The sequence below is a fragment of the Rhamphochromis sp. 'chilingali' genome (genome assembly GCF_963969265.1).
Source record: "Rhamphochromis sp. 'chilingali' genome assembly, chromosome: 8".
Lineage (NCBI taxonomy): Eukaryota > Metazoa > Chordata > Actinopteri > Cichliformes > Cichlidae > Rhamphochromis > Rhamphochromis sp. 'chilingali'.
Window position 1 is genome coordinate 41,090,311 of NC_137935.1, and position 71,783 is coordinate 41,162,093.

The following is a 71,783-nucleotide window of genomic DNA, read 5'->3' on the forward strand; positions in this document are numbered from 1 at the left end:
AAAGGTACTTTAACTGATCTGAAGATGACAGTCCTGGTTTACAGAAGTAAACACAGAGCCTGCCTCAGGAGGTTGATGTTGGTGGCACAGGTGTGTCACGCAGGAAGTCGTGGTTCGAGTCACGCTGGGACTGCTGCTTTAGCCTGCTCAGCCCGTGAGCTCAGCACCCTGGAACTTTCTGTTTTCAGCTTAATTTCACATTTTTCTCTTTCTGATTTGTTTTGTTGTTATTTGCTTTTTTACAGCTGTTGTAACTCACTGTGTTTTAGGGCTAAAGACTACTCGGAGAGGCGCCTGCGTTCCCCTAAACGTTATTTTTAGGCCTTCAGTTTAATCTGAGCAGATGCATCTCAGTCAGTTTATACTGTCCCAGGGGGTTTAAACCATGCTGTAGATGCGCCATTACCACAAACCCCTCCAGAAACCTGTGATGTAAACTGCTCGTCATATCTACTGCCATTGGCCGGTTCAGTGTGGTTGACTCCTCTGATGTACTTTTTAAATCCCTCGGTGAGAGAGTAACAGTTATAGTTACTGTTACTCAGTAACAGTTATTGTTACCGAGTAACAATAACTGTTACCGAGTAACAATAACTGTTACTGAGTAACAGTTATTGTAACAGTTACAGTTACCTCACCGACCGACCACAGTATGTGAGGACTCAGGGCTGTGTGTCGGACAGGGTCGTCTGCAGTACGGGGGCCCCACAGGGAACGGTTCTGGCTCCGTTCCTCTTCACCATCTACACTGCAGACTTCTCCCACAATTCCACCCAGTGCTTCCTGCAGAAGTTCTCTGATGACTCTGCAATAGTCGGCCTCATCACTGATGGGGACGACAAGGAGTACAGAGGTCTGACCCAAGACTTTGTGGACTGGTGCCAGCTGAACTACCTCCAGATCAACGCCAGTAAAACCAAGGAGCTGGTGGTAGACTTCCGCAGGCACAAGCATTCTCCACTGCAACCACTGAACATCCAGGGTATGGACATTGAGGCTGTGGACAGCTACAGGTACCTTGGTGTTCATCTGAACAACAGACTGGACTGGACTCATAACTCAGACGCCCTCTACAGGAAAGGGCAGAGCAGGTTGTACCTGCTGCGGAGACTCAGGTCGTTTGGGGTGGAGGGCCCACTCCTGAAGACCTTCTATGACTCTGTTGTGGCTTCTGCTATCTTTTATGGTGTGGTCTGCTGGGGCGGCAGCATCTCTGCTGGGGACAGGAAGAGACTGAACAGGGTGATCCGAAGGGCCAGCTCTGTTCTAGGATGCCCTCTGGACCCAGTGGAGGTGGTGAGTGACAGGAGAATGGCGGCTAAGCTGTCATCCCTGTTGGACAACGTCTCCCACCCCATGCAGCAGACTGTGACAGCACTGAGCAGCTCCTTCAGTGGGAGACTGCGGCACCCACGGTGTGGGACGGAGAGATTTCGCAGGTCTTTCCTCCCCACTGCTGTCAGACTCCACAACAAAGACTTTAACTGAACAAACACACACATCCACACATGTGCAATAACACTAAGTGCAATAATCTTTTCTGGCATCGTTGTATTTTTACTCAGTTGTATATAGCATTCGTATTCTATTTTTATCTTATTGTATATTTTTATTCTATTTTATTCTACTGTATATAGTATTTTATTTTATTCTATTCTGTACAGCTGTGTACTGTATTTATTCTTATTGTATTCTAATTTTTGCCTCATAACTTTTGCACTGTCCACTTCCTGCTGTGACAAAACAAATTTCCCACGTGTGGGACTAATAAAGGTTATCTTATCTTATCTTATCTTATCTTATCTTATCTTATTGTTACTCAGTAACAGTTACTCAGTAACAGTTATTGTTACTCTGTAACAGTTACTCAGTAACAGTTATTGTTACTCAGTAACTGTTACTGAGTAACAGTTATTGTTACTCTGTAACAGTTACTCAGTAACAGTTATTGTTACTCAGTAACTGTTACTGAGTAACAGTTATTGTTACTCTGTAACAGTTACTCAGTAACAGTTATTGTTACTCAGTAACAGTTACTCAGTAACAGTTATTGTTACTCTGTAACAGTTACTCAGTAACAGTTATTGTTACTCAGTAACTGTTACTGAGTAACAGTTATTGTTACTGAGTAACAATAACTGTTACTGAGTAACAGTAACAGTTATTGTTACTCAGTAACAGTTACTCAGTAACAGTTATTGTTACTGAGTAACTGTTACTCAGTAACAGTTATTGTTACTCAGTAACTGTTACTGAGTAACAGTTATTGTTACTGAGTAACAGTTACTGAGTAACAGTAACAATAACTGTTACTCAGTAACAGTTATTATTACTGTTACTCAGTAACAATAACTGTTACTCAGTAACAGTTACTGAGTAACAATAACTGTTACTGAGTAACAGTAACAGTTATTGTTACTCAGTAACAGTTACTGAGTAACAGTTATTGTTACTGAGTAACAGTAACAATAACTGTTACTGAGTAACTGTTACTGAGTAACAGTAACAGTTATTGTTACTCGGTAACTGTTACTGAGTAACAGTTATTGTTACTCAGTAACTGTTACTGAGTAACAGTTATTGTTACTGAGTAACAGTTATTGTTACTGAGTAACAGTTATTGTTACTAACAGTTATTGCCTCACAAATGTCAGCAAATTCCTGAAATCAGAAACAAAAGCGTGAGCTTTGTATTGTTTCTGTGATTGTGCAGCGTGTCTGAAACACCTGGACACGATCGCCAGGTAATCGACACACACAGATGATGCTAACTGCTAACACAGGCTCTATAAATCGGACTGAGGTCGATTACACTCAAGAAGCTTCCCACTGAGGAGCGCTCTGATGCTAACGGCCTGAATGTAACGGATGCTCTCATCACTGCTCCAAATCTGTAACCCACAACAGGCAGCATTCATTAATCTACTCACACGGGGTCTTGCACTGAGTTGCCACGAGACAGTATAATTTGTATGAATTATAAGGCTGTTACCGTCCTCTGCTGGTGAATGCCCAGCACAGTCGTCTCCTTCCACAAAACAAAGAAAATAAATCCAACACAGATCACGTTTGAGGTCAGGAGTATCGCTGTCAGCAAGAGTAGAGCTCCAGGAGCGTGTTCAGGTCCAACACGGCTGAAATCGGTATGAGAATGGGACTGGGTGGATGTTTGGGGGTGGATAGAGTGCCTCTGTCCTGGCCTGATTATGCTCTCCACAGAATGAGCTCACATAACAAAGGATTTATTATCACTAGCTGGAGAGTTGCTGCAGTGTGGGAACCCCGCGCTGCCGTTTCCTCTGCCAGGCACCCAGAAAGCTGCGTTCCAGCTCTGATGGGTTTGACAACAGCACAGCCTGTATGCGTCTCTCTCTCCCCTTTGGTCCATAAAGCAGCCAATGTTTCAGAGACAGCTGCCTCTCACAGGCCCAGGCTCCTGCAGGTACAACTGCAACTTTGTGCTAAGACACTAACTGGCTGGACACAGTATTGACTCGACACTGTGTGTTTCACTCTGTGAAAAGACGCCTGATGTTCAGTTTAGTTACATTTCCTGAGCTCAGTCCAGGATGTCTAGCCTGTGGTAGGATCAGTAGCCTATTCTGGCTAATGTTAGCTAGCTTTGGCACTAAAGTATAAGTATAGAGTCCACTTTTTTCAGTAAACATGTCGCCTGGTTGGCTATGTGAGCAGGTGATTGCTGTGAAACTAAATCCTGAGAGTCACAGGATGAAAGGATCAAATGTATCTGTGGCTGTTTGAAGCTGCAAATATATATGCATGGGATCAAACACAGAAAGCTGCATTTGCATCCGGTTAAAGTTGCATATGTGCTATTTTTTTGTTTTAATCTACACATCTGATCAGCCAGAATTGGGTCCTTTAGCTATTACATTAGCAAGTAGTAATCCAACAGTTACTCTCATGAATTAGCCTTGAGACGCTGAGCTTCACTGTGTCTGTGAAAGAAACCAAGAGAGGAACTGTGCTTCTGCAGGAGGAGGTCAGGAGTGTCAGAGAAGGATGTGAGGCTGCTGCAGGACATGGCTGAGGGCAGTGACACAGTGAAGTCGTGCAGTAGGAATAACAGATGGCTCTGAACTCCTTATTTGCAGTGATGATGGACAGGTCAGCAGATGGGGTCATGCATGAGTCCCTGCGATCTGTGGTGAGAGTGGGGAGCAGGTGGAGGCAGACCATATGATCGCGAGAGGCACCAACTTTGACAGAGGGGAATTCAACTCATTTCATTAAAGATAAATCAATAAAATAAAAATGTGCTCGAGTTACAAAAGTGCAAAAATGTGTGTGTCAGATTTCAGAGGCAAAGCTGGAGACAAACAGGACTTTTCTCCAGGTCCAGATGTGCGTCGTTGAACTGGCCACACACCAGCACGGCTGACTGTTTGCTCCAGCAGATCCAGGCTTTAAAACGATAATATATATATATATACACACATCTCTTCTGCTCACTCGCAGCAACAACGTGAGCCTTCTGTGTCTTTGTCAGTGCTACCGTCTCCAAACCGAACAGCAGGTCTCACTGCCATCTGCTGCCCTGAACTTCACCTCCACGCTCTCTCTTCCTCACCTGTCTTGTGCACTCTCCGTTACTGTGGATGGTTGACCCCAGGTATTTCATCTCATCCATCTTCACTATCTACTCCATGTGCGTTCACCTTTCTGTCTCGCTTCTGTTGACTGTCATTCTTCCAGAGCATGCCTCCACTTCCCCAGTCTCGTCCACCTGCTCCCTACCACAGAGTGTTAGTGGCCTGAGAAAAATAAAAACCAGCAGTCAGTGCACGGTGCTGATGAGAAGATGCTCCGTCTGGTCACATACTCTGTGTCACTACAAGGCACCCTTTCACATGCACACAGTCATTTGATGGAGCAGAGCAGCTCTGAATGCAGCACATTCACATCTGGATTAGTGTAAGTGCAACATGTCAGCCAGCGCTGCTTGTTTGGCTCAGGCTTTGCAGAGAACAGGTCCCACCGCCAAGCTCGGCCTGTTGAGTCTGTATCACAGACACTAACCGTGCAGGCAGGACAAAGACCAAATCTGAAGGGAGCAGCTGCAGCAGGCTCAGCATCAGTGTCTCTGTTACTGGGTTATAAAATCTCATATGGATGTCTTCCAGTACAAACGAGTAGCCAGGTACTTATGAGAAGTGTTTTCATAAGATGATGTCATACAGTACCTCATTTATTTTCGTCACTGATAGTAACGTCAGTGTGAGGCGCACAGCTGGAAAATGTTACCAAATGTCGCTCTGGTGTTGCCAAGAAATATGAACAGCCCCTTCTCTAAGAAATACTGAAACCACAGAGAGCTGATGAACCGCCTCTCACTGGAGCGACGCCACCGCTCGACTATCACAAACACACCTGGAGCGCCATTTGGTTCAGAATTGATCCAGTTAGCAAGACTGCAGCTCCGACTTACTGTAGACGTGTGAAGTCACAATAACCACATGAGCTCACACGCCGTGAAGTCCGTCACCACGTTTGCACCATGTTCTGCTTCCCTCTGCTCCAATGTTAGTGCTCATGTTGAATTTACCTGATGCAGATGTGGGAGGGTCTGTGCAGTGGGAGGGTCCAGTGAAACCACAGGTCTAAACAAACATGTCGCTGATGGTGTGACAAAAACCCCGAAAAACAAAAAAGCCACAAACAAAGAACGTGAGCAGGATGCACACAGGAAGCTGCTCTCTCTCCTTTCATCAGGGTCTCTCACTCACTGTGTCTCCTTGATGCACACACACACACACAAAGACAGAGACGCACACACACACTCTGTGGCTGTCATTACACACACTGGGCTAAAGCCATGTGCCAAACACTCTGCTGACACACACTGTCTGCCTGTTTGTCTCCGCCCTCTCGCCCCCTCCTGAATCACATGGTCACTCTTTCATTTTCTCTCTCACACACAGACACACACACAGACGCACACGCACACACGCGCACCCTCACCCCCTGAGCTTGCCCCTCCTCCCAGCCGCGCCCCAAACAGCGACACAAGGCGCTCCTTCTTCTGGGTGAAGCGATGCAGTTTTGTTCCTGAGCTGCAGAGAAATGAAACCTGACTCGGAGGTAAACACGCTGCAGTCCTGAGTGGACTACAGTGAGCAGGCAGCTGTTCACTACAGAACAGCCATTCATTCTCTTCCACTGTAAACACAGCCTCTCCGAGCACAGGTTTGTGCCTGTGAGAGCGGCGCTCTGGTCCAGTTTGTTCAGCACAACAATGAGCAGAATCCAGGGAAGACGAGTCATTTACACTCCGTCTCACTTGTCAGTATATTGGACTGATTTGGACCCAACAGTAAACGGGCAGAAAAGAAAAAGAAAGCGTGCCTTTAGGTAACGCCGGCCTCACCAGCAAGCTTTAACTATTCAAAATTGGGGAAAGTACCTCAGAAACGTGTAGCAGCGAACCTGAGAAGGTCTAAAGCATCCGCTGCCAAACTGGTGGGATCACTTCAAAGACACATCAAAGACTCCAAACACCAGGATTTGGGCTCTAGGAATACAAACGGCATCTGAGGAATTCCCCATGATCACTGATCCATAAATAACCTCCTCACCCTGTCATCCTTTAACTCACGACTGTTTTTCACTCTTACATGTTCTTCGGTGGGTCACCAGTTATTCTAGCTAACTTGAACCAAATGTGAAGGAAGCAGGGATGCAGTGAATGTCCACAGACTGAGTCTTTGTTAAATGTGCCAGTCGTCTTCATGGTGGTGCTGTGTTCGATTAGATCACCCAGCTTGTTTGGTTTGCCCCTCCCAAACACCGCCTGTGTTATAATAATAAAACTAACAGTGAAATGAATGAAAGTGAAACAGATCATTTACAAACAAGAAAAACTGAAATAAGCAAGCAAATAAGAAAAACCAACGATGGTCAGACTGAGGGACGCCGTATGCTCTCAGCTGTTTTAATGTCCTGGCACAGAATCAACACATGTAGGATGTAAATGCACAGTATGGAAAGATGTGAGTGCAGTGGGCTCTGAGCTGTGCTTGTTGTGCCAACAGTGTGAAACTGACTCACCTTAATGAAGACAATCAGTGACAGCATGTTGTTTGTAGAGCAGAACCCCTGCAGGCTGTCATCTACAGCTGCTGCGTCTCTCAGCAAACTGCTGATTTGGACGTGTGCACTGAATTGATTGAGTACTTTTATGTAAAATGATCATCTGTGTTGTTGTTGTTGACCAAAATAAATTTCACTTCAATTCCAGCCTGAACCACTGCATCCATCCATCCAGAAACTATCTACACCCTCACTTATCTTAACTGCACTACTGTATAGCTCTGTGTAAATAATCATTCTGTACATTCGATAATTTTTAATCCTACAACTGTTTACAACTTGCATAGTTCCCATTTCTGTATAGCTGTATATCTCAGATTCTGTAAAGTTATTTATTTCATATTCTGTATAGTTTTTCATATTTATATCCTGTTCATAGCCTGTACATAGCTTGTACTCACTACAGCCTGTACATACTTATAGTTATAGAATATTCACAACATACTTCATACCGTGTACATTATAACATACCATAATAGACCCATTTCTGTAATATACTCACATATCTATATTATTGCTAATATATATTGTAATATATCTATATCACTAAAGCACTTCTGGATGGATGCAAACTGCATTTCGTTGCCCTGTACCTGTGCATGTGCAATGACAATAAAGTTGAATTCTATTCTATTCTATCGTGTGTGAATACACTTGCCTGCATGTCTGCGTCCGGAGAAAGCTTCATTTTGAATTATATGACAAAGTGCACATGCCTAACATTGCTGCGAGGCCGTGTGGGATTTATCATGATTTGTATAAAGCACACTATCAGCCCAAATCTGTCCGCCTGGCTGTTGCAGAGCACATTCAACATGTTTATCCAAAGAAATGCTGATATGGCTCTGGCAGCTGCTGGGAAATCGTCTCGCAGACACACAGCTGTGATCTATCGACACGGGCCGATAATCAGCACTGAAATGCTCGGCTATCAAAACTCCCCATTTGTCTCATACTCTGTTTTGGAAACCAGCTTAGCGCCGACTCCCACTACCATCACACACTCGCATTATCAGCTGTGGCAATGCTGTAACAGTGCACATACGCCTTTTCTCAGGCTGTAGCGCTGCAGGTGGCTTCACAAGCCTTTTTTACTAGACATCTGTCTTGGCTGTAATCAGCTAGCCAACATTCCTAGTTGGTAATACTGTCCTTTGACATGGTATGTAGACATTAGCTTTAGGCTACCTAGCATGAAACAACAGTCTGTGTGGCAGTGTAGGTCAAGACCTGCGGCCAGCAGATCGTATGGAGGCAAAGGTGAGCCGTTTATCCTGGCTGATTGGGAAACAGAACAAAAATAAGAACAGCGAACTGAACGAGGAACTAATCATGAAAACCTGGGACAACACTAGGAACCAGGAGACACACACTGAGGGGCGATCAGGGAAGTGGAAACACAGCAGGAACAAATCAGACGTAATGAGAACACAACGACTATCAAAGTAAGACAGGAAGTAGCACAAATACCAAGACTGAGACAAGGACGCACGAGCTTGTCAATAAGGTAAAGATCAGTAAACATGGGAGAAGATAACGGACGAAACTAAGTCTAACTGACTGACTAAAAGGACGCTAAAGACAGAACTCAGAGACAACGACGATGACAACCAGACTGAGATCCACACGACTCACTGAGAACAAAACACAGGGAAACACTAAAGGGAACTAAACCAGAACCACAACAATCACAAAAATCAGAAAGCTCATAAATGTAAGAAAACTGAACGAGGAAGTATAAATACATATAAGTCACTCTAGGAATACAACAATGATTACACAAGACCCAAAACCACGACAGTGTCGCCTTCATCTGCTCCACAGAGGGCCAAAGGTGCAGAAATTAAACTAATTATATTAAATCCTAGTTAAAATATTTATTTTAAAAAACATTTTTAGTCATTTCACTGTTTGTATGATTGTTTCGTGCTTCTTGTGCTGCAGCTCATCATGAAATAATTTAAACTGAACTATGACTCGTCAACAAACCCTGAGTGGATGGTTGTTACACTGCTGAAGTATTACTTTAAAAATGTAACTATGCATTTACTGAGTTAATAAGCTGGTAAGGAGCTCTTCACATTTTGAACGAGCTGTTGCAAACTAAACACCGCTCCACAGCACTGTTCACAACACTAGCTAGCTTGTAGCTAACGCTGCCAGCGTCGAATAAGCTTGGTACGGTAGCCTACACCCCCCATCATGTGCAAGCTAATTGCTAAAGGCTGTTTCTTTCTGGTAACTCAACATTACTGTAACAGTTTCTCCAAAGTAACTGGATTACTTTGACAGCTAATTTTGTTATGTAACCAGTAAATTGTAAATAAATATCCAGCAATGCTAGAACTGCAGTTTTGGATGGTCTCTAAATACTGCATATCAACCACATAGCAAACTGTACGGGCGCCAGATAATCGTCCCTCACTGACAGAAGCTTGTGCTTCTTTTGCCCCCACAAATGTTAATGGTAAAAAGCTGCATGTGCTCACTAAATGTAGTGGAGTGATCGGATATATGAGCTTAAAATAAAAGCTTGAGGACCTGAGAAAATGTCCACCCCAGTGAATATGCGCCCAGTGTGGCACTGAGTCACATCCACTCCACACATGAATCCAGGTACCCTGTGTGGATGAGCCTGTAGGTAACTACGAATGAGTGCGGGGGTCAGAGGTCAATTTCTCCTTTCTGTAAACACACACGTCCTCACACTTGGCATAAATGTCTGAGACAGTAAAAGCTCCCTCTCCTTTCATCTTTAATGAAGAACATGTTTGCTCCCCTCCCACTGCACCAGCACCCACGCACACCCATTCACATCCTTTACAGAAACATACAGCACAGCGCTGCGGGGCTGAGCTGAGGGAATCGCTCATTATGAACATCAAAGGCCTCGATGGGCGCCGACTCGATCCTTTGAGACAAAGGGAGCGTCTGACTCGCTGAGCAAAAAGGTCGGACGTCTCCTCTTACACCATCGACCGGGTCTAAATTCAAATAGCAGGGCCGGCAGAGGAGGAGGAATGTAAAGATGTGATGGAAATGGGTCATCGCTTTTTGCCAGGATGTGCTCGCAGCTGACGGGCGGCGAATCAGACTCGTGTTGCCCCTGAAGCCCGGGGCCACAATGTGCCGCTGCTGGAACGTTTGATTGAACAACACTATCGCTGAGTGACAATAACGTCCACGTCGGTTCTCATGTCATGCTCTGTCTGTCAGAGCCGACATGTTCCCGTGTGACGATAGCGAGCACTGGTTCCTTTGAAACATGTGTGATTGCTGAGAATCTGGCTTCAGGCGTTTTCCCTTTCTGTCGTTCCGAGGCAGAGAGGAACGGCAGAGCATCAGCGCCATCTAGTGCCTCTCATGGACGCTGAAGCTCTGCCAGCAGAGGCGCATACAAACTGGAGCGCAGAGTCATAAAGGAAATAAATGGGATTTAGATTTTCACATTGCACCAGTGGGTCTGCTCGTTTCTACTCCGACGTGTCTCATAAGTGTTTTACACCACTTCACATTTTTACAGTGAATTTTCCTTTCTATCCTTAATATCTGCCCTGTTTTCAGATACTAATGCAAGAGTACGGGCAGGTCCGAGTGTATTATGTGAACAGCTTCAGATAAATTAGTTACCATTACTTGGGGATGGCTGTACCTCAGCGAGGTAGCGCAGGTCATCGATTGGTGGTTCGATCCCTTCAGTAGGTTTCCAAGTATCTTTGGGTAAAATACTGAACCCACAGTTTGTCTCCGACACTGAGTGTTAAAGAAAAAAGCACTCAGGTGTACGCGAGCAGCTCTGCATTGCAGTGATGTGCAGAACCCAACGCAATATGATCAATGCAAACACAAGTCACACATCAAAATCAAAGCATCATTATGACAAACTCTACCTGTGGAGCTGCCATGCAAATATGTGCCCACATAATAACTGGTTCTGTTGGAGGCTTCTTTCTGTCAAAAGGAAGTTTTTCCTTCCCACTGTCTCCAAGTGTTTGCTCACAGGGCACATGTTACTGCTGGGGTTTCTCCCTTTTATTGCAGGCTCTTTGTTTATTAAAATATTCTTTCAGTTTTCAAGACAGAAACTTGTTACTGTTAGAATGAAAAGTATTAAGAAGTCAGTTAAATGTAACAACAAAACACTTTGGATCCACACTTTGATTCAAGCTGAAAGGTGACAAATTCCACGAGGAAGAGGTGGCGAGGAAACAAAGAGCAGCACGGGTTCACCGAGCTGTTTGAAGAGTCGCAGCGAGCACGTTTCACACGTGGACACGGAATTCATCCAATGTGTCACAGTCGGTGAAATACTTTACTCAGTGCAAACGGCTCTGTGTAAGTCAAAGACGAATGCTTCCTGGTCATACAAAGGTCATGGCAAAGCATGACTCGGAGGTTACACACAGATTTATGTGCTCACAGGTTACCATAGAGGTGGTGCTACAAAAACATGCACTATAGCCTTGATGCCAGGAACAGGGGCTGCAAAGCAACCAGCCATGATGGAATTAGTGAGTAACACGAGCACAAAGACACCTGAAATAACACAATGATACAACCACAAATCCCCCTCAATACCCTCGAAGAAGTCAAACATGAATCACAAGGGAAGACACAAATATGAGACATAAAATAACAACTGTAGAAGAACAGCACCATGAAGCTACAATCCAATGAAACACAGCAACACAGCCTGCATCATCATAATTAGATTTGTCCAGGATCAACCCGATCAGTCTGGGGGGAGTATTTATTCTGGAAGAGTTTTATTTATTCAAGAAATCTATATTAAATAAATAAAACATATCATCAAGTCAGATTTGCTGTTGGCCAGTCCTGGTGCCAGTTTCTTATTTCATTAGCCAAATCCTTGGATTCTTGGCTAATGCTAGCTGACTGCTCAGGCACCTCATGGGTCCGTTGCAGTGGAACAACAGATTGTGGACGAAGCTCTGCTTTGATGCTGACCGGTTGAAACCACAAAGAAAGGAAGAAGTGTGGGACAAGCACACATATTAGCCACGGTGGCTCTCCACACTTTTAACCCACACAGAACAGAAACAAAATTATTTCACAAATACCAAAAGATGGAAATAAATGATTTGCTCCTCTGATGGCAATCCCTGCCCATTCTACTTTGGCAAATCTCTCAAGCTTCTCTAGATTTCCTGACATGGACGTGCTCTTCTGTTCACCCCACAGATCTTCAATAGGAGCGCTTTGTGGAGCCCACACAGTAACGTTCACTTTGGACCTCTAGACGAAGTTCTTCACCAGGAGTGCCACATGTTTGGGGCCAGAGCAATGACTCAGACCCAGTTTTGCTGCCTTCACATATTTTGATTCCTTTCATCTTGATGAGATTCCCAGTTTGTCGGTAGAGCTGGGCGATAGAACGATAACGATATGTATCGCGATATAACTTTTACTCGATAGAGAAATTAAGCTATCACGATAGACCTCGCCGCTCTTGTCCTCAAAAAAAAAAAAAAAAAAAAAAGGTCAGCCGATCCAAATGAAGTAGCGCAGAGCCGAACCAATCACAGCCGCAGCGTCACGTCGCGTGACTTGTTACGTACAGCACAAGTGCCAAGCCGCACGTGTGTTTGTTTGGGAAGCAGCCAGCGGGTAATGGAGGAAATGAGTGTGCCGACTAGAAAAATCAACCGAGCGTGACCGAAGAGAAAACAGATGATGGTTCCAACGCCGGAGAGATTGTCGAACGGAAGAGCCATAGAAGTTCCGTAGTGTGAAGGTATTTCGGCTATTTCAAGTCTGACAAAAAACAGAGTAGCTGCACTGTAAATTGTGCCGAAAGCAAGTCTGGAAATACAATAAACTGGTGCATGCGTCACACTGTGCGCCACGTTATTGTTTCGGTGAAATGAATTTCTACAATACTGTTAATTCTACTCTCTGCAGTGTTTAAATGCTTACATATACACACAGTTACTGTCCCTCCACACATACGACTCGGTTCTGCTTCTATGCCCCAGCTTTGTTTACTTTTTCCCACCGAGGCTTCTAGACTTCTGATTGGCCAACATTTCTGCACGGTTAGGAATCTAGCGCCACCTGCTGCTTTGGCATGTTCATAGCAGCGTTTTCCTTCATTTCTGCCTTTATGTGTGGACGGGATTATTTTTTAAAACGAAAACGGAAAATCTCCGTTTTCAAAAATACCCGTGTACGTGTGGACGTAGCCTCAGTCTCTGACTGGAAGCGCTAATTCATCATTCGGCTTTTGTCAGACTAAAGTAACTGTTACAACTGTTTGAAAAGCTCAGCTATACAACAAGGAGAGATTGAGAATTTCCTTTTAGTTCTCAGTTTATTTGATATTGACAAAAGTTAGTCAGTTTTGTCTGTTCTTCTGTAAAACAAACTAAGATTTATTTGTAGAATTAATATTTTGTTTCTAAGTGGAATTGACAATTTAGTCTGTTTCGTTTGTTCTATTTTGAAACTTAAACGCTTTAGCGGCTGCCTTTTGTGTAGTTTGCAATATTTGCCTTTATTTATCTGAAAAAGTCTCATGTTCCTTAAGTACATCTACCCTGTTGAACTTATTATGGGAAATAAATATTTAAATCAAAACAAGCTGCTGATTATTTCACATTTTACTTGTGAGCAACGGCACATTTAAATCTTACAAATATAGTTATTTGGCTTATATCGTGATAGATATCGTTATCGCCTGAAATGAAAAAAACATATCGTGATATGAAAAAATCTCATATCGCCCAGCTCTAATTGTCAGTCTATTCCCGTTTAGGGTTTTTGTGATTTTCTTCTTTGAGACTACAATTCCCAACTTGGCGAAGTCATTCACTCCTGTCTTCTGGGGTCTTTAAACCCATCTCTCAGTAGTTTGTTCAGTACTTTCAGCTCTCTTTGAATTTCTTGATGATCCTTCTCACTCCAGTTTTTGGAACTTGGAAAACTTGTCATAACGTCATATATCCATATCCTGATTTTCCTTTGTGACAATCAGCAATCAGTGTGTGTGTCAGGGGGCTGATAATATTTACCCCCATAAGTTTCTTTTTCTGAAATAATTCTGATATTACGTGCCATCCATCCATCCATCCATCCATCCATCCATTCGCTTCCGCTTATCCTTTTCAGGGTCGCGGGGGGCACTGGAGCCCATCCCAGCTGTCATAGGGCGAGAGGCGGGGTACACCCTGGACAGGTCGCCAGTCTGTCGCAGGGCCAACACACAGGGACAGACAACCATTCACACTCTCATTCATTCGCACATTCACACCTAGTGACAATTTGGATTATCCAATTAACCTATCCCCACAAGCCAATTACGTGCCAATAGAACAGAAATATCCTTCATTGTCCCTCATTGGGGACATTCGTGTGTTCCAGCAGCAAAGACGGGCAGATGGAGCATGCAGAGTCACACAAAAGTACAGAATATAACACAGAAAACAAGAAATAAGAGACCGTACACCCGTGTGCAACTAAGAATCACTAACTAACCCCACCAAGTCCACACAGACCCAGGGGGTGGCTTCAAACCCAGGACCTGCTTGCAGTGAAGTAAGTGAAAATGTGGAAAGACACACCAGGCCGGTGTGTTTTCATTTGGCTCAGAGATTATTCTGATGTAAGCTACTGCAGGTTACCTCACAATGCTAACGTAGCATCCACCTGCACCTCTGTGGACCAGAGGAGAGGGAACGCCTTTGACTCCACCTGTTGGTTAGTGGAGTCCCAGCCTCACGCTGGACATTTTCTCCGTTGTCTAGCTCTGTTTTTGAAGCCCGATGAGACAAAGTGTGGATGTGAGGGAGAACACTCATGGCCACTGCGTGTTCATGTGTTAGCAACAAAATGAAGATGTTCATGTTGCATCGGCGGACTGTTGACTGAGGTCATACATGAAGGAGAAGAAGGGAGTTTCATCCTGACCTTTGATTCAGTCCAGTTGTTGAAAGATGAGTCGTTCTCTGTTAGAATTTAGTTTATTGTCTGTTTAGTTTTTATTCGTTTCAGTCATGTGACTGTGACTGTATGGACAGCATGTGTCAGAGGTAGGACACTCAGCACAGGTATTACAATAAAAACAAAGATTCTTATGCCACACTTTTAGGGCTTCAGCATCCAGAGTACCAGTGCCTCTAATGAATGCAGTGTGAGCAACTCAGGGTTTAGTATCGTACCCAAGGATACTTGGACATGCAGACCAGAGCAGCAGGGATCAAACCACCAGCCTGATTAGCAATGAGCTGCTCTGCCTCCTCCAGGCGCTCTGAGGGTCTGAGACCAGACGGGACCGGGTGTGCTTGAATTGTCGACATCCAGAGTTTTAATAATCATGTACTGATGAATAGAGTTTTTACCAAACTAAGGAGATTTATTTTAGTTGGTTTTCCAGGTTCGCAGATTCCTGAACTATAATATTCCAGCTCTGCGAGGCTCTGGTGACAACGACAATAGTTTTCGCACTACTTTGTATTTGCTCATTTCCTCATCAAATCGTAACCACCAGGGGAGACGACCCACCAGCCAAAGAAGAGAGAAAGTGGTAGCACTGTGAAAGGCCTGCCTGCCAGCAGCTCTCGGCCCGACGGTGTCATGGTGTCGGGGAAGTTGCCTAATTCTAATGCAGTGCCAAGTGAGCCAAAGAGGAGGCCAAACATCGCGTCTGAGAGAAACTTGGCCAGTTTGAAAGAGCTGATTGTATTTGTTGGATTTTATGCACAGCGGTGACGGCCTTTGAAAGAACATAAATAAAAACGTGCAGGTGACGTGCTGGATCCACAGGCTGCACACTGGTGGATTCACCTGGTGGCTCAAAGCAAAGAAAATGAAGAAGGTTTCAGACTCTGCGGAGGCTGTTTGATTACAGGTGTGCCTTCAGTGAGTCTTGAGAAGCACAGCGCTCATGGCAAACACTGATGCGATTTGTTTACACCTTCGTATTAAAAGCGGGTGACAGCCAGCGGCTGCAGCTCCTCCTGTTCCCGTCCCTGTGCTGTAATTATCACCTCCATGTCACCACCACACAGACGGAACTGCAGCCTGCGCTGCCGCTGCTGATGAAGAGCCACCAGAGGCCCTGCACAGGTCGGCTCAGTCGCAGGCTCTCTTGAAAGGGACACAAAGCCTGCGGATGAGGAGTTCCTCTGTGTGGCTCAGGGGGATGTGGACACAAGGCGATGGACTGAGCTTCATAAAGACCATTATGATCTTTGGTGTCAGGCTCTGCTGTCTTTCTTACTCAGGAGTTTTCTGTGAACGCCGCTCTTTCTCTGTGCGGCTCTTTGCTATAATATTTGCAACCCCTAACCCTGTGCAACATGGTGGCTATTAAGATGGCCAAATAAACTTGGAAAGTTAAGCTCGTGGTTTCCTGTGAGGCAGAAGAGCTCCCAGCAGAGAAATGTTTAAACCTGACGCAGGAACAGATTAAGTTGGAAGAATGTGAAGACTGGGAGCAGGTTGTGTCCATGACAAATATCTAGATATGTAAACAGTCATGTATCAATTATTCAAGAAGAAGAAAGTATTTGCACAAAGCCTCAACGAGCTTTAACCGAAACATACAAACTGCAGGAGTCTCCTACCTTGAATCGTACTTTCTTGAGCATCGTTACTCCAAGTGAAATTAAACGAAACTAAGGGTTAGAGAATTCCAGCCTCCATTCAGGAAAATCCACCGAAACTCCAGCCAGAAGATCCAAAAAGAATCCCAGCGTGCTCTGCAGCGAGGCGTCCGTCTGCCGGCTGTGTTTAACACGCCACAGACAGCAGTGCTGCTCTCCCCTCAAACCTTCTGCAGAGCTTATCAGCTCATTCACTCGGAAAACAGACACACCCTCCTCCTAATGACTGGAGGGCCACTATTAACACCCCCGCCTCCCAACAACGCCCCACAGGCTAAATAAGGCGGGTGGTAAGCTCTCTCAAACACCGCCCCACTCCCCAACATTTACCCATCTGCTGCCCACAGCAGCTCAACATCAGACTTCATACCATACCAACTTTATTTCTAAAGCACTTTAACATAAAACCAGAGTTTCACAAAGTGCTGTACATGTTAATAGCATACGTAAAGAAAATAAAAATGAGATACGATAAAATAAATAGATACAATAAATTGAAACATGTTAAAACAAATTGAGTCAACCCCTCTAATCAATGCCAAAGGCTTCAGCGAATAAATATGTTTTAAGAAGACTTTTAAATTCAGAGAGAGAAGAGGCCTGCCTAACATGCAAGGGCAGATCATTCCACAACTTTGGAGCAGCTACAGCAAAAGCACGATCACCTTTAAGTTTATACTTAGTTTTCGGTACCTTAAGGAGCTGCTGATTGGCGGACCTAAGGGAACGGGCAGGTGTATATGGTTGTAGTAGCTCCGAGAGGTAGGGGGGGGCCAGGCCATTAAGAGATTTAAAAGCAAATAAGAGAATTTTAAAAACAATCCTAAAATGTACAGGTAGCCAGTGGAGTGAAATTAAAATAGGGGTAATGTGCTCAAACTTTTTTGTTCCAGTTAAAAGACGTGCTGCAGCATTTTGCACAACCTGCAGGCGCCTAATGGACGCATCACTAACCCCAAAATAAAGTGCGTTACAATAATCCAGCCTAGAAGTAACAAAGGCATGGATTACTGTCTGAAAATGCTGTTTCGATAAGATAGGCTTTATTTTGGCTAATTCCCTCAAATGAAAAAAGCTAGATCTTACAACAGCTCTGACCTGGCTTTCAAGTTTAAGATTTGCCTCTATTTTAACTCCCAGATTAGTGATGACTGGTTTAACATACTGTGTCAGTGAACCAAGATCTATAATAGTGGCCTCAGAAGCGCCACCAAAAACCATCACTTCTGTTTTCTGTTCATTAAAATGTAAAAAGTTCAAAGCCATCCAAGTCCTTATTTCATCAAGGCATCTGAGCAGCGGGTCTACTGAGAAGCCATTTATCTTTTTAAGTGGGAAATAAATCTGGGAGTCATCGGCGTAGCAGTGGAAAGAAATCCCATGTTTCCTGAAAATAGACCCAAGGGGTAGGAGATATAGAGAGAAAAGAAGCGGGCCTAAAACTGAACCCTGTGGAACCCCACATTGAAGAGAAGCAGTAGAGGATACAAACTCCCCTAGTTTCACAGAGAAAGTTCGCTCTGCCAAATAGGATCTGAGCCACTGCAGTGCGGCACTCCGCATACCCACCAACTGCTCTAAACGGGAAATTAAAATATTATGATCCACTGTATCAAAAGCAGCAGTTAAATCTAACAGCACAATAATAACACAGTCACCTGAGTCATTTGCCAAAAACATCATTAAAAACTCTTAAAAGGGCAGATTCAGTACTATGTAAAGCTTTAAAACCAGATTGGAAAACTTCTAAAATACCGTGTTCTTCTAGGAAGGACATTAATTGCTTGTAAACTACCTTTTCAAGAATCTTTGAGATAAAAGGCAGTTTGGAAATAGGTCTGTAATTCGCAATAATATCAGGATCAAGAGCAGGTTTCTTGAGTAGAGGCTGAATCACTGCATGTTTGAGATTGACAGGTACAACACCAGAGGACAAACTACTATTTACAATGGATTGTACAGCTGATGCTATAGTGAGAAAAACCTCTTTGAAAAATCGAGGAGGGAGAGCATCATAAGGGGAAGCTGAGGGCTTCATGTGAGCAACCAACTCCTGCAGGCAGAGCATGGAAACTGGCTCGAACCTGTCAAAGACAGCAGAACTAGGGACAGGGGTAGAAGGGTCGAGAACGGACTGGGAAGTCTGCGCTTTGACAGATAGCACTTTATCAATAAAAAAGTGCAGGAAGTTTTCACAAATTTCCTGAGAAGACTCGACACCAACAGTCTGTGGAGCATGAAGGACCATGTCAATAGTCTTAAATAAGACATGAGGCTTACGACAATTTGCCTGAATAATAGTAGCGAAATGTTTCCTCTTAGCATCTTTTACAGTTTTCTGGTAAGAATTCCAGTAGTCTTGTAACATTTGGTATGACACCTGAAGTTGATCCTTCTTCCATTTACGTTCAGCTCTCCTGCACTTTCTTCTGGCAGCCCGGGTGTCTTCATTCAGCCAGGGTTCAGATTTGGCTTTTACTTGCTTAAGCTTAAAGGGGGCCACTGAATCTAAAGCAGTTTGGCAGACAGAATAAAACCACGTACTCAGCTCTTCTGTATCATTGCATATCATTCATCTTCACAGCTGTTCATCTTCGTCTGTCAACACAACGCAGTCAGACGCAGAACGAGCTCCTGAAACTTAGCGGGCACGTTTCCATCTGTAAAGGTTTTTAAGGACAAACATATGATCCAAACACAGCATCAGTGTGTCTGCTGGACTCAGAGTTCTGCGATGGACAGACTTTAGTGGAGTCTGGTGGCAGTACCGGCTCTCAGCTTTGCATGAACATCCTGTAATGTGGCAGTTTTACTTTGCTTCACCGTTCCTTGGACCACTGAGGGAAACTGTATCGATGTTTCCAGAGCTTTTAATACATCTCAGTGGAGGAAACATGCTGGCCATCCATGATACGCTCAGCCTGTAAATCTGTTTTCTACACACAAACTGACTTGTGTTGGCTTACATGTACATTTACAAACAAAGGCCTGATCAGGAGAAAAATGAGCAAAGCAGAAAAGAATCAGGTTTGTTTTAAAGAAACCACCTCTCGTGCTAATATAACAGAATCTTACACAGAACCTCGTAGACTCGGCCCAGTGCTGCAGATGATTTGTGCTCACTTACAAATACAACTGCTGCATTCAACTTTTAAACCATTGTTGAAGCACAAACACATTTGCAGGCTGTGTGATGCGTCACTGTACAGGCCATGCTCTGGATCTTTACCATCAATCATTAGTTTTAATAATTATATTGGCCACGGCTCCAACACCACTGTGAAGTTTGCTGATGACACGGTGATGTTGGGCGCCATCTCTAACAACAATGAGGCGGCCTACATGGAGGAAGTGAAGAATCTGGCATCGTGGTGCCAGGATAACCGCCTCCAACTGAACGTTGGCAAGAACAAGGAGCTGGTGGTGGACTTCAGGAGGAGTCAGCACAGAGACCACAAGCCCATTATCATCAGTGGAGCTCCAGTGGAGAGGGTGCACAGATGTCCACATCTCCTCAGACCTGACATGGTCTGCCTACATTCAGGTCCAGTCCAAAAAGGCTAGGCAGCGCCTGTATCATCTCCGACAACTGAAGAAGTTCAGGTTCTCTCCAGTGATCCTCAGGACTTTCTATGCAGGTGCTGTGGAGAGCATCCTCACACAGAACATCACATCCTGGTATGGAAACAGCTGTGTCAAGGACAAAAAAGCTCTTCAGAGAGTGACCCGTACAGCAGAACGCTGCTGCAGGGCTGCTCCCCCTCCCTACAGGACATCTGCACGAGGAGATGCTGGACCAGAGCAGCTCAGATACTGAAGGACCCGTCCCATCCCAGCAGTGAACTGTTCCAGCTTCTGCAATCAGGCAGAAGGTTCCACACCATCTGGGCAAAAACAGAGGCTGAAGAGGAGCTTCTATGCTCAGGCCATCCCTCCTAAACCAGAACCCCCCTGCATAAGTGACCGAGACAGGACTCGTTCTTAACACACCCCAGCCTGACGCTTCTCACCTTCACCACAGCACTCGACTCTTTAACACCCACTCGCACAACGTCAAATTTCCAGATTGTTTTATTTTATTCAATGTATATAATGTTGTCTCTCCTTTGCACAGGCGAGGAGCGTGTGAGGACACATGACCTGCTGAAGTTCACACTGAGCATCAGAATGAGGAGATTGACGGCACAGCTGCTGGAGCCAGGCAGCCTGGTCTCAAACTACTCATCTACTGGGATGTTCCCACACAACCAGCTCTACAAGAGAGAAGATCCAGTGAGCAGCAGCGCTCCGGGTGAAAATGTGTTGTTGATGCTGCCTCCAGCTGATAGGAACAGTAACAACCACTCAATAAAAAAGCCACGCAGAAGCTGCTGTGACCCCCACTCATGATCCTGATGAGTGAAGTCCTGTGGGATCAGAGCAGCTGGGGGCTTAGAGGCAAACATTGGTCATCAGGAGAAAAACGCCTCAAATGCCAGCAGACTGAGTGGGTGTGGTTAAGCTGATTGTTGATAATAACAGGCGTGCTGGCTATTTCTGTTTCACACAGTAACCAACGCAGTGAGCACTACAACACAAACAGGACAAACACGATTTCTTCTTCACACAACGACCTAATTATGACAGGCCCACTGAAACAAAAACCCAAGTCAGACTTACATTTTCCATAATACATTTTATTCCATTAAAGATTCTTTTTTTCTAATTGTACACTGGAATGTCAAGATTCCCCTTCAGTAATGTAGTTAAAAACGCTGCGTGTCGTCAACTTCCACCTCACGTCTACGAAACCACTGCGACAATTTGGTGAGTACAAATTTGGGGAAAAAAGGAAAAAACCCATGAAAGACAAACTCATTACGGTGAATAATAAAGTAAAGGATGACTGTGAGAACAGAAGAGCTGAGCTGGGATGTGAGCGCAGCGAGTGGAGCATCAGGCTGGCAGCCTCTGATCTGTGTGCCAACTTGCACCCACTGCCATCGGAGACGTGAGCGCTCCTGTGGGATGGTAGATTAGGGGCTGGGGTGTTGTTTCTGGGCTTTTCTTCAAAGTCCTGTTTTTGGATATCTGATAGCTGAGAGGTGGACTTAAATGGACCAGAGGTTAACACACAGTCTGTTCTTGACAAAATAAGGAGTGGCTGTAATGGTGTTACCATAAAAATTAAAAAAAACCATTTTCTCCAGATGCAAGTCAAATGTATTTGCTGTTTGGTAACAGCGCAGCCGAGAGTCCCTCACAAATCCTGCTCTTTACTGTCAACCTCCAGATTAGTGGCAAACAATCAAAAACATACAGCAAACAGTAAAAAATGTATCCACGTTGAACATAAAAGGAGAACTTTGCTGATGATGACCTCACACAGTACAGGCGACATACTGAGTACAGCCATGTTTTCCTTTTTAAGCACGTGTACAGAAATCTGGGGAGAAACAAAATTCAAAGCACGAGAGAGAAACAAAAGAAGCTGAATGAAGAACGACACCAAGACATCAGATCACAACAGTTTAGTGATTAAACAAAGTCAGGCTTATAACGACTGAGACAGCTACTATTCTGCAGTTTAGAAAACGTGAAAAGAAAGAGCGAGAATCCCGGCGAGCGAGCGTTGTGGAGGATGCATGAACACCAGGGTGGGCAGTTAAACAACCAGCGCTCAGTGTAGTGGCCCGGTCTACCGCCAGGGTTTACCTGACCGCTAGGCTCTCCTGCACCCCTGCAGTCATCCTCTACTTTGTCCCATTTACAGTTCTGCTTGGCGGACACAAGTTTGCTCTGTGTGTGTTTGTGTGTGTGTGTGTTTGTGTGTGTGTGTGTTTGCCGGTTCAATTAACTCTATATATAGATGATCCTCTCATACAAACATATAAATACACCACCGCTGCGACGCTCCACCACAGGAAGAGGCCTCGCCCCAGGGCTGACTGAGTCCTGTCGATGTTCACAGTCTCATAGTGTATGCAGGGTGGGCAGGCGAGAGATCTTCAATCTTTCTGTGAAGCATAGATTTAGACTTTTTTTTGTTGGTGATTTTGTTTTTTCAATTTTTTTCTTTGAACAGGTTTACAGGATTTCATATTTGTCGACGACAAAGGAGGTTTCTGAAGAGAATCTAATGGAGCTGTCGTCGTCTACGTGAGTCACTTTGGTAACCTGTGGACAGAGAAACACGAGTCTGTTAGCAGCAGCTACTCCGTCTATCACAGGGACGAACACACAGCACTGTCATCTGGATTTTAAGCTCACGCCACACTCTGTGGCCTCTTAAACATCCATTCAGCTTTTTGATCCACTGAAAACTTGGATTGTTTTGTTTCTTTAGTTACAAGCAAACAAAAACCACAGAGTGACTTTTTGGGGCAGGCTAATGTTAGCCAACAGCTAACATTAGCCTGCCTTACTATGTAACAAAACAGTCTTAAGTGGACAACATGTGTTTTGTCCCAAATCCCAGGGCCACTCAGTCCCAGTTATTAATGATCTCTTCCCATCTTCCTCCCCTCACCCCCAACCACTCGCGGAAGATGGCCGCTGCTCCCTGAGCCTGGGTCTGCTGGAGGTTTCTTCCCTTCCAACTGTCACCAAGCGTTTGCTCACAGCACAGTGATTGTTGGGGTATTCTCCCTGTTATTGTAGGCTCTTTACTTTAAAAGCACCCTGAGGGGACTTGTTCTTTGCTTCTATATAAATAAAACTGAATTATGAAGTTACTGACGTTTGTCACGTATTAAACTAAAGGCCGATTCACTTTAGAGAACCGAAGACCTGTGGAAAATGTGCTCCTCAGTTAAACAGAGCTTCTGTCCCTCACACTGAAGTCAGCCTCCATCATATGCAACCCACCTGGATGTCGCAGTAGTTGCGCTTAGACACAAAGGACAGGCTGACAGGAAAGAAGTCATTGGGCTGCCCAGCGATGCTGAATTCCAGGCTGCCCGTCTTGTTGTTGGCATCAATGACAGGTAGGCACCACTCGAGGATGTTTCGCCTGCTGTCGTGTTTGTACTCTCCATCCAGATCACCGATCACCGGAGCTCCCACTCCAGACCTGAGGAGCACCGGGAATGTCGGTCATACACAGGACTGACAGGGATGTGACAGAGTAACAGTTTTCTTCTTATACACATTTTGTGAATAAGTACGTACGGTACAGGGATGCTGATGACCACGTCATTGAGCTCAAGGTTCTCCTCCTGCAGCTCATATTCAATGTTGACATCACAGCCAGTCCCACTCTCTGACGGCCAGCAGTTTACTGTGAGGAGGAAGAGTCGGTCAGGTTACAGTGAGGAGGAGGAAGAGTCGGTCAGGTTGCAGTGAGGAGGAGGAAGAGTCGGTCAGGTTGCAGTGAGGAGGAGGAAGAGTCGGTCAGGTTGCAGTGAGGAGGAGGAAGAGTCGGTCAGGTTACAGTGAGGAGGAGGAAGAGTCGGTCAGGTTGCAGTGAGGAGGAGGAAGAGTCGGTCAGGTTGCAGTGAGGAGGAGGAAGAGTCGGTCAGGTTGCAGTGAGGAGGAGGAAGAGTCGGTCAGGTTACAGTGAGGAGGAAGAGTCGGTCAGGTTGCAGTGAGGAGGAGGAAGAGTCGGTCAGGTTACAGTGAGGAGGAGGAAGAGTCGGTCAGGTTGCAGTGAGGAGGAGGAAGAGTCGGTCAGGTTGCAGTGAGGAGGAGGAAGAGTCGGTCAGGTTGCAGTGAGGAGGAGGAAGAGTCGGTCAGGTTGCAGTGAGGAGGAGGAAGAGTCGGTCAGGTTACAGTGAGGAGGAAGAGTCGGTCAGGTTGCAGTGAGGAGGAGGAAGAGTCGGTCAGGTTACAGTGAGGAGGAGGAAGAGTCGGTCAGGTTGCAGTGAGGAGGAGGAAGAGTCGGTCAGGTTACAGTGAGGAGGAGGAAGAGTCGGTCAGGTTGCAGTGAGGAGGAGGAAGAGTCGGTCAGGTTGCAGTGAGGAGGAGGAAGAGTCGGTCAGGTTGCAGTGAGGAGGAGAAAGAGTCGGTCAGGTTGCAGTGAGGAGGAGGAAGAGTCGGTCAGGTTACAGTGAGGAGGAGGAAGAGTCGGTCAGGTTGCAGTGAGGAGGAGGAAGAGTCGGTCAGGTTGCAGTGAGGAGGAGGAAGAGTCGGTCAGGTTGCAGTGAGGAGGAAGAGTCAGTCAGGTTGCAGTGAGGAGGAAGAGTCGGTCAGGTTGCAGTGAGGAGGAGGAAGAGTCGGTCAGGTTGCAGTGAGGAGGAGGAAGAGTCGGTCAGGTTACAGTGAGGAGGAGGAAGAGTCGGTCAGGTTGCAGTGAGGAGGAGGAAGAGTCGGTCAGGTTGCAGTGAGGAGGAGGAAGAGTCGGTCAGGTTACAGTGAGGAGGAAGAGTCGGTCAGGTTGCAGTGAGGAGGAGGAAGAGTCGGTCAGGTTACAGTGAGGAGGAGGAAGAGTCGGTCAGGTTACAGTGAGGAGGAGGAAGAGTCGGTCAGGTTGCAGTGAGGAGGAGGAAGAGTCGGTCAGGTTACAGTGAGGAGGAGGAAGAGTCGGTCAGGTTACAGTGAGGAGGAGGAAGAGTCGGTCAGGTTGCAGTGAGGAGGAGGAAGAGTCGGTCAGGTTGCAGCGCAATATTTACTGCAGTATTACAGCCATGCCAGTAATGATCAAGGTTGTTATCGTTAATGAAAACTAACGAAATAACGAAAACTAGAAGTGAAAAAACATTTTCGTTAATGGAAATAAAAATAAAAACAAAAAAGGAAAACTAACTAAAACAGTAATGAGTGTTCACAAAACTAAAATTAACTGAATTTATAGCAAAAATGTGTTTAGTTTCATTGATGTGTGCGTGTCATACAATAGTCAAGGGTGAAAATGAAGTTTAGTTTCCAGATTTTTTTCTTGCTGTGTCTCATTATGCCAGCAGGTGGCAGTACGTTAGTCGAGTCATCTGTGTTGCTGCGTCCACGCGCAGAATCATGTCAGGAGAAAGCGCCAGAGTCCAATTTGGGATTACTTTGAATATGACTGTGTTTGGATAAAGCAAGTGTCTTGTAGTGGAAAGAGACAAATTATGAGGGACAAAAAGTGAAAAAAAATCCCACAAACCTTAAAGTGCGCTTGAAAAGCTCACACAAGAAGGCTAACCTAGCTTACCTTGAGAAGGGAGCACACTCAACCCTCACCCCCAGAAACAGAAGCTAACACCAGGCAAGGCAGCGTGATGCATCCCGAGACAACAGGACAGAGATATCTACATAACTGTGTGAGTCAATTGCCTTCAAAGAGTTTATCAATTCACTTGAACCAAAATTACGAACACCCGGTGCTGCGAGAGTTAATAGTCTCATTGGGGCCAAGATATACATTTTATAGTTGCCTGGTATCAATGGTTGTTCATCTGCCCTAATTTATTTATTTATTTATTTAAAGAACCCATAGGTGGGAATGTGAGTTGTCTGTCTCTGCGTGTTAGCCCTGCGACAGACAGGCGACCTGTGCAGGGTGCAGGTAGCTGGAATAGCAACATACCCAAGGATGAGCAGAAGAGCATGACTGATATGATGAAACTGGGATTTTGTTGCACTAGAGCTGGGCGATAGAACGATAACGATATGTATCGCGATATAACTTTTACTCGATAGAGAAATTAAGCTATCGCGATAGACCTCGCCGCTCTTTTCCTCTTAAAAAAAAAAAAAAAAAAAAAAAAAAAAAAAAAGGTCAGCCAATCCAAATCAAGTAGCGCAGAGCCGAACCAATCACAGCCGCAGCGTCACGTCGCGTGACTTGTTACGTACAGCACAAGTGCCAAGCAGCACGTGTGTTTGTTTGGGAAGCAGCCAGCGGGTAATGGAGGAAATGAGTGTGCCGACTAGAAAAATCAACCGAGCGTGACCGAAGAGAAAACAGATGATGGTTCCAACGCCGGAGAGATTGTCGAACGGAAGAGCCATAGAAGTTCCGTAGTGTGAAGGTATTTCGGCTATTTCAAGTCTGACAAAAACAGAGTAGCGTGCACTGTAAATGTGCCGAAAGCAAGTCTGGAAATACAATAAACTGGTGCATGCGTCACACTGTGCGCCACGTTATTGTTTCGGTGAAATGAATTTCTACAATACTGTTAATTCTACTCTCTGCAGTGTTTAAATGCTTACATATACACACAGTTACTGTCCCTCCACACATACGACTCGGTTCTGCTTCTATGCCCCAGCTTTGTTTACTTTTTCCCACCGAGGCTTCTAGACTTCTGATTGGCCAACATTTCTGCACGGTTAGGAATCTAGCGCCACCTGCTGCTTTGGCATGTTCATAGCAGCGTTTTCCTTCATTTCTGCCTTTATGTGTGGACGGGATTATTTTTTAAAACGAAAACGGAAAATCTCCGTTTTCAAAAATACCCGTGTACGTGTGGATGTAGCCTCAGTCTCTGACTGGAAGCGCTGATTCGTCATTCGGCTTTTGTCAGACTAAAGTAACTGTTAAAACTGTTTGAAAAGCTAAGCTATACAACAACAATATTTGCCTTTATTTATCTGAAAAAGTCTCATGTTCCTTAAGTACATCTACCCTGTTGAACTTATTATGGGAAATAAATATTTAAATAAAAACAAGCTGCTGATTATTTCACATTTTACTTGTGAGCAACGGCACATTTAAATCTTACAAATATAGTTATTTGGCTGATATCGTGATAGATATCGTTATCGCCTGAAATGAAAAAAACATATCGTGATATGAAAAAATCTCATATCGCCCAGCTCTATGTTGCACTTAATTATTGCAAACACGACTAAAACTATAACTGAAACGAATCAAAACTAAACTGAAACTAAGGATTTTCAAAAAATAAAAACTAAACTAGCAAACAACTGGTAAAAACTAATTAAAACTGATATAAAATTGAAAATCTGAAGTCAAAACTAAATAAAAATAAAAACTAATGAAAATTGCAAAACTATTAAAACCCTGGTAATGATAATAAGTGCCAGTGGCAATCTTCAACATTTCCCACACAGCCATCTAACATCAAGGCTCCCATTATCTAATGAAATCATTACGCAGCTACTCAGCTAACTAAATATTCACATTTAGGCAGAAATCACAGCGTGCTAATTTAACTTCTTCACTGAGGATATGCGACGCTTGTATTTGTCATACATCAACCCGAATAGCTCAGACTGGGCACACATGTACGGCTAAACACTGTCTACAGATGCCATCCTGTGCTGTGGGAAACAAACATTACTACCACTGTCAGTGTGCTTTCTTAAAGAGGACAGGAGCTGCAGACATCAGGACGTACTGGTTAGAGGTATGAGGGACTCGTCTGTGGTTTGTAGTCTCCACTTCAGCACACCCACATCATTGTTAAGAGGGAAGGACTTCTCCGGGTTCTTCAGGCCAATCACAGACTCAGCTGTGAACAACTTCTTGTCCACATTAGGATGTGTCTAAGAAACAGAGGGCGAGACGCGTTTCAATAAAGATCTTTTACTGTCAAACATCACAGCAAAACAGCCTGGGTCACTTTAAACAGAACAGACTCAGAGGCTTACGCTCTTCTTACCATTTCATCATTTCTTAACAAAGTGAAGAGCTTAAGTCTCTGGAATTGCTTTGAAGAGGGACATTTGCATTTGCAAGCTGCTGTAAACCAAAAACATGCAGTCATCCAAACCTGAAAGGAATTTCTGTGTTTACCTGTCGACCAGGAAAAACACTGCTGTGTCTGCCTTCATCTCATTTTTAACATTACACTGCTCACTTCTGTGTTTTCTGAATGCGGGCTTATAGCGCCACCTGCTGCTCTGGCATGCTCGTGACAGCGTTTAACATAGTTTGTGTGCTTTCACAGAAATATTTCTTAAAACATAATAATTATCTTTGTTTGCTGGATTGTGTTTGAGCCCCTGTAAATAGGGGACCGTGGATATAGACTCCTCATATAACTGTAGCTTCAACGTTCAGGTACACAGCTGAAATCCAAACGCACTTCAAAATTACGATTATGGTTAAAAACAAATGTAATGTAAATAAAACTGAGTTATGTGTTTAACATAACATACACAGTGGAGCACTGTCTGCTGCACACGTGTGTGTGATAAACCAACCTGCAGTTGCAATCCTTTGCCATCATTGTTATTGATAATCAGGCGGATGCGTCCATATTTGTCGTCTGTGACTCGGAGCGTCACCATACCCAGCACCTCCATGTTCTGTAGGCCGCCATCACGGCCACAGGTCAACGTGATCTTCTCCTCCACACGCAGATGCACACTGCAGGTCAAATCACCCACACACACTTTAAGAAAGCAGCACTGAGATGACACTGTGACTGAATCTTAGCATGAAGTTGAAGTTACACCAGTGAGACACACGCACGCACACATGCGCTGAGAAACAGGAGATTTGTAACCGTCCGTTTTCTTCACCTGTCTGTAAGCAGCCTGTCTGTGAGGCGTGCTGCACTGTTGGACACTTTGTTACAAATTAAAAAGCCTCACTTATGAAAATGTTACATTGTTACAATGTTAGAATTAAGTTATAATACAATTATAACAATTATAACTTTAGGATCCACTGAGAGACATCTATGAGCCTGTTAACCGCACCCAGCACACACCTGTACCCAGCATGCACCTGTCACACTGTGGGTGTGTTTGTTTTGTGTCACTAACTGGGTGGTGCATTAAAGCAGGAGATTAATTAATGTACATGCAACCAGTTTTACAACTAGGTGAGGGCGCACTGATGCCAAGCTCGACCTGTAATGACATCATCCTTTATCCTTCTGTTATTTGACTTTAACAGGGAAACTTATATATTTAAGGTAAAAGTATTGGATTGCCACAAATGAGAAGAATAAGTAAATAAATGTGTCGTGATCACAGTTCAGATGTCGTTACTGCAACAGCCTGATGAAAACAGCCAGTCCCAGAAGAATACACAGCACTGAATGATGAGGGCATACCTCTCCATGTTGACTGGTGGGGGCAGAACTTTCGAAACATCGGATCCCCTCTTTCCTGTGGTGGGCATGATGGTTTCACCCTCAGACTTGAGCTTGTCAACAAAATTGTCCACCTCTTTCCCTTTAGCCCCCAGTTTCAGAGCCTTACTGGGTCCACTTGGTCTGAACAGAAACAAACACCATGTCCCATCAGCCTAATCAGTCCACTGTTTGTGCAACCACAACAAAATCTTCCCATACAAACTTGAGTTGTACCTGACTGGAGCCGCTGTGATCTTGGGCTTCTCTGGCTCGATGATGGTGTCTGTGATGATGGTCCCTGAGGACACACTGGTCATGCCAGCGCTGCCAAACCCGCCAAAAGCTGGCACCTTCTTCCCGGAGCGCTCAGCGTCCCTCCTGGCCTGCTGCAGTTCCTTGGCCTTCCTCCTCATCTCTGCCTTGGCCTCGCGCTCCTGAGTCTGTAGGATTACAAAAGAAAGTGAGCAGGGATCAGAACAGCACGCTCAGCGCTAATACAGTCACAGCACGACAGCTGACAGTTACTCTGAAGGAGGGAAAATATAGGACTGTGTTAAATTTTAAATACTGACAGTGCAGCTGTGTTGTCAACCATGCGGGTTCATCACACTTTGCTTAGCCTGTACAGTGTGTACGTCTCATATTCTCCTTCATCTCCCTCCTTCTATTAAGCTTTGAAAAATCACTAAACTCCAATTGTTGCATTTTGTTTCTTTTACAAGACAAATAATAATTGTGTAATATAACTTTCCATGTGCTTCTTTCTAATTTGCCTGAATAATTCAACAGGAATCCAACGAGGCAGGCAGAGCCACATCTCACCTCCCTGACGGCGCGGAACACCTTCTCCTCGTGGGAGTCCATCTCTGTGAAGGTGCGGATCTGAGCCAAGTTGACGTTCTCTCTATAGCCCAGTGCAACGATCTCATCGAAGGCGAAGATCAGATCGAAACAGTGCTCCGATATTTCACTCTCCTCCAGCACACGACAGTACTCTGGGATCTGGAACAGACGGGAGGAGCGATTCATTTAAACTAATGGATAAGGATACAATAAGGACACATTAAGCACCACTGTAGCCTAGTTCTTGCTGACAGACTTTACTAACACCATTTATTTACCCATTATTCCCAGAACCTAATCTTCATTTGCACACCAGCTTCCATACAGATTAACTGGTATCATCTGCCCCACTTCTATCACCATCAACAACATGTGACTGAATACAACAAAGCATCAATTGGATTCACAGCTTTTCCCCACAATGAAAAACTGACATCTGTATGTAGATTTCCTTCTTACCGTGTCCTCACAGTTCGCAGCAGAGGATGCAAAAATGATATATGCCAACAGTGACATGTTTACCGCATGGATACTGGCTGGCCTATCAAACAGACAGCAACAGGGACCCAGGTGTTACAGCTGTTTCTCCTTATTGGAGACAGGGGCCTTTGTGCTGAACAGTAACTGTAGGTAAACAAGGCCCACAGTGGCCTTTTAAACACAGTGATGAATAAGAAAATGTGGCGTAATGCTGTGTGTCCACAGGCAGTGCTTCCTGCACTGGAAGGAAACGTGGACTCACACTCAGAGCGCTTTTTCCTAACACGTGTTGTTGCTAGGCTACAAAGACATCTTCAGTGTTTTGTCCTCTGCTGTTATTTAGTGTTTAGAGCTTCAGAGGAGCTTTGAGTCTCATGATGCAGTAACACTGATTAGAGCAGCTGCTTGCTGAGGGCAGTTTCAACGTAAGAACTTCAATAATTACTTTTTATTATTTTTTTCCTGGTTTGTACATGCAGTGTTTTTAAAACTGTATTTTAAACCTTTATATTTTTTGCTGTTGAAGCCTGACTCTTAACATCTACTGTAATACAAACGTATGGTCGTATTGCATTAACAGCCTAACACTGTTGACTTCATCACTTCAGTCAGCATGAAGTTCAGTGGCCGTGTTGCCTAAAGGCTGGCAGCAAAAGCATCGCTCCACCTCACATTTCAGCTTCTCGCACTTTAACATCATTTCAGTCATTAATTTTTTTCTTTCTTCATTAATTCAAGACAAACGTGCCTTTCATGCCCAACTACAACAAACTGTGGGAAAGCAACAAAGAGAAGTCTGTAATCTTTCTTTGCTTTCTTTTCAGCGGCCACCAGGGGGAGTCTCCAGGTAAACAGCTGGTGAGTTTATGGGCTCGGTGACTAATTTCAGGCCATAATGAATAAAATATTGAGCCCATTATGTAAATATGAGTTATTTTGGGTGTGAGGATTACCCAAGGTATGCTCATCGGCTAATGTTTGTGATTTACATGCTGCTAGCTAGTCATCTTTTTACAGTGAGATCACCCGTAGTTCATCACAGCTGGTTTCAAAGAAGCTACATCCATCATGTACACTTACTGTAACGTTCAGAACGTACAGGTTTATACAGTGACACGTCTCTACATTTATTCTTCTTTGTTACCAGACCGGTCACCTCGTCGACATGTCAGACAACATGTACTTAAATGCTCTTTGCAAACTGACTTCTATCCAAGCCTGCCTGTGTGCGCTTACCACACGGGAAAACAGTCTGAGTGTCTCCAGGTCCTCCAGGATGTTGCTGTTCTTGGTGGTGATGAGGACCATGTAGAGCTTCTCCAGTGGCTGGTACACATAGCGAACGCTGTCTGTTTCCACAAAGGTGTGCTGCTTACCCGTGTTCATCAGTTTAGGAAACGCAGCTAGGAGACCCTCAATCCGTGTCCGGGTCATTTCCACAAACTGCCGCGATACGATGGCCTTGCCGGCCTTGGTGCACACCGCCGCTGCCAACAGCACCTGAGGGGTACAGAGGAATTTCACTACTTTAGTTTCCCACAGACCTGAACTATTACAACTAAAGATGCAGTAATCGGACCAACATCTATGCTCATAATAACAAAAGGGAGGTCAGCAAATGTCAACATTCAATTTTTTTTTTCATGTAATATTTTCTTCTTTTATTCCAAAGAAACAAGAAAAAACTAAACAACAAAAAAAACAGAACTGTTTACACTACTGCAGATCTTCATCACACTTACTGAGGATTCATTCATCAGCAGGAAATCTACCACATAGGTACACTGTGACTGCAAACTACTTGGAAACCCTACATCTTAACCTGATGTGCTCCTGCCTAAAAATGTAACGTCATGTTGACACAGCCAGAAACAACCGTGACTGTTCAATACCACCGATCCCTCCTGTGAATTTCTGCTACTTTTTGCTGTAGTCTTTGATTTGATTTATCAATCATCTACATATAAGGAATAATAATCATAGTAAATAAGAACACACATTTCACCAAATTACAGGAGGAAGATTGACAAAACTATCAGAGTGAACATGAGGAAATGTACAAAGAAGAGGAAAAGCTTCACATTGAAGAGTGGAGACTCAGGAGCAAAAAGTCTTATTTGCTTTCGTCATAGGTGACACTGCATATAAAACCCAGGAAACGAGCACAATGTAATTAGCACATAATGCACCAGCACACAAATGCTGATAACATTGGCCACTTGCATAGGTTACATCGTTGGCTCTTCAAATATCCACTGTAGAAGTCTAAGTCAGCCATTATCCAATGCTAGCCTGATGTGGCCTACACTCAGGTAGGACAATATCAGCTGATTCTGATATTTAGCGATACAGTGAAGTCAGAAAAACCAGACAAGAGTACTTGTCATTTGATATATTGGTGCTCTCCTGATTACACACGGCTGTAGTTGTTTGAGGACATTACTAAATGCACATGAACTAACCGCTGTTTGCCTTTCTCTTAGGTGAGCGTGTCTTACTGGTGCAGATGTTAGCACAATGGAAAATGATCTTATAAAAGAATCAGGGGTCGTTTAATATAATGAGTATAACAATGGTTGACATAAACGGACGCTTTACGTGGCTGTGCTAAATGACTGGAGGAACTGCATTGATTACACGTTGACAATAGAAATGGAAGAGCCGATCGCACCGATGTGAACTCGATAAAGACGCGCAGCAACTGGTTATCGAAGTCATCGACACTAGCTAACTATAATAACACAGTTGTACGTATAGTTGGGGTATGTCGCAGAGCCGGGGTCGGTTTAACCTGGCTTATTACAATCTGACAGCAGGCAGTGGTTGCACGGATCCGGCTACTGACAGGAGACAACTAGCGCTAGCCCGCAAAGCTAGTTCACGTCAGCACGGACTGCACAGCTAAAGCGCTTCACTCAGGTGAAATTCAACTTTGACGACTCATTTACTCGATTTTAGCACCTGAACATGTCGCTATCACTGTGGCTCCGATAAAAAAAGCACCGTTTATTAATTGTCTTCTTTCGTTCATGAGGGGGGGAGAAGCTAGTTTGCTCATACCTAGCTTTAGCTACTAGCCAATGTTATGATAGCTGCTAGGCCCGATAAAAGGCAGGGAAATAATGGTCACTTTCGACTGTCACTCACCATTGTGGTCTCTCTCTACGGCACGACGGTCGTCAGTCTCTCGCGTTTCTTGCTTTGGTGATTCCTCGTCCCTCTGGAATAGCAAGGTGCGAATATACAGCTGACTTCTAGTTGTGTGATTGTTAGCTAGTTAGCGTCAATATGGCAGCAGCGCAGAGCCACGTCTCCACCGGAAGAGCCGCTGGATCAGCCCACCGTGGAAACCAATGACGTGGGCCCCCAAATGTTGGCCTTGTTGCAAAAAGAAGTTACTCAGATTACTTCCACCAGCGTTTCTTCTTCTTCTTCAGACTTCTGACCACAAATTACCTCCACGCGATTACTTTTAACGTTTATCAGCGTATCAGTAACCTGGCAAACACATAAATATTATTCAGAGAGGTTGTCAGAGTAGTTCTGAGTGATAGCGTTTCACGTCTGATGGGGCTGGTCTCCGGGATGAAAATGTCTTCACCCACAAAGCACACAGGGGGTCGTATAAAAAAGAATGATATGCTACAGTCCTCAGTGCAGGCAGCGCTCTCCACCACCATCGTCAAAACACCAAATTCATCCCATCTGTGTCTCCGTGATGTGAACACGTCACAGTCTAATGCAACATATGATACAATTAGTCTTTTCTCTTTGTTGTCCTCCTTACGTTCTTTATGTTACATTTTAACCCTTAATTGTAAACATAAATATTCTCGTTGGGCATTTGTCACCGGACGGGGGGCAACGAACTAACGATGGCTGTGAAGCGTGTGAGGAATGTGACTAACATGTTTAACAAAGTCAGATATATGATGGAATTGAATGTTGTCTTTTAAGTTTAAGTTACAAAAATGTTGAATTCCGTTTATTATTATTATTATTATTGTTATTAATAATAATAATAATAATAATAATAATAATAATAATATTTAATAATAATAATATTATTATTATCAAAGAAAGAAAAGTAAACATACTCCAACAATCCATCCTTCTGCTTTTCCAGTTCCACGACTAAGCTGGAGCTTATTCCAGTTCTGATGGGTGAGGGTACCCTGTCACAGGGCTAACACACAGACAGACAACATTCACACGTACAATCAATTTCCAACTTCCTGTTAGCAGGTGTGACTGTGCATGGACAATAAAGAGTTATCTGATTAAACTAACCTGTGCATGTCTTTGGACTGTGGGATTAATGCCCAGACAGAAGATTAATTACTGGAGATAATTAATAAATTATTAAACATATAGAAGAAAAAAATTGCCTTTCATTAGCATGTTTTATTAGGTTAATATTAACATAATAATATTCACTTATATTTGATATTAATTAGTATGTTAATATTTTGATCACGTAGTGAAAAGAATACAGACTTCTTTATTTGCATGGGGGATGAGTGTAGCAGGAAATATTTTAGTTTATGGAAAATAATGGGTTTGATAGCTTATAGATGAGGTAGAACATTTTAAGCAGACAGTTTGAGCATCCATCCATCCATCCATCCATCCATCCATTCGCTTCCGCTGAACCTTTTCAGGGTCGCTGGAGCCTATCCCAGCTGTCATAGGGCGAGAGGCGGGGTACACCCTGGACAGGTCGCCAGTCTGTCGCAGGGCCAACACACAGGGACAGACAACCATTCACACTCTCATTCACTCCCACATTCACAGCTAGTGGCAATTTGGATTATCCAATTAACCTATCCCCACAAGCTGCATGTCTTTGGACGGTGGGAGGAAGCCGGAGTACCCGGAGGGAACCCACGCAAACACGGGGAGAACATGCACACTCGACACAGAAAGACCCCGGCCTGATGGTGGAATTGAACTCAGGCAATAGTGCTAACCCCTGTGCCACCGTGCTGCAGTTTGAGCAGACAGTATTTTTCATTTAATGTAAATGCACACGTAAGCAAGATGCTGGTGGCAGGAACACTTTAAGATATTCAGAATGTTCTTAGGGACATAAATCCAACATTCATATGGGAATACTGTTTACATGTTTGTCATGCGCAATGCCTGTGGCTCGGGCGGTAGAGCAGGTCCTCTACCAGTCAGAAGGTTGGTAGTTTGATCCTTGCCTGCTCTTTTCTCCAGTCTGCATACCTGAGTATCTTTGGACGTGATACTGCTGTCTGATTGCGTCACTGGAGTGTGAACACATCGATGCGTCTTTCACCCAGGGGGAGGGGAAATGGTTCTCATTTTAGACCCCTAGCATGAAAAACTACACACGTCACAGTGTTGCAGTAACTTATTTTGGTCACTAGGTGTCGCCATTTAAAAAAAGGAAGAGGAACGCGCGATCCTGTATTTATCTCACTGCGGAGGATGTTGGTTTTTCAATCAACAAATATTTCACTGTTCCATTAAATTATACAGTAACAACGTAAGAATATGCGTGTAATATATTTACTCCCAGTCAGTGAATTCACTGACGCACTGGATACGCCCACAGGTGTGTATGGTAGTTGGCATAAAAGTCCAAAGTTGACAGACAGGTTTTTATGGCCACGTCGTCAGATCACAAAAACATGACACAAGACGTCAGCTTTTAAAGTAATCATTTTAATACTACCGGCGGATATTTAGCAGCCGGAAGTCAATTATTGCGCTTTCCCTTCTTAAACAATAACAATTTTGTTTCTTTTAAACTTCCAACATAGTCACACTTGAAGTCGTGGATGTGAGCACCCACGCCCGCAGAAGCAGAAAGGTCAGGCGGGACCAGGAAATGACCTCTAGCCGGTCCGATGACATCATAGCCACCACGCTCACTCATACGCGGAGCTGTTTGAGACGAGTGCTCGGAGCTCATCCAGGAGTTTGGGTGTCTCTAATAGTCTCTGTGTCCAGAAAAACACGCTGCTGATTCGCGCAACACCGGCGGACTCAACCGAATCACCGACATGTCGGAAGAAGCTAGTTCTCAGGTAGGTTTTCTTCACTGTTCTGTCAGACTTGCTGCTCATTCAGCGTTCACGCGTTGTGTGTAAACTTCGTCATCACGTAGGGCTCGTTGATTGGCTGACGTTTGTGCTTGTCTGCGGATTCTGCTCTCCATTGGACAGGGGGCGGTGTCAAACGTGACAGACAGTAGCTGTAAAAAGCTAAACGTTTTAGTTTGATTTGGGAAGGTTAAGATCAGCGTTGGTCAGAAGCAGGCCGCCAAACAGAGTGCTGGCACCGAAACACTGAACGCTAACCTTACAGGCTGCCTGCTTGTTCATTTGCTAGCCTTAGAGTTCCGCGTGTTAGCTATAGACACCGAAAAACCCCACCGCCACTGTTTTCCCCTCTCAGACTGAAGTCACTCAGAGACACTGATACTGAGTTCACTTAAGCTTTTATATTCCTCCCTCGTGAAATGGGCAGCACTGATTTTGCTCCTGCCTCAGAGTTACGTTGATAAACTTGGAGGTGAACGCATTTAAAAGTTCAGCATTTTATTAAAATGACACTTGGCTGTTATGTCACTGGTGCCGAATGGATGTTCGCCACCTGCTAACATCGGCTACACTATAACAGGTATGTTTCTAAAGGCGCTGAGTAAATACATGACAAATTAATCGATTTTTGGACGCAGTTTTCGGACAGACGGCTGGAAATTCAGTCTTTGTTTTACCCTTCGTAATACCCAGGGTTATGTCTGAGACGTGCACGGGTCAGGTGAAAAATAAATGAGTAAAGAGAAAGAAAATGTTACAAATAATTCAGATTTAATAGTAAGAATAATAATTTAACGATGTAATCTGCATGTAGCGCGCACAGAAATGAGTGAATTATCAGTTATTTTCATTAATAATTAAAACAGTCAAATCAAACATCTTGTGTGCTGTTGAAGATTATCATTTATTTTTATTAAACAACATTTTTAGTTTTAAACTACATCATATTAGCAAATACGGAAATACTCCCGTAAGTATTACTTTGTTTTACTCGGCCACTGCTATTAAAGTCTGACCAGGATCACAAGGAAATAAAGACTTCCGGTGACACGCTTAAGATCAGTCTTTACTCTGAGCAGTGTTTGCATCTTTGCATTTATTTCAGCCTTGTGTGTCCCTGATTAAAAACAGCCAGCAGTGTTATCTGGATATTTCTGTTTGAAGAGGAACGTTTCCACTCACACTCTTCCCTGTGACCACACCCTGTAACCAGGACCCTCCTAAACTGCCTTTTGTAACGGACTCATTGAAAAGACACACTTATCTGTGGGAACCAGAGATATTAGAGGTGGAGGTCCTTAGTGGGGGAGGAGTTAGCTGGGTCCAGTAAGAAAGGACACTGTTTAGTAGCAAGAGGCTATATGACCTCAGCAAAGCTCCTTACCAGGACGCAGCAGTCAGTCCCAGACACACAGCACACAATAGCCTCTACAGTGCAGAAGCTCAGTGTGGATCATGGAGGAAGGACCTTACAAGTACATCAGGGTGAGGCCAGCAGAGAGGGATCATTCATTCGTATTTTAAGTCAGAAAGTGTAACAGTGTTGTGCTGATTGAACATATGAGGAATACATCTCGGAAGCGAGCGAGTGTTTGTAAAATCTTGTGGCTGATCTGGTTTTATGTTCTGGCAGGATGGAAATGGCAAAGTTAGCCGAGTCATTCGAGTGGGAACCCGCAAGAGCCAGGTGAGTATTACATTATTATCCAATCAGGAGCTTCAAATTCAGGCAGGTTTGACTCTAATGTAAAGCTGAACTTACAGATCCCGAGTGTCGGTTGTGAATTATCTGATTTGAAAGCCGCCTGGACCTCCTTTCCACAGAGATAAAACAATCCTGCCTGACGAGTGTGTTTTTATGATAACTGTCTGTCATCTGCTCTGTTCTGCTGATTTAATACGTGTGAAAGGACAGTGAATGCAATGAGTTGATCTTCTGTTGCAGCTGGCTCGCATCCAGACGGACAGCGTGGCCGAGACGTTGAAAGAGCTGTACCCTGACATCCACTTAGAAATCGGTAAGAAGGCAGCCCCTCTGTCTGTGCAGCGTTTCTGCTCTGTCTCCATGTTTCTGTTCAGAGTGAATGGATTACACACATGTTCTTACAGCTTAAGTCTTAAAATTGAGTCTGAATCTGTCCACGCTGTCACTCCATCCTCACCGCACTGAACACACTGAAGTTTGTGTCTTTGTTCAAAGCAGCTGGTGACCTCGTGTGTTTCCAGAAAACGTCACTGAACCTGAACGCGAGCAGCAGTCCAGTTAGACTGTTCCTGCGCTTTTAGCCACAGATGGAAACTAAAAACCAGGAATTATTGAAAAAAGGAAATCCATCATATTACATAGAACAAGCAGTGATTTTGAATATATCGTCCTATTAAAAGGCGGCGTGCACTGATAGCGATTTTGATTGGCCCAGAATATTACCATGTTTAAAATGCCAGTTTTATTCTTCTTTTTTAAGTCTGATTAAAATAAAGAGGAATGGTAACTTTTTAGAAAACAGTAACTAAAACGTTAAAAAGTATTTCAGTGTTTGCAGACAGTCAGCCCACTTTCATGTTCAGTACTTTCTCCTGGGTTTTTCCTTTTTCTGGAGACTGAACCAACACAAAACGGATGCAGCAGTCTTTATATGGATCTGCACATTTAATCGATACCACCACCTGTAAGTCTGCTACCAAATTCAGCAACTCTACTTTTTCTGTTGTCGTCCACTCTCCCACTGCAAGAAGTCAGCATTAAAGCTGTTCAGCAGGAACAAAATGGCTTTACATGATGTCCAAATATTGCATAAATGCCTGCTGCTTAGTGCTCACAGGGATCCCTCTCAGGAGGGAGAGCCAGTTTTTCTCAGGTTTTGATGCTCAGAAAAAAGTTCTCAAATTTGAGGATTTGAAACTTGTTCCTAGAAGCTAAATTACCAACAGCACCATTGTGTAGACAAACAGGATTAATGGCAACATTTTGTGTCTTTACATTTGTTACTAGTTTCCAGTCCGTTGCCTGAGACGGTGCGTTCACTGCCCTGTCTTATAGGGTGGGAAAAGTGCAGCATGCGTTACTGTCGACTCGTCTCATGATCTAATCTTTTGTGTTCCAGTTGCCATGTCAACAACAGGAGACAAAATCCTCGATACTGCTTTGTCAAAGGTAAGGCTTCCAGGAAGTGTAACGGACATGACTGCTGCCACCTACACAGTCTTGTCAGCGCTGACATGAGCTCACTGCTTCATGAGCAACAGTGCAGACCAAACGCTGCATGGAGGTTCTTGATAAATGTGAAGCAGTTAATGGGAATCTGTCTCCTGCAGATTGGTGAGAAGAGCTTGTTCACCAAAGAGCTGGAGAATGCACTGGAGAAGAATGAGTAAGTGTGACCTCTGACACTGCTTCACACTTCCTTCCTATTTTCTCTTCTTCAGAAGCGCTCAGCTCGAATAGTTACTCAGCAGCCTGTAAAATGTGCACATTTTAATGGTTAAAAGAAGAAGCAGCCTAATACCAGTATAGGAACCTGCTAGTTTCAAGAGTTTTGCAACAGAAAATACAGAAAAGCTGTGTGGTGTTAGTCCACAGGAGCATGTGAAGTGCATGCAGAGCCTCAGATGTAGCAGGTGGGCTCTGGTTGCTGCGTAAATGGCTGCATTGTGGAGCTCATACATGCGAGTGCATATCCTGTGTGTGCTTCAGGGTCGACCTGGTTGTTCACTCCCTCAAAGACCTTCCCACCACTCTGCCTCCGGGGTTCACCATCGGAGCTGTGCTGAAGTGAGTCACTCACACACTTCTGACTCTTACAGTTACTTTGGATGCATTTACTCTTTTCAGGACAATTTCAGTGCACCCGGCACCTCGAGGTCTTCACACGGGTAATCGAATACGTTCTGCTCTTAGATAACCTTTTATGACTCCGGGGCTCCACTTCATGCTTTTGATTCACAGGATGAAGGGTATAGTACAAGGGGCCCAGTCCCAGTCTTCGAGAGCTACTGTCCTGCAGCTTTTAGATGCGTCCCTACTCCAGCACAGCCGAATCAAATGGTTTGATTACCTCTTCAGCATGCCATCAAGTGTGGCAAAGGCCTGATAACAAGCCATTCATTTGATTGAGGTGTGTCAGAACAAAGATGCATCTCAAAGCTGCAGGACGGTAACTCTCGGGGACTGGGCACCCCTGGTGTAGTGTGTGCAGTTACACTGTGCCAGTTTAAAATCGATGAAAAACAAGTTATTTCGAGGATTAGGTGTACCAAAGGTGCCACGCAGTGTGCGGAGCACCAGCTCGTCCTTTGTTGGGACAATAAGTCAAATAATGCTTGGGGTCATAGATCGTTGCAGCATTTGTGGTTGTGATCTGTGCGTCTTACAGGAGAGAAAACCCCCACGATGCAGTGGTCCTCCATCCGAGCCATGCAGGGAAGACTCTGGACACGCTGCCAGAGAACAGGTGCAGTCAGAGGGACCTGATCGATGCATTCTTATATCTGCTTACACTTTCCTCACGGCTAACACACTGGACTTCGTTTGTGCAGTGTGATTGGCACCAGCTCGCTGCGCCGAGCTGCTCAGCTGAAGAAGAGGTTCCCCCACCTGGACTTCAAAGACATCGTATCCTTCCTGAGAGCAGTCGCGCTGTTCCTGTGTTTATCAGCTGTTTGCACAGAGGAAACCAGCTCCCCATACACACAACCTTCTGCTGTCTCAACACCATAATGGCTAATTAGAAGGACAATAATTACCTGGATGTTACTACACCACAAGCAGCCATAATCTTCTGGGTAAATGATCATTTTCTCACGTGTGGTTACTGTGTAGTGTTAGCGAATACTATTTTTATTACAGACGCTGGAGTGCAGGTCACAAACACTCACAAACTGGTTTTGACTAGTGTGTGAACAGAGTCGGGCTAAACAAGTACACACAAAGAGGCCAAGCTAGAGGCTAACATCAGCTGATGTTTAGGAAATATATCCAGCTGCTAACAGTCCCAAACTGTGATCACACTGCGCTTGTGTTGATGATGATGACGGCCATTATCCAGTGGGTTTTGAGTGGGCAGTTTCTGGGTTTGGTGGGCTTTTCCTGAGCTGCAGTGTTCAGCGTGGGAACCTGAATACACGGCTGAAGAAGCTGGATGAGAAAAAAGACTTTGCCGCCATTATCCTGGCAGCTGCCGGCCTCAGGAGGATGGGCTGGGAAAGCCGCATCAGCCAGGTACACTGTGTGGTTATATGCAGCATGTGGGTGGCACTTATAGTCTTACAGTGTGATTCTTTCCCCCTGGTAGATCCTGGAGCCCGACGACTGTATGTATGCTGTGGGACAGGTAGGAACTGCCGAGTGGAAAGGTCAGGAATCCACAGGGCGGGTGGTTGTTCATGGCTCCCAATAAGGTGCATGTGTGTTTTTAAGGGGGCCCTGGCAGTGGAGGTTCGGGCCAGAGATGCAGACATCCTAGAGATGGTGTCCATCCTTCATGACCCTGACACTGTGCTGCGCTGCATAGCTGAAAGAGCCTTCCTCAGACGCCTGGTACACACACACACACACACACACACACACACACACTTGTGTGAATCTGTGATGACTCTATCATTTATTTGTGTGTTATTTTTGCAGGAGGGTGGCTGTAGTGTCCCAGTGGCTGTGCACACCCAAGTAAAGGACTCCCAGGTAAGAGTGTTAGTGACTGTGGCTCAGCACTGTTATACATCGTGCTCTTGTTAGCTACAGATCCAGCCCTGTACACACTTTATCTGCCACTCGTAGCAGCTGTGGGAGTATTTCCTGCCACTCTGCTGTGTCTCAACAGACTATTGGCACCAAGTGGCAAATACTCATATTTTATACTAATGGCCAGAAGTATCACAACAGTATCAATAATAAATGGTAAATGGCCTGTATTTATATAGCGCTTTACTCGTCCCTAAGGCCCCCAAAGCACTTTACACATCCAGTCATCCACACATTCACACACACACTGGTGATGGCAGCTACATTGTAGCCACAGCCACCCTGGGGCGCACTGACAGAGGCGAGGCTGCCGGACACTGGCGCCACCGGGCCCTCTGACCACCACCAGTAGGCAACGGGTGAAGTGTCTTGCCCAAGGACACAACGACCGAGACTGTCGGAGTCGGGGCTCGAACCGGCAACCTTCCGATTACAAGGCGAACTCCCAACTCTTGAGCCACGATCGCCCCTAATACACAAGTGATGATATCAAACAGCTGCTATGGTTCCTGCTCAGTTTAACTCATCAAAGAAAACTGCTCTGTTGTATCTGCTGTGGCTTCACAGTTTTAGGTTCTGTTGATGCAGTGGCGTGCTTCAGGTCACAGCTGATGGGCGCTGCATGCTGGGCCTCAGCAGGCTTCTGCAAGACGACTGAACTGTAAATGCAGGGATATGATAATCAGAAGTTTAACTGTGACTGATCACTATCCTTAAATCATTAGCAGTCGCATGAATATGGAGACAAACCAAGTCCTGTACTGGTACCTATTTGATTCTGCAGCAGCGGCCCGCTCTCATCTGATTTTAAAAGCTTGTTGTTTGAACGTGTGAGTAACCCGGAGAAATCCTGTATGCTTTTGCAGCTGTACCTGACGGGGGCGGTATACAGTCTGGATGGCTCAAACAGCCTGAAGGAAACCATGCAGGTCAGCATCGCTGTGGGGACCCAGGTAAGAGCTGCGTGCATTGTGTTTCTGCCACGTTACCTTCGTTGCACATAGGAACCTGTTTTCATAATAACGTGCGTTTCTGCCACAGAGCTCAGAAAAGGTGGACGAGCAGGTCCAGCGAGTGGGAGTCACGGCCAACAAGATCCCAGGTAGCGTCCAGGACGAGGCCGAGAAGCTCGGCGTCGACCTGGCCGACTTACTGCTCAGCAAAGGAGCCAAGGAGATCCTGACGGTGGCCCGGCAACTCAACGACGTCAGATAGGTCTTCCTGGCTGACAGCGGGGCTCCAGAGCATGCAGGCAGTCGCAACCTGAGCTCCATCTAATGTTGGTCTGCTGACTGTTTGCTGCATGAGGTCAGGACCTGTGGTCAGGGTTGTAGAAAGCTGCTAAACTGGCTGCTATTATCCGCTCACTGAGAGTCCCCGCTGTCTCGGTTCCTGTGCGTTCTCACGCAGAGAACCTCATGGAACCTGAGCCACGTTTGGTAAGAAACACGCAGTGGCCTTCAGACGTTGTTGTCAACACTTAACAGCACCAGTGCTGGCTGATATCAGTCTGTCAGCACTGCCTTCGTCTAATCATTTGTTCCCAAAGCTCAGACCGTTTCATCCACATCTGCTGTCGTAACTCACACAGCATCTTCTCGTTTCGACGGTGCCAAAGACGAGCGCTGTTCATTAAGGCGGACTGTCTGCAAAATTTCAGTTCACGCTTATGTTCACTTTGGCACACCCATTTGTTGCCATCACGAAAGAAGAGGTGACATCCAGCTGTGGAGGGCTGCTTGCTTCCTCATTAGCAGAGAGAGCATATTTGATCCACACACTGGGCTTCAGGAGTGCGTTCTTTAACACTGGTAGTAATGCACATGTGGCGTGTGTGTGGGGTTTAATATGACTGCAGCTCCAGCGCCTGCACGTTTTCACTGTCCTGCTCTGATTCTTAAAGCATGCACTGTGGTCTTTTGTAGTGCTTTGCTGGCCACAGGGATGCACTGATATCCATACTGTACTCACTGATGTGTGTCAGATTGACATTTCTGTTTTCTCACATTAGTCGACGTTCAGTGATGGTGTGATGCGGAGCTGTAAGTTCAAGGAGAATAACAAAACGACACAAAGGAAGCTTCCTGTATGAGCTCTCAGACAGGCCAGTGCATCCCTGCTGGAAGCCGATGATGGGGATGAACTGTGAGCTTCATTCCTGTGAGCGATGCTTGAAGACTCCCCAAAGCTGGACACGCATCATCAACAAGAAAACACACGTGATTAGAAAAGTTCCCAGTTTTTGTCATGATGAAGACTCATGCTGTGGTGACGGCCTTCGTCCTGTTACGTTGTTCTGACTTTCTGGATTTAGATCATTATGTAATATTGACAGTAGATTGATTATTAGAGCACCTCTGTTATATTTATGGAGTCTGTATGTCACGATCACTTTAAGTATCTGAAAGCTGATGAGTTGGTTTGAAGGTTTTACTGATCAGGACTCATCAGCTCACAGACGTCAGGTTAGCGGCACATAGAAGGTTTACGCTGCAACATGCTGTACCCCCCCCCCATATATCACAATGTGTTAATGATTTTTACTGTGATTGTCTAAGTATTATCTCATTTTGCCTACAAACTGCACACCTGCCTTACATGCAGCAGTCTTCACTCTGCATCATATATCCAGTGTTCATGGAATTCAATGTTCTTTTTCTAGGTTTTTGTTGCATATCTGATTTAAACCTCCTGAGACAATGAGAGGTCATGTTAGCCATATTTGTTTTCAGCTTTAATTTCTTTATAACATAGAAGACTGTTGTACTCAGTAATTTTCCCACAGCGCCGACTGTTCAAAACAAAAGGTCGTCATCAAGAAGCAATAAAGTTACTGTGCTGTGAAAAAGTATTTGCTCCTTCTTATTTTTTTATCATGCACATTTCAGATCATCAGATACATTTTAATATTAGACAATGATAACTCGAGTAAATGCAAAATGCAGTTTTTAAATGTTACTCTATTAATGGGGAAAAGTAACGAGTTCAGTGTTATCAGCCACGACCAGGTCTTATTAATGTCTCACGTGAAAGGTGACGATCTCACAGAGCGACGTGCTGTGGCCCGATCTAAAGAAACAGCCAAGGAACACGATGACGGACATCTATCAGCCTGACAGGATTTACAGGCCCACAGTCAGAGCCAGGATCCACACGTGGAGAAAACCTGGAAACTATCAAAAGTAAGCGGCTCACCAAAATTACATTAAGAGTGCGTCAATGAATTATCAAGCAGGTCACAACAGACCCATAACTCCAACGATCTCTCCACTGCATATGTGACGGGGTGGACGGATAGTCCAACATAAAGGCTCGTCTCCCAAAAAACCACCTTGATGATGAATGAATGTTGGACAGAGCACAGAAACAAGTGTTTGGGTGAATGTTGTGTGAAGTGCTCAGAGGAAGAACCAGAAGGTTTAACTTTGGGAGAACATTCTGTGCACTGACGAGGCAAAAGCAGAACCTTTGTGGGACACAAACATCTGGAATAAAAGTAACGCAGCATTTCAGAAAAGGGACATCAGAGGTGAGGATCAGAGGATTCCCAGCCACTGCTGGATGTTTGGGGTTTTCTTGAATCGCGGATGGGAGCATGGGATGAATTAAACTGGACTCCGATTCTGCATCTGTACTGGGAGCATGCTGTTTTCAGCTGCCCACTGTGAGGAACTGTGACGTGGCCTAAACCTGTAAGCAGCTGTTTTAGAGAAGGACTAGAAACCCTGGATCTTTACATGTTGCACTTCACTGTATCCCAGCAACTAAACTCTGAATGGAAGGAGGCGTCAGAGTTTTTACATCTTTACACTGACATATAAATGTGTAGAAATGAGGACGGGGTGAAGGGCGTGCTAACTGAGAAGGAGGCAAGTATTTCCTACTTGAAATCAGTCTAAAGATGCTAAACCTTCTGTGTGTTGTGAAACATTGGATAATCTCACAATGAGTCCGTTATGAAATTAGTGCCTTTGGCTACTCAAAATATATCTCAGTGATTCCTGAGATTAGGGACAAAACAGGTTTTAATTTTCTAAAATATATTTTTTGATTTTTCAAAAACATATTTACATATAGTTGTTACACAAAGTTGTGTCTGTCTCACCATGTTTTGGTCTCCCAGGTGTAAGATGTTTTAATAATTTATGTTTTTGCTGGAGAAGTGCAAGGTTTTTGTCAACACCGTCAGACACAAAGAAATGCAAATATATATATTTTAAATGAAGTTGTTTCAGCTATTTTGACTATTAGCAGCTTCTTTGTTCTATTGCTTATGCACATGTGTTTTCAAACTAATTATACCAGGTTTAGAAGTAAGATGGTTTTGGCTTTTTATTATTAGAGTTACAGTCATACATATTTTCAGAAGCTTGTATTTAATCTCTATAAGAAACAATCATATTTAGCAGCATGCAAATTACACATTTATTGAGAAAATTGAGTATTTTTATTGGAAGATCATGAGGGAGGAAAATATATGTTTCTCCAAAAGAGAAAAATAAACAAAAACTCCATATTATGGAGTTGACAAGGTGCTGACGGTGGTGATGACACACTAGTAGAAAGCAAGATATTATTTCTTTCAAAATGACCATTAAACCTTAACAACCTTTGTAATATCACAAGACGCATCATAACAATTCTGTTTTTGCACACGTCAAGTTCTGCATCTTAATAGTTCACCAGCAAGTAGCCGCCTGCTGCTGATTCCTAAAGTTCTCTGTGGTTGTGTTTAGACGCTGCTGGACTTTCTCTCCTTTCGTCTCTGTGCTTGTTTCCAAAACCTTCTCTTCTGCCCTTTTTCTTTCTTTATTTTTCCCTCTTTCACTCTCTTTCTCCATCTTTCCCTTTATGAGAAAGTCTTTCTTCAACTCAGGCTGGCTGTAAATTTTTTCTCCTTTTTTGATCCTCCCTGTTCCTTCTCTTTCGTTCCTCTGACAGCTTCCCCTTTGCCATTCTAGCCTGAAATGTACCATCTTGTAATTACTATAATTTTTCTGAACCATATGCATTTATACAGATTAAGGATGAATATTCACAACACAATTATGTATTAAGCAATAATCCAGGTTGAAACTCGGCTGCAGATCCCAAAGTCAAAGGAGCTCTGTGGCATCACTGAGAGTTACAAACTGTCTAAATTCTTTCATCTTTAATAAAATGATCAGTGAGTTAGAAGTTAGCTCGCTGGTTTCCTCCTACATTCCAACATGAATGAAGACAGCTGTCAAACGTCAAACGTCACTGCTGTTTAGTTTTCTAGAAAACTAAACAGCAGTGACGTTTGTCGGGTTACTGAAGTTGGGCTAGCTGCTATATAGTGATGTGCTAGCGACACAGCTATGTTAGCATAAACACAGTGAAGCTGGAGGATGAACACCAACTTTTTTTCCACCAGATAAAAGTTAATGCAGGGTTTCTGATGGTTAGGCTGATCACTGACTGTTTTTAGGGGCTTGTTCAGATTAAATAGAACAAGATAAAAAGCATTAAAACATTTTAGCAGCACAACAGGCTTAATAAACACAGAGTAGTTTGGGTCCGGAAGCAGGATTCATACATCAGCACTTAAAGACCAGCTCTCGGGGCAGAGATAGCTCAGTAGATGCCACATGATTGGAAGGTTGAATGTTCAAATCCAATGAATAGTGGCTATCCTGGATTGGTAGCTGCCCACTGCATGAATGAGTGAATGGGTTAAATGCAGAGGACTAAGCATTACAGGATTAATAATGTATACATAAACAATGAGATTCAGGATATGGCAAATTCGATAATATTCGACACATCTGTAAAGCAGAAATATCAGTGAAATACACAGGAAGTAATATGACTGAAATATTAATAAAAATAACTTAATATGAATGAATGAATGATGAATAGTACACTTTCTGTCAACACCATTAGAAAAAGGGTCAACACCGTCAGACAAAAATCCTGATGGTGCTGACAAAATACCCAACTTTCTCTCAAAACACATGTTTTTCTGACAGAAGCCATCTTGTTTTTCATCAGCTGCTTACGGCCTCTACAGTCTACCTAAATGAAGCTCTTTTCACAAAAACAATAATTAAATCTTGCATTTCATCGACTTTGGTGTTGACGCACTGTGGTTGTGACACAGTTTTAAAGGTGTGTCATAAATGAAATAAAAATAAAAAGACCTCATGGCATGAGTATCAAACAGGAAGTGGTAAAGGGGTCCTCAGAGTGTAAGCTGCCTGTTAGGTATTTTAGTACCATGGGAGCATTTACTGGATATTGTTTTATAGTGACATTATACAGGAAAACTCTGTCATTCAACAAGGTTGAAATACCACAGAGATCACTCCCTCAGCTACATTAGTTTCTTAATCTTTTAGACGCCTGTTGAAGGCCAAATGGTTTGTTTCAGATTTCACTAATGAAAGAACTCTTCGTTTTGTGCCTTGAAAATATGTCGCTGAAATAATCACAATTGTAGCTGAACTGATACACTACACAAAGGATGCTTCTTCACCCAAGGGCAGGAAGATGCTCCCTTATCTTGGTCTGTACTGGTTTAAACTGATAAATCTGCTGTCTCATGAATTTTACCCTCTATATAAACTGTTGTACTTGTGAATAAAGTTGAGTCACTTTGGGAAGACAATCTAAAGCAGTCTCTGTTTTCTTGTTCTCCCAAGCTGCTCCCGAGCTGCTCGTACTAACACGCTGAATGGCATGCTTGAATATTACTTGAGAATATATTTGACTGTGTTACAGACTAAGGGACATTCTCTGCTGATAGACGTCCACGCCTCGGAGGAAGCCGATCCACGGATTAGGCCCTGGAAAACGTTTCCTTCACTGCCCACAATAATTCCCGAGTTTTTTGTACTTTTAAAAAAATCAGATGGTGTTGAGAAAAACTCTGGACATGATTTTAATCACTTAAAAAATACGTAAAAATAAAATTTCAATTGCATATTTTGATATTATATAAGGTAAATGCTTAGTGACGAGAGCCGTGATGTTTAATTTTACATTACTTTTAATTTTTTTCTGTATTTTAATATTATCACACCTGCTTCTGGAGAATGGATTTTTAAGGTACTGGTAATGAATTGTACCATTTAAAATAAATATATATGTATAAAAAATGCTAAATCATACTTTTGTTGTGTAAACATTGCCTTGGTTTGTCTCTTAGTCAGTTGGGTAACACTTGTATGCATATTTTTAACCCCCAAAATTGGGTTTTATCTGGCGAACATGTTTTGTCCCTTATCTCAAGAATCACCGACCTATTATATATCTATAATATATTTATAGCCCTGTGATGTTGTATTTGAGCAATTCTCTTTCTCAGATCTCACTTAAGGCACATTTAATGTTAAAGGCACTTTTCACTCGGATAAATCGTATCACTTTATAATAATGTCACACTATTAATCATTAGTCAGGTATTAGTAAGTTTGTAATTCATGATTTTTATGCCATTACTCTTCCTTAGTATGCCATTTTTAAATACAGACTTATCACTATGACTATAATTATGACTGTGGTTATTGCGAGCAGCGCTGATAGCTGTAAATGCTGTAACAGATTGGCAAACATGCCTGTATTTATGAATGACATACTAAGGAGGAGTCATGACATATATATGATGTATTAAGTGCTTACTAATACCTGACTAATGCTTAATTGTGTGACATTGTCATAAAGTGCTACCGTGTGAGTAGCACCACCGTGCTATTGCTACCACCGTATGAGAGCTCAGCGGCATTATTAAATAAATAAATTCAATTCAAAAGTAACTTTGACATTTTTGGTGTCTTCGGTGCACAAGAAGGTAAACTTGGTCCATCCTGATTGAAACGCTGTGACCGGCTCAGTTTGTCCACACGTTCCAAATTCTGTTTGGCAGTTTTTGAACGTTTGGGTGCAAAAGCAGCCACGTTCAGTCTAGTCCCTGAGGCTCTCTGCCTTTCACCTGTTAGATGACTTTCTACATGTTGATCTTCCGCTCGGTATTTCTGCTGTTGTGCCAAAAAGGGATTTTAGGTATTTGCCTACAAACGACTGCCCATATTTAAACTGCTGTGAATGACTTATTAGACTACAATCTGTCAAACATGTATCCTAGGAGGGACGTCAAGTTATTCTGTGGCTTAATATTTACCTGGTAGCACTTGACAATAATGTCACACCTGTAAGGTGCTGTTTTTAGGGCTGAACGATATATCGCATTTGCGATAATATCGCGACATGATCAAGTGCAATTTTCTAACCGCAAAGGCTGCGATTATACTCTGGACATGTCCAAATTCATGGGCTGCATCCTCCTGAGGCCGCATTTGTAGACCGATTACGTCACAGCGACGCGCCGAAGGCTGTCCAAATTACTACCATATCCCAGAATTCATAGCGCGGCCCAGCCAAACTCCAGTTTCCAACAATGGCGGCCGCTACTAAGTTTTAAAATTACTCATACTAATCTTTCAGGGTCACAAAATAAACTTTTAAAATATTTTCAGGCGAGAAAGTAGCTGTGTAAACATCAAATATCTGCTCGGTTTATCAAGATATCCCATATTTGCAAAAGTGCTTCGACGTTTTCAGAGGCGTCTGCTACCCACCAGCTCGACAGCTAGCCGGGAGCTCGAGGGTTACTGATGCGGCCGAGAACGGCACAACTCCCGGCACATCATTTTCAGATCACCGCGGAGTTTCGCTGCTCGGGTTAAACGTAATATATAAGTCACTTAGACAACCTAAAAATGTTATTGTTGGGCTTTTTTCAGTGTTTTGTTTGTTCGTGAGTAAATCGGTTTGGCTGAGATTAAAGTTATTAGATTAGATAAAATAAAACTTTATTAATCCCCCGGGTGGGTTCCTCCTTGGTTTTCACACAGCTGACTAAACGTCAAACAGAAAACTTATTAAACAGAAGTATGAGACAGTCGAGAGTTTACACCAGTGTCTGGTTATATTTTAGATAGCAAGAAGCAGACGGCCGAGTTTATTAAACTCCACCGAGACAGCGGTGACGCTAATCAGAACTAGACCGTCCAATTTCACGCCTTTAAACTTTAAAGGCGTGTTTGTGTGTGTGTTTATACAATTGCTATTATGTTTGCACTTTATGTGTAATGTTACTGACTGCAGAGATCAGTAAGATGTGTGTATTTTTTATTTATTACTTTTATTTATTTAATATTATTTTTTAATTGAATGACTGTCTAGTAGTTCACAGATGTTGAAAAACTGAGTGTGGTAAAGCCACTGATTTTTTTTATGTATATTTCTGCAATCTGCACATTGTACTGACTTTCATTTTAATGTTTACACCAGGGTTCCTTGTCAGCACTTTATGCTCAGATGTTTGTAAGCTAAAAATAAACTATTGTGTATGTTCAAATATACTGTTGTGATTGAAGAAGTTAAATAAAAATGTCAGTCATCAATTCATGCATCACCTCATGTCATCATAACAGAGGTCTGTCTTCCAGGAAAGAACAGTTTAAAATTAATGTAATATAGTATTGGCCATACTATATGATGTATTGCTTGTCTTTGTTTAATAATACAGAAGACAAAGACCTTAAAAAATAATCGCATATCGCATCGCAATCGCAATATTGGGGCAAAAAATCGCAATTAGATTATTTTCCATAATCGTTCAGCCCTAGCTGTTTTCATTCACTGACGATGTGAATGTAAGTCCAGAGCGCAGTGTCTAAGACACATTTCACTCAGAGCTCCAAATGGATACCCGCTGGTGGTTCGAGGACAAACGAACAAAAACCTCCCGATATATTATCTTGGAAACATAAACAGTGCCATTCTGTGGTGTCTACATTTCGTGGGAGTTTGCTGTGGAAGATTTGGGTTTGACAGAAAAGCGGCAGGATTAGTCCCTAGGATGTATCCTGTGTTGTGTTGATAAAGAAAGTGAAGCTAACAGCATCAGAATCAGCACATTTAGACAAAATCGAATGTACCGCATGTTATGTTCACATTTAATGGGACAACACAGTTTTAATCTTCCGCTCTGTGGTCCCTCGACTTGCGTGATGACACCCTGAGCAGCTTTTCTTCCTCACATCCCCTCGTCCAACCAAACTCCAGGCGTCCATACCGGGTCTTTCCGCAGAGCTGTGCAGTGACAAAGTTGTGCTGGGAACTCACTGGAATGATACGGTAGAAGCAACCGCCGGCTGTCTCTACGGTGTCTTTCAGCTCGATTTTCTGAACCACCCTCTGATGTGCTGCTGCCAGCTGAGGTTGAGGTGGGGGAATATCTGCCACGAGCTGCACGTCAGTAGCAAATGTGTGTGCGTGCTCTGAAATGTGTAAACGTGCTGCCCGTGCAGACTGGAATCCATGCAGAGAGATGAGTTTGTACAGGTTGTTTCTCCACTCGGCCATGCTTGGTCCCGAGGTTTGGAGCAGCTGTGTGGAGCGCTGAATATGAGCAGCGGACACTGTACTATTAAATGTTGGGTCACCACCCAAGTCACTGCTTAGACTTCCCCCCAGACAAGTGGCCTGGACTATGGAGCGTGAGGGCACATTGGCAGGGGAGCTGTACAGTCCACCTTTCAACCCGCTCTCAGCAGCATTAGTCTGAAGTGTGGAGGAGCAGGACTGTGGGTTAGGATGGTGCTCAGAGGGGACACAGAGTTTTCCAAGATGTGGCAAGTTGTTTTTGAAGACTTTGGACTTCTTGTAGAGGGCCAGCACTCTGTTATCGAGGCCAGCCTGCACATGGTTAGCTATGCTGTTGTATTTGTGTGAGAAAAGGAGGAACCTTTGATCCTTGATTGGTGACGGTTCTGGTTGTGGTTGAGGATCCTCTGGAGCCAGCAGTGGAGAGTAGGTTTCATTTTGCAGCTCTACGAACATGAAAAGGGCCATAAAATGGTTAAAAAGCTTTTTATGACCACATTAGCTGTTCCTATTTCAACTGCACAAAACACAACTAGTCCCCCAGAGCTATGGAGTGAGGGCCTTCTGGGGGTGCCCAGTGTTGACTTCTGCTACAGCCACATGAGTTTAAGTCTTCACACTGAACATTATTCTTGTTTCCTTTGATTGGTAAACCTCTGCTCATGTTTACGTTTCTCAAGCTCTTTGTTTTTTTCATACCTTTTCCAGCCGTCTTACGATTTGATGCTGCTGTATCAAATTTTTAAACATTTGGTTTTCTTTCCACGTTCGATTGGAAATACAAAATGCATTTATGAAATCTTCAAATCACTGTATCCTAGATTTATTCACATTTTACACAGAATCCATCTTAGGTTGGTTTAATAACAGTAAAAATGATCAATATTTGTCCCTGTAAAACTCTACCTTACCTGGTCGTTCTGTTCTGCCTGTTTTCTCCTGCTCGCTCTCTTTCCTCTGAACACATCACAGTCAACACAAAACAACTAATATCAGCCAACGAGTGACGTTTGTTGGAGTGAAGGCCCGTCAGCGTCTCTACCACCTCAGACGCTTGAGAGACTTCCAACTGCCCTCCAAGGTGCTCAGGAACTTTTACTCCTGCACCATAGAGAGCATCCTGGCGGGAAACATCTTAACCTGGTTCGGGAACAGCACCATGCAGGACAGACGAGCTCTACAGAGGGTTGTGCGGTCAGCTGAGCGCACCATCCGCTCCGAGCTCCCTGACCTGCACTCAATCTACAGCAGGCGGTGCCGGACCAAGGCCAGGAAGATGGTGAAGGACCTCAGCCATCCCAACAACAGACTGTTCTCTCTGCTGAGGTCAGGAAAGCGACTCCGCTCCCTGAAGACCAACACAGAGAGACTGAGGAGGAGCTTCTTCCCGCAGGCGATACGGTCTCTCAATCACACACCACACAGTACTGACCCACACATATGGTTCTTACACACACTGGACTTTCTGGACATTGTTTCACTTCATTACTTAAATCACTTTAAGCATATTTGCACTGCACAAGACATAATGTGGATTGCACAACACTGGACATTATATTCTTCATTTCCAGTTAATACTTGTACAGCTGCTGTTATTGTGTATATATTTATTTATATGTCTTCATACATTCTTATATAGTTCTATATTGTGTATTTTGTTGTACAGTTATTTTATTTTCAACTTTAATTTATATATTTTATCTTATTCTTTCCCAGTTAAATTTACCCTTTTTAATTTTTCATATTTATTTCCTATCTTATTCATAGCCTTTTCCTTTTTTGTTTTCTTTAGGTCACGAGCAGTTGTCCAAGCATTTCACTGCATATCGTACTGTGTATGACTGTGTACGTGACAAATAAAAATTTGAATTTGAATTTGAATTTGAATTTGATGTTCACAGAAGTATTGCTGACTTCTAATACTTCTGACGGGGAATCATTTTCTCAACGTACTTTTCTTGTTTGGTCGGGCTGCCCCTCATCCTTCCTCTCGCTCACATCATTCACTGCGAATGAAAACTGACTGTAAGGAAGCTGCCATAGTAACACATTAATAATGCCATATGGACCATAGATGGTATATAAAACATGGACGGAGCTTCTGGGTGGGACAAATGAAGCCAGTGTGGAAATGCTTAAGCCTGCAATCTTTGTGAGGTAACAGCTGTGAAGAAAAGCAGTCTGCTTCTACAGGAGACTCTGTGAAACAGGTTTCTGTCTCAGCCTCAGTGATCACTGTCCGCCTGAATACACATATGAACTATTTTTAATAAAACTTGGACATACTATGTTAGCAGCTCATGATTAACAACCCAACCAGCCGGGATGTGGTCTCACAGTCAGACTTGCCCCTCCTCGTCACATCCTGGTTTTGTAACCAGGATGGTGGAGGCAGGAACACTCCTCTCTCAGGGATTTGGACTTCAGAAATAGCGTCGTGGTCGCTTTTATACAGTTTAACATAGAAAAGTCGTTTCCCTCAGTTGAAACTGTATCGTAGAAACAGAGATTTGTAGTGTTATATTGACAAATGTAACAGAAAAACACACTTTTACTAGAATGTGGACTTAAACTGCGTCCATGTAGGAAACAGCTAGCAGTGATGTGGAGACCACAGGAAGTCAGCAACACCACAAATGACTGTGAGCAAAAAAGCGTGTGTCCTGAGATAAGTTTGAGTGATGGCTTAGGCGTCATATAAACGGACGCAGCCTCTGATGTCACGTACGCGTGCAGGTTAGTCAGACCTCCAGCTGACTGTTTAGCCGTCGTTCTCTGACGTCACATGAAACTCAGGTTGAAACTTAAGGTTATGTATATAACCCCGGTTCTCTGAGTAGCATGAGTGAGTGTCTCACTATGGGAACGCCTCCTGCGTGACCTCATCAGAAGCTCAAATACCATTACGCCAGCCCTTACAGGCTGGCTAGGTGACGCCCATGTCAGGAGGGGCCAGTGCCTCCCTATATAATAGGCTGACATAGCGTCAGATGTCATTCAAAACAAGCCCACCTCTTCCTCGCTTCCATAGCAAGGAGGGCGGTCTGGTGAGACACTCACTCATGCTACTCAGAGAACCGGGGTTATATACATAACCTTAAGTTCTCTTTCATAGCATTCGTTTCGTGTCTCACTATGGGAGAAATACTGACTCCTGGATTGCCAGACATGCCTGTTAAGAAGACAACTGTCCCCAACAGCACTTCACAGGGGAGAGGCCCCCACCCGGGAAGAACCTGCACTGAGGACCGAATGTGCTAGGTTAGGTGCTGTCACATCTAACCTGTAAAACCTAGCAAATGTATGAGGTGAGGTCCAGCATGCAGCTGCACACACCTCCTGAATAGAAACTCCCCTAAAGAGAGCCCATGAGGTCACCAGACCTCTAGTGGAATGCGCACGTAAGCCAGCAGGGGGCTGAAGGCCCAAGGCAATTGCCCCTACTATCCAATGGGAGAGGCGCTGTTTAGACACAGGCTTTCCCATATGTGGTTTAGCCCAGGACACGAACAGCTGGTCACTTTGTCTGACACTCTGGGTTCGGTCCATGTAAATGCGCAGAGCACGGACTGGACACAAGGTATGCAGCCGCCGTTGCTCCTCTGAGAAGAAAGGCGGTGGGCAAAAGGCCGGCAGTTCTATAGGGGAACATGTGCCGACAACCTTCGGGACAAAGGCAGGGTTGAGCCGCATACAGACCCACGTATTATCCGAGGAGAACTGAATGCATGACTGATGCACTGAGAGAGCGTGTATCTCTCCCACACGTTTAGCAGAAGCTAAAGCAATTAAAAGAGCCGTCTTCAAGGACAGAAATTTCAACTCAACCTGTTCCAGGGGTTCGAATGGGCAACAGGAGAGCGCAGCCAATACTGTGGGAAGGTCCCATGATGGAGCCAATGGCCTAGACGTAGGCAATTTACGCCGTGCACCCTTCATGAAACGGCATATTAAGGGATGCTGGCCAACAGTCTTTCCCTCAAAACCAATATGGCAGGCTGAAATTGCTGCCAAATACACCTTGATGGTGGAGAAGGCTTTACCCTTATCAATCAGGGCCTGAAGAAATGACAGAATCACAGCCACCGAGCACTGAAAAGAGATGGCCTGTGATTCTAAGCACCAGCTTTCAAACACATGCCACTTATGCTCATATAGCGTCCGAGTAGACGATGCTCTAGAACACTGAATAGTGTCGATAACACTATGAGGGAGCCCCACCGTGTTCAGGTTAAACCACTCACGGGCCAAGCCCACAGAGCCAGCCTCTCTGGGTGGGGGTGGAATATTTCCCCCTGTGCCTGAGACAGGAGGTCTCTGCGTAGTGGTAACAGCCAAGGTGGGCTGCACAGCTGCTGAAAAATCTCCGCCAGCCAGTGTTTCCCTGGCCAGTGCGGGGCTATCAGGATCATATAGTGACTTCTCTCCCTCACTCTGGCCAGAGTTGGAGAAATGAGGGCCACTGGGGGAAAAGCATAGAGGAGGGTTCTCGGCCACTCGTGAGCTAGAGCATCCACCCCGAGTGGAGCTCTCTGATCGTTCAGCGAGTAAAACAGGGGACACTGAGCATCCTCCCTGGATGCATAAACGTCCACGGTCGCCTGACCGAATCGCAGCCAGATCTGCTTCACCACCTCCGGGTGAAGCTTCCAGTCCCCATACAGCGGGTTGCCCCTGGAGAGAAGATCTGCTCCAAAGTTCAAGATCCCCGGCACGTGAGTTGCTCTCAGTGACAGCTGGTGAACACTGCTCCAGACTATCAGTCTGTGTGCCAGCGTGTGTAACTTGGGGGACCCCTGTATGAGAGCATTTGTGTGACAAGTCGCTCCCTGGCGGGTTGGGGCTGCCACCAGCCAATCGTCGATGTACGTGGCCACCCGAATGCCCTTTTTCCTGAGCGGGGCCACTGCTGCCTCGGTGCATTTCACAAACACCCTTGGGCTCAGTGAGAGACCAAAAGGCAGGACTACAAACTCGTATGCCATCCCCTGGAAAGCAAATCTCAGATACTTTCGGTGTGGGGGATATATGGGGATGTGGAAATAAGCATCCCTCAGGTCGATTGATGTGAACCAGTCGCCCGCTCGTACAAACCGTAGCAGCGAGGCGTGCGTCAACATCCTGAACTTGTATGTCCTCAAATGCCGGTTCAGGGCACGGAGATCCAGAATGGCTCTCATCCCCCTCCCCCCTTTCTTTGGCACAAGGAAATACCTTGAATAAAATCTGCTGTGCATTTCCTCGGGAGGGACAATTCTTATAGCTCCTTTGTCTCTCAAGGTGGAAATTTCCTCCAGGAGAAAACTGGCAGACTCGCTCGGAGCACGAGAGTAAACAATTTCTTTGAATTGTGGTGGAGCGACACTGAATTGCAGCCTGTAGCCCTTTTTCAATGTCCTCAGCACCCATGCTGACTGAGTGCAGGTGGCCCAGCTCTTCATGTGGAGAGACAGAGCGCTCACTGGCCACTTCACCGAATATGGCGTTTTGGCGCCCCCTTGTGGTCGCAGCGCGAAACATACGCCATTTCGGCGTCCCGTCACCTCTCTCACAGGCGAGCGAGGTGACGGGCTCATCTGCATCATCACAGCCGTGGAAACGCGAGTCTCCACGGGCTGCGTTATGGCAGACGGTGCTCCGTTTTTCAGCATGTTTGATTTTCTCATGTGTTTTGCAACACTCGACAGCGCCCTCGGCAAACTGCCTGGATGCGCGTGTCGGGGCTCTTTTAATACAGAATGCATGAGAGAAGTGCTCGTGAAACAACACTGCGAACTTTGGCTCTCTTTCCCTCTGGCGGGTCCGGTGACAGGAACGCCGGCCCGAGTCAAGCACTCTGTGTGGAACATGTCCCGTTGAACTTGCTCTGGAATGGAGCTGGGAGGCGGGAGGGTGGCCCATGAAGGGGGGAAACTGGGTTCGCTCCCGCCTAGAGGAGAGGCTGTCAGGCCGGCCGCTTCTTCCTCCTCACGATCGCGGCAGCGGGGGGAGGAGGAGGGGCCGCTTGAGGTCTGGCCTGGGGAGACTGCTTCCGAGTCCATGGATTCTTAGGGGCCCCGGCAGCCTGGGGGGCTGCTTGCGTCTTAGGCACTTTGGGAATCCTGAAAGCGGGGACCGGGCGAGACGCTGCCTGCGCGAATGACTGGCGCGGCGCTGCTGGGGTGGCGTGCTGGGCCCTCCTCGGCAGGCAGAGTTTCAGAGCCTCATCATCTCTCTTTTTCTCCTCACATCTCTTCTGCATGGATGTAACAGCCGCACCGAAGAGACCGTGAGGGACGACAGGGGGGTCGAGGAGTTCCTCTTTTTCCTTAGTCGTCAGGTTGGTGAGCCCGAGCCAGCGTGAATGACATCTGACGCTATGTCAGCCTATTATATAGGGAGGCACTGGCCCCTCCTGACATGGGCGTCACCTAGCCAGCCTGTAAGGGCTGGCGTAATGGTATTTGAGCTTCTGATGAGGTCACGCAGGAGGCGTTCCCATAGTGAGACACGAAACGAATGCTATGAAAGAGAACTGAGGGATTCTGCATGCTTGTGGGCTAGCGGCGTGTCAATGCCAAGATAGGCCTGAAACATAGCCATCATGCTCTGTGACTCTACTGGGGACAATAATTACCAAAAGAACATTTATTCGATAGGACTGTTTGAACAGGAAAGCCATTACCGAGGCTCCAAAGCGAGTGTGGCTGGTTTTCCATAGACTTCTCTTCTTTTACATCCAGAGGACTCGCCCTCTGGTGGCCATTTAGGAGAATGCAGCTGTAAACGTGCTCAGCAAACATTTGCATTCATATTTTTGGTCAAAGCAATAAGGACACAGTTCCCCTCTAATTAGACTGACAAAGTCAGTCTGTGATTGGATGAATGTGTCTGTTGGTAGTTACATGAATTCAGCGATTAACTGTTTAATATGCACAGAAACACAGTTATTGACACAGTTATTCACAAACCCACCCCAGTCTCAGCGTGACTGCAGACAGCGCTGACTGTGAGCACACAAGCCCCGCCCAGTCTCTGCTAGTATATTCTGTTGGTGAGGGGCAGCCAATCAGAGGAGGTTAGCTTAAAGACGGCAGAGCTCTTTGTAGACAGCCGGGCGAACTGAGAGACTGCAGGCCTAGAATAACACAAATGAGGATTATTTCGACCTGTGACTCATGCTAAGCTCTCGTACTCTGGCAGAATTCAAGACAGACTTTTAATTCATTTGAAAGTCTGATGCTTAGCCTCGTCCACCCCAGCTGTGAAACTCAGAAACCAGTCTTACTTGTTATCATCTATCGTCCACCTGGGCCTTACACAGAGTTTCTGTCTGATTTCTCAGACTTTATATCTAATTTAGTTCTGAGCTCAGATAAAATAATTATTGTGGGTGATTTTAACATCCATGTAGATGCTAAAAATGACAGCCTCAACATGGCATTTAATCTGTTATTAGACTCAATTGGTTTCTCTCAAAATGTAAAAGAACCCACCCACCACTTTAATCACACTCTAGACCTTGTTTTAACATATGGCAGAGAAACTGAACATTTAACAGTGTTTCCTGAAAACCCTCTCCTGTCTGATCATTTCCTGATAACATTTACATTTACAATAATTGATTACACAGCGGTGGAGAGTAGACTTTATCACAGTAGATGTCTTTCTGAAAGTGCTGTAACTAAGTTTAAGAATATAATCCACCCACTGTTATCATCTTCAATGCCCTGTACCAACATAGAGCAGAGCAGCTATCTGAACGCTACCCCAACAGAGGTCGATTGTCTTGTTAATAATTTCACCTCCTCACTACGTACGACTCTGGATACTGTAGCTCCAGTGAAAACTAAGGTCTCTAATCAGAAGTACCTGACTCTGTGGAATAATTCTCAAACACGTACCCTAAAGCAGATGACTCGTAATCTGGAGAGGAAATGGCGTGTCACAAATTTAGAGGATCATCATTTAGCCTGGAGAAATAGTTTGCTGCTTTATAAGAAAGCCCTCCACAAAGCCAGAACATCTTACTATTCATCACTGATTGAAGAAAATAAGAACAACCCCAGGTTTCTCTTCAGCTCTGTAGCCAGGCTGACAAAAATATCTTTTCATACTTTTGGGTCAATAAAACCCATCCATCCATCCATCCATCTTCATCCGCTTTATCCGGGACCGGGTCGCGGGGGCAGCAGCCTAAGCAAAGCAAAGAGGCCCAGACCTCCCTCTCCCTCAATAAAACCCCTTTTTCGAATTAAACACCTGTGTCCTTTATACCTTACTGCTTGGTCCCTGACACTGCTCCTCACATACAAGGTCTTAAATAATCAGGCCCCATCTTATCTTAATGACCTTGTAGTACCATATCACCCTATTAGAGCACTTCGCTCTCACACTGCAGGCCTACTTGTTGTTCCTAGAGTATTTAGTATTTGGTGCAATAGACCTCAATACTTGAAATGTGCAATTCACTTGTATTTTTATTTTTATTCCTATTTATTCTATCCCCTTCGTATATTTTATTTATATATGTGTGTGTGTGTGTATATATATATATATATATATATACATATATATACATATATAAAACACCCAGCACGCCCCTGCGGGCGGTTTATCCTTCAAGCTCGGGTCCTCTACCAGAGGCCTGGGAGCTTGAGGGTCCTGCGCAGTATCTTAGCTGTTCCCAGGACTGCGCTCTTCTGGACAGAGATCTCCGATGTTGTTCCCGGGATCTGCTGGAGCCACTCGCCTAGCTTGGGAGTCACCGCACCTAGTGCTCCGATTACCACGGGGACCACCGTTACCTTCACCCTCCACATCCTCTCGAGCTCTTCTCTGAGCCCTTGGTATTTCTCCAGCTTCTCGTGTTCCTTCTTCCTGATATTGCTGTCATTCGGAACCGCTACATCGATCACTACGGCCGTCTTCTTCTGTTTGTCTACCACCACTATGTCCGGTTGGTTAGCCACCACCATTTTGTCCGTCTGTATCTGGAAGTCCCACAGGATCTTAGCTCGGTCATTCTCCACCACCCTTGGGGGCATCTCCCATTTTGACCTCGGGACTTCCAGGTTATACTCGGCACAGATGTTCCTGTACACTATGCCGGCCACTTGGTTATGGCGTTCCATGTATGCCTTGCCTGCTAGCATCTTGCACCCTGCTGTTATGTGCTGGATTGCCTCTGGGGCATCTTTACACAGCCTGCACCTGGGGTCTTGCCTGGTGTGATAGACCCCAGCCTCTATGGATCTTGTACTCAGAGCTTGTTCTTGTGCTGCCATGATTAGTGCCTCTGTGCTGTCTTTCAGTCCAGCTTTGTCCAGCCACTGGTAGGATTTCTGGATATCAGCCACCTCCTCTATCTGCCGGTGGTACATACCGTGCAGGGGCCTGTCCTTCCATGATGGTTCCTCGTCTCCCTCCTCTTTCTTGGGTTTCTGCTGCCTGAGGTATTCACTGAGCACTCGGTCAGTTGGGGCCATCTTCCCAATGTATTCTTGGATGTTCGTTGTCTCATCCTGGACTGTGGTGCTGACACTCACCAGTCCCCGGCCCCCTTCCTTCCACTTAGCGTACAGCCTCAGGGTGCTGGACTTGGGGTGAAACCCTCCATGCATGGTAAGGAGCTTTCTTGTCTTTATGTTACATATGTATATATGTATATATATGTATATATATATATATATATATATATATTAGGGGTGCAACGATACTCGTATCGATATTGAACCGTTCGATACAGTGCTTTCGGTTCGGTACGCATATGTATCGAACAATACAAAATTTGTAATTTATTTTATCAACTTTCCTTCTGACGATGCTGTCTGTGTTGAGCGCTCAGTGAATCTGCGTTCGACTACTCCGCCTAGGCTGCACTGTCGAGCGCAGATCCACTGAGCGCTCAACACAGACAGCATAGTCAGAAGGAAGAGCGCAGGGCAAGCTAGCGAGACAGAAGTTAAGCTCTCCTTGCAACATGGACCTCCCCCACCCTCATTCAGATCTGGCGTTTGGAATTATTTTGGTTTTCATGTGACGTATGACCCTGAAGGTAAGCGAGTCATGGACTAAAGTAAAACAGTATGTTGGATGTGCCATGCAATGCTCAATTACATGGGTGGGAACTAGTGTGTTAGCGCAGTTAGCTCGTTAACGTGTTGGCCGTCTAGCCCCATGCACGGAGCGATCGGCGGTAGCTCGTTAACGGAGATTTGCCGTGTTGTGGCGTTAACGTCATTTCAGATTAACCTGAAAGCACTAGTGGGAACACAACGAATATGACTGCACATTTACGCCGACATCATCCTAGTGCAAAGACAAGTGGAAGCAGAAAAAAAACAAGCAAGCATGCTACTAACTTTAGCCAAGTCATTTAGACAGCTGTTAGCACATGATTCTCCTTATATGTTTAATATGCTGCTGAGAATATAGCCCAGAAGAAGCGGATAGTATAGCTTTTATTTTGGAAAGAGACATTTCTCTGTAATAAACTCTCTTTTCCAAAGATGAGTGATTCCTCAATCAGACACAGGGCTTGCACTATCGCTAGCCCGACGTCCCGGAGCTAGAGATTTTTCCAGTCGGGCTACCAAAATCTATCTCTTCCCTGCCCGTCGGCATATTGTAGGAAGGAAAAATATATGTCAATGCTTTTGCATTCTTTCAGAAATGTAACTGGGTAATTATGTCATTGGCATCGGTGAGCCACTGTCAATATGTGACATATTGAAATCGCGTTTGAATTTGCGCTTGTTTTTTTGCTTTCACTTTGCAATCGTGCGAACTGTGTATAGAGAGCGACAGCACTGATCTGTGAGTGATGATAATTTGTGCACCAATTCCTCTGACATCGTCTTATTAATCGTTAGCTTACTATGCAAACATGACAAGTGAAATCTCCCGCAGCTTAAACATGTGAGAGGTTGATCGCGCAGAGAATCGCTGAGCTTATGTGAGTGAGCGTGTAAAAGCAGCAGGATTTATATTTGACTACGATGACCTGGATGACTGAGAACCTTCACAGACAGATATATATTTTAGTTCTGCTGAGCCAAATAAGACAGGTCAGGGTGAAGAAGTGACAGCCAAAGAAAAGCTTACCACAAAACGGAAAAGTTATGACAAATCAGACTATAAGGCAAAAAGAAAGTGCAGCTTTATGGTTCCATGGACAAAAGAATTTCTGTGGCTGCAATATGACGAGCTAAATAACCAGGGCTGCACATAAGTGGTCCGCAGGTGCGCATTCGCTGTCAAAATAAAAAACACGCACAAGGGTTAGGGTTAAATTTAAAAACTGTACTTTTGAGTTAAAATATATATTTATAATTTTAATAAATGACAAATTAAAAAGGCATGAACATTTTTTTTTGTATCGAAAAAATATCGAACCGTGACACCAAAGTATCGAACCGAACCGAACCGTGAATTTTGTGTATCGTTGCACCCCTAATATATATATATATATATATATAACATTCTGTAACTTCTGTCGGTGCTGTGCTTTTGGAAACCTAATTTCCCAGAGGAACCCACCCGAGGGATTAATAAAGTTCTATCTTATCTTATCTTAAAAGTAGAATGGGAGTGTAACCCAGAGTAATTTCCTGCACTTATTTCCTGCCATTGAACGCATCACAAATGCATGACTCCAACCACATGACTTTGCTCAGCCAATCGGATGGCATGTAGGTCATAGTAAGCCTGTCCCGACTTCCTCCCGTCAGATGCGTGGAGGCAAGCCAGGTGACAGAGCTGTTGCAGGTGTGTATTGGCAAACATTTGCTTTTCCCGTTTTAATGCATTTTTTTTAACACCAACTAACTTATGCAACTTAGGTGCTGATTACTGTGAGCCAGAGCCATAGTGTTGTTGTGCACTGAACAGAACGGAATTGGTGAGTTTGAACTTTTAATTGACTGTTTGTATTGCTACCAGCTGACCCTAATCGGCTGCTGCCGGTCCAAACAATTTGATTTTGATTTGACTGATAGTTGTTGAATAACAAATGTTGTGGAGCTACATAGTATGTATGTATGTGTGTAAATAATCATTCTGTACATTCGATAATCTTTAATCCTACAACTGTTTACAACTTGCATAGTTCACATTTCTGTATAGCTGTATATCTCAGATTTCTGTAAAGTTATTTATTTCATATTCTGTATAGTTTTTCATATTTATATCCTGTTCATAGCCTGTACATAGCTTGTACTCACTACAGCCTGTACATACTTATAGTTATAGAATATTCACAACATACTTCATACCGTGTACATTATAACATACCATAATAGACCCATTTCTGTAATATACTCACACATCTATATTATTGCTAATATATATTGTAATATATCTATATCACTAAAGCACTTCTGGATGGATGCAAACTGCATTTCGTTGCCCTGTACCTGTGCATGTGCAATGACAATAAAGTTGTATTCTATTCTATTCTATGTAGCAGTTGAAATGTTTTCAGTTAAATTCTTATTGGTTAGGAATATTATATTTAACCAATATATTGTTTGTTTATTTATTTATAAATTGTGTACACAGGAACAAGAATAACTTAATGTATTTAGCTTAATTGGCTGACATTTTTGTATTATTCTTGTGATTTCTTATTGGCCTTGTTTATTTAATGCAGGCCAGGTGAACCTTGTTGGGGTATGAAAGAGGATGGCGAGCCAATGAACGGCTAGGAGCAGGACACATTCTGCAATTGACGCTTCCACCGGTTGGGTAGGAAGCTATCAAAGACAACGCTCTGTCCCATTTTCCAAATACACTGATTTCCGCAATCATACACACCATTCCCTTCATTTATGGACAATAGCGCTTGGACATCTCTCATGGACATTCAGATTAAACTCATGGACTTCAGTGTGGATCAGTGGATTTGATATTAACATGTGGTGTTTATGGGGGAACTGTTTTTTTGAGAACCTGTGTTGCTTGGTATAAGCCAGACAAATCTGTTTAGTTGTCTTTGTGCACCCTCACTGTGTTTTTGATTAATTGGATAGCTGCAGCAGGAGTGATTATTTAAGTTTTTCTTTTCTTGTTATTCTTTTTTGGGGTTTGGTTAAATACATGGTACCTGCAAAACCATTTTTTGTGTTGTGTGTATTTATTAATTACTGCCCATCAGCTCCAGTGGCGTCCCTAAATCTTCTGATTAATAATAACCATAAAATTACACTCAATCCCTAGCCTGTATTAATTCATTAGCGCTACATCAGTGTTACAGGAGGCAGAGCCTTCAGTTTTCAGGCCCCTCTTCTGTGGAACCAGCTTCCAGTTTGTCTTCCTTCTCTCACCCCAACCAATCACAGCAGATGGCCCCGCCCCTCCCTGAGCCTGGTTCTGCTGGAGGTTTCTTCCTGTTAAAAGGGAGTTTTTCCTTCCCACTGTTGCCAAAGTGCTGCTCATAGGGGGTCATATGATTGTTGGGTTTTTCTCTGTATGTATTATTGTAGGGTCGACCTCACAATATAAAGCGCCTTGCGGCGACTGTTGTTGGTGCTATATAAATTGACTTTAATTGAATCTAAGAAAGGAAAAAAACGCCGGCCTTAGTGAGCATGAGGCCATAAAGATTTTGATGAAGGTATTTTAGGGAAAAGTCCCAGAGTGACCAACACTTTAACTGTGAGGCGAATGTACAGGACGGTCTGCATGTACAGTATTTTCTTGTTTTTCTATAATTACAGTACTGTGCAAATTCATGAGCTGGACATCATTTTTTCTCTCGCAGCCTCTATTGATCACATAAGTATTACAGGAAAAAACAAAAGTGGTACCAATGTGTCAATATATACGAGCCTAAACGGATTTAAGAGCCAGCAGTCTTCAGTCAGATTTGCTGGTTATGAACAATCAATCTTCACAAAACGATTAGGTATTGATTTTTATTTGACTCATTCTCCTTTACAGTAACTGCATCAAATCAATCAAGTCAAACAGACAATAACTTGCACACATGTAGTAAAACTTCAGTTATGGAGAAAAATTAGGTTTCTCTTTCAGCTTCCATCAGAACAAAACACAAAGGATCATCGTTCAGTTGTAGGCTGACGCTCACACACGAATCACTATGAAAATATTACAGCCGTTAAAAAGCACAGCTGCTCTTTATACCTCAGCACGAGACAGAGACACACACACAGACGCACACACACACACACACACACAGACATGCACAGACACGCACACACACACATGCGCACACACACAGACACGCACGCACAGACATGCACGCACACACACACAGACATGCACACAGACGCGCGCACACACAGACATGCACAGACGCACGCACGCACAGACACACGCACGCACGCACGCACAGACACACGCACACACGCACGCACAGACACACGCACACACGCACGCACGCACAGACACACGCACACACGCACGCACGCACAGACACACGCACACACGCACGCACGCACAGACATACACGCACGCACAGACATACACGCACGCACAGACATACACACACGCACAGACATACACACACACACGCACGCACAGACATGCACGCACGCACAGACATGCACACGCACACACAGACATACACACGCACACACAGACATACACGCACACACGCACACACAGACATACACGCACACGCACACGCACGCACAGACATACACACGCACACGCACACACACGCACAGACATGCACACGCACACACACGCACAGACATACACACGCACAGACATACACGCACGCACAGACATACACACGCACACGCACAGACATGCACACGCACACGCACAGACATGCACACGCACACGCACAGACATGCACACGCACACACACGCACAGACATGCACACGCACACACACGCACAGACATGCACACGCACACACACGCACAGACATACGCACGCACAGACATACACACGCACGCACGCACGCACGCACAGACACACACACATACACACGCACACACGCACGCACAGACATACACACATACACACACACGCACGCACAGACATACACACATACACACACACGCACGCACGCACGCACAGACATACACACACGCACACACAGACATACACACACGCACACACAGACATACACACATACACACACACGCACACACGCACGCACAGACATACACGCACGCACGCACAGACATACACACATACACACACACGCACACACGCACGCACACACATACACACACGCACACACAGACATACACACATACACACGCACACACGCACGCACGCACAGACATACACACACGCACACACAGACACACACGCACACACAGACACACAGACATACACACACGCACGCACAGACATACACACAGACGCACGCACAGACATACACACAGACACGCACGCACACAGAGTTTAAATTACAGGCCAACATTTCTTTAAATTAATTGCTGTACACATCTGGTGATATAATCAGACAATAAATAAAGAGTAAAGGAACACCATGGCTTCTTCCTCGTCACTTTTCACACAGATTAAGACTTTATGTTGCTCCTGAATGTCTGACGTTTATTAAACAGGAAGAAACTTTCACATTCGTGTGGGAGCAGTGACTCTTCCCTCACACATTTGCATCTGTGACCACTGTGCAGTGACTGAACTCAGCAATGCTACAAGTGCTTAGCGGGTCTGATGTGAAGTTTTCACGAGCATCGCGTCGTGTCGCCGCTGCTATGTTCCTCCTGACTGATGCTTCTCACTGAGAGGTTTCATTGCAGACTGGTCATACGGTTTTTACAACGCAGATGTGTTCCTGCAGCTTCTTTCTTTACTCTGAGAGCAAAATTCATTGTTAGCTCTTCATAATTTACAGTTTGACAAATGCTAGTCAATCAGGGATTATCCCGGTTTAAAAATCTGAAAGTGATACAGTTTACAAAACAGAAACAGTTTAGAACAAGTCAAGCATGTAACAGGTTATTAAATCACCAAATGCTGTTATTAGTCTTGAATTCTCTTTATCCACCGTACTGGTTTCAGCTGCTTTTACCTGTGATGTGAGTGGAGCTCTGTTGTCTGTAGCAGACATGGCAGCCGTGCAGCTGGAGTGCAGGGAACGGCTACACTTGCCAGCTGTGCCAAACTGCTTCTTTAAAGGAGCAGTTCTCCTAAACGTTGGTTGAGTCTTGGCTGAACTCTCCGCACACACGTTTCTACACAGAGACCCTTTAAAATGATCAGCGCTGAGAAGCCTTTTTTCAAACTGTCGAGCTATTCCTGTGGCGTTGGTGATGAACACCATGATGCTGTATGTGAACGCAGCCTTAGCTCTCGTGTTAGCAATGGAAGCTGCTCTGCACTTGGAACAACGCAGACTACTTTGCTAGTATGCACGAAGACGCCAGCATTACATTGCAGTGGGAACTCATTTTGCATTGGCAGCATGAGCCAGGATTCCCCAAACGCAGCGGGATGAAAGAGCAGATGTGTGAATACGTCGTTTCTGCTACAGCTGCTGATGGCAGTTGGTACATCAGTTTAATCTTAGACAGGGGCAACATCACAGTCAATCAGTGGAACAGTTTTCAGACCACACACACACTGTGTGTGTCTTAAATGTAGTCAACACCTGAGATACAGAGCATAAGTTCTTGCATGCTGTTTTTATTATTTTTGCTTGTAACAATAAAGGCTTATAAATAAATACAAATAAAAGTGGAAGACGTTTCTGATCGCTGAGAACGTCTGAACAACAAACTGCTGCTGGACCAGAATTAAGAAGCTACTTTGTGATTGTCGGTATTGCAGGTCGTGATGTTGCTGCAGAGACACCGCTGTCCTCAGTGTGCTACATATGGAGACGACAGTGGGGGGATGCATTGTACGGGGGCATCGGGAGGGTGTGACGAAGACTACGAGGTGTGGCGTAAACGTTCTACCTCAGCTGGTGACGTGGCAGCGGCAGGACACGGGACGCCAACTCCATGAAAGCTCCAATAACACTACGCTGTTGTTCTGATCGGGAGCTCCGTGGTTACAAACCCACAGTCTCATGAAACTTTGAGAAACTCCACTGCAGAACAAAAAGTGTTCACATGTGTTTACATAAAGCCATGTTTTTAATGATGTCGTTTATTGTAAAGTTAGAGTAAAACAGTATCTGATGCCTTTCTTTGCCCCATTCAAGGGGAAATCTTTGGACTTACTGTAAATGGAGGTGGTCAGTCTACTGTAACTAATCTTTTGTCCTGTCCAAATGTAATACTACAAAAACATCGGCGTGTTTAAAACTGATTGTAATTTCACGCTTTGAGCAAAAACATTTACACCTATAGCCAGAATGCTACTGCGTGCTAACGTCACAACTCAATAGATCAAATTCTAAGTTCTCACTAAAATCAATCAAACGTCATTTTTAATAGAGAACCGCCGTCTTATGATCCTGATGCGTTTCCTGAGACTGGGTGGGTGATATTTGAGCGTGCTTAATGTTGAGCGAACACACGCTGCCAAACGTTGTCACCTGGGGTAGAGAGCCGAGGCGCTCTCTGCTGACGGGCGGAAAGTTCCAGTATTTGGAGGAAGGGTGGGGGTGGGGCGGCGGTGCCACTGCAGTCCGAGTGTGTACATCATCAGGTTAAGAGGGTCTGCTTGGGCCGTCATTCTTGCAGGAGCGTCTCCCTCCAGTCAAAGCTGTGGTTTGGCCCATGTGTGAGGGGGAGGATGGGAGGGTCCGCTAACTGCCACACCCCCGTGTCCCCCTGCTCCTCGCAGGAGCAAAAGCCCAGGTAAGGGATCTGAGGAGCAAGCAGAGCAAAGGAAACGTGACTCGGAGAGTAGATTAAAGATGACGGCGGTCCGACACAAAAACTTTGTAACATTTTCATTATTGTTTCCTGGATTTTCCCGTGTTTCCAAATGTAGCGCTCCTCATTTAACCTCCAACAGGAAGGAAGCCACGACTTCATAGATATTATGTTACAAGACTTTGTTTTATGTGTACTCACACTAACAGAGCACGTGACGTGAATGTGGGAAATACAAGGATAATAATCTTTGTATCATTTCTTTGTATTTAACAAAAACACACATTACTGTTTCATTAATTATTTATAAAGAATATTTTTTGATTCTTTTAAGTTTCCACTTTAGTGCAAACTGATTTATTTATTTCCTATTTTTTGACATCATCAGCTGTTTTATACTTCACAGTGTCATCCAGCAGAGCGCAGCACAGTCAGTGTGAGTATGAGAAGCAGTTAATGACCCTCAGTGAACATCAACAGGAACATGAACTGCAGCGTGGACAGATCCTGTACTGTGATGGCACAAAGCTACGGCAGCGTTTAGTTTACCGTTGCTAAAAACACATAAAACTGCTCTTTTGTTCCGTTTAATTGAAAAGAGAAACCAAAGTAAAACCAGAGGGAAACACACGCACTTCACTTTTTGACTTTGCGTTATCTGTTGTCATTTGGGCATTTCCAATCTTCCGCAGCCATGTTTGGTTTGACTGTTTCACATTAACACCCTGGATAAACACTAAAGCCTCAGTGACGTGAGACACATCAACTCATTTCCCCCCAATGAGCCACCCAGAGAACAAACGT

The 71,783-nt window shown here is 44.4% G+C and overlaps 4 protein-coding genes and 1 long non-coding RNA gene across 21 annotated transcripts in view; 2 read left to right on the plus strand and 3 right to left on the minus strand.

Annotated features, from left to right (window-relative positions):
* phldb1b (pleckstrin homology-like domain, family B, member 1b) overlaps positions 1-16,880 on the minus strand; it is a 119,834-nt gene extending 102,954 nt beyond the window's left edge. For 2 of the 15 annotated variants that reach the window (XM_080890220.1, XM_080890206.1), the window contains exons 1-2: positions 16,695-16,876; positions 4,592-4,775 (exon numbers count right to left, since the gene is read on the minus strand). In XM_080890220.1, the coding sequence (XP_080746346.1) occupies positions 4,592-4,651 (60 nt within the window). In that variant the 5' untranslated portion in view covers positions 4,652-4,775; positions 16,695-16,876. Of the gene's footprint in view, positions 1-2,992; positions 3,034-4,591; positions 4,776-5,566; positions 5,586-16,694 lie in introns of those variants that run through there. The other 13 variants (XM_080890210.1, XM_080890209.1, XM_080890225.1 and 10 more) reach the window with 12 other exon arrangements.
* A 4,508-nt stretch (positions 16,881-21,388) lies between these two features.
* On the minus strand, positions 21,389-34,563 carry arcn1b (archain 1b). Its single transcript, XM_080890229.1, has 10 exons — positions 34,154-34,563; positions 32,243-32,506; positions 30,506-30,685; positions 29,918-30,123; positions 29,663-29,824; positions 28,803-28,968; positions 27,995-28,142; positions 23,883-23,991; positions 23,580-23,784; positions 21,389-22,889 (listed from the first exon to the last, which is right to left on the minus strand). Exons 1-10 carry the CDS (start codon positions 34,154-34,156, stop codon positions 22,800-22,802), a joined length of 1,533 nt encoding a protein of 510 aa, XP_080746355.1. The 5' UTR covers positions 34,157-34,563; the 3' UTR covers positions 21,389-22,799.
* Positions 34,564-36,765: 2,202 nt separating this feature from the next.
* Positions 36,766-45,662, plus strand: LOC308401801 (porphobilinogen deaminase-like). 2 transcript variants are annotated; one of them, XM_080890231.1, is made up of 14 exons: positions 36,766-37,062; positions 38,711-38,764; positions 39,023-39,095; positions 40,182-40,231; positions 40,393-40,448; positions 40,772-40,849; positions 41,451-41,528; positions 41,614-41,689; positions 42,182-42,295; positions 42,369-42,407; positions 42,494-42,613; positions 42,701-42,754; positions 43,681-43,767; positions 43,856-45,662. In XM_080890231.1, exons 1-14 carry the CDS (start codon positions 37,039-37,041, stop codon positions 44,027-44,029), a joined length of 1,077 nt encoding a protein of 358 aa, XP_080746357.1. In that variant the 5' UTR covers positions 36,766-37,038; the 3' UTR covers positions 44,030-45,662. The 2 variants fall into 2 exon arrangements, with proteins under 2 accessions (XP_080746357.1, XP_080746356.1); XM_080890230.1 differs by lacking the exon at positions 36,766-37,062 and adding an exon at positions 38,411-38,562.
* Positions 45,663-64,942: 19,280 nt separating this feature from the next.
* Positions 64,943-66,703, plus strand: LOC308401109. Its single transcript, XR_013972461.1, has 3 exons — positions 64,943-64,975; positions 65,050-65,108; positions 65,859-66,703. It is a non-coding gene; the product is annotated as an uncharacterized lncRNA (long non-coding RNA).
* Positions 66,704-67,124: 421 nt separating this feature from the next.
* The window catches only part of LOC308400751 (ubiquitin-associated and SH3 domain-containing protein B-like), a 48,017-nt gene continuing 43,358 nt past the window's right edge, over positions 67,125-71,783 (minus strand). For both annotated transcript variants that reach the window (XM_080888679.1, XM_080888678.1), the window contains exon 14: positions 67,125-70,970. In XM_080888679.1, coding sequence (XP_080744805.1) covers positions 70,833-70,970 — 138 coding nt within the window. In that variant the 3' untranslated portion in view covers positions 67,125-70,832. The remainder of the gene's footprint in view (positions 70,971-71,783) is intronic.

Excerpts from the sequence above, each read along its gene's own strand:
- arcn1b (XM_080890229.1), bottom strand. Across the intron at positions 29,825-29,917 it reads ATCACAGCGGCTCCAGTCAG|ACCAAGTGGACCCAGTAAGG; the intron begins GTACAACTCAAG and ends GTTTCTGTTCAG. Across the intron at positions 28,143-28,802 it reads GCAAAGGATTGCAACTGCAG|ACACATCCTAATGTGGACAA; the intron begins GTTGGTTTATCA and ends TCTGTTTCTTAG.
- LOC308401801 (XM_080890230.1), top strand. The coding sequence starts at position 38,533 with ATGGAGGAAGGACCTTACAAGTACATCAGG. Across the intron at positions 38,765-39,022 it reads TGGGAACCCGCAAGAGCCAG|CTGGCTCGCATCCAGACGGA; the intron begins GTGAGTATTACA and ends CTTCTGTTGCAG. Across the intron at positions 41,529-41,613 it reads GACACGCTGCCAGAGAACAG|TGTGATTGGCACCAGCTCGC; the intron begins GTGCAGTCAGAG and ends TCGTTTGTGCAG.